The sequence below is a fragment of the Silene latifolia genome, chromosome 6, assembly GCF_048544455.1.
Source record: "Silene latifolia isolate original U9 population chromosome 6, ASM4854445v1, whole genome shotgun sequence".
Classification (NCBI taxonomy): domain Eukaryota; kingdom Viridiplantae; phylum Streptophyta; class Magnoliopsida; order Caryophyllales; family Caryophyllaceae; genus Silene; species Silene latifolia.
This window is the reverse complement of record NC_133531.1, coordinates 20787171-20854318: the sequence shown is the minus strand read 5'-3', so window position 1 is coordinate 20854318 and position 67148 is coordinate 20787171. Positions and strand designations below refer to the sequence as shown.

Genomic DNA, 67148 nt, shown 5'->3' with positions numbered 1-67148 from the left:
TGTGAAAGCGATGTCAGGTCTTGTGAGAGAGAGGTATTGTAGGCTGCCTACAATTGCTCGGTAATCAGAATGGTTATGGATTGGTTTGTTATCTTCTCGTGTAAGATGTGTGTCAGTTCCCATGGGTGTAGTGTTGGGTTTAGCGTCTAGCATTTTATATTTGAGAAGTAAATCGTGTATATATTTAGATTGGTTTAGGTGGAGTCCACTTTTGTTGGGTGTGACTTCGATGCCTAGAAAATATGATAATGGACCTAAATCTTTAATTGAGAATCGGTTGGCTAGATGAGTAATGAAATTTTCTAAGTGTGTTTTATTTGGACCAGTTATGATTATATCGTCGACATATACAAGCATGTAGATGCATGTGACGTTGGTTTTGAGAATGAAGAGTGAGGAGTCGGATAATGATTGTTTGAATCCGTAAGTAGTTAAATAATTTTTGAGTTCGGTATGCCATGCCCTAGGGGCTTGTTTGAGGCCATAGATTGCTTTAGTAAGTTTGCAGACATGATCGGGTTGTTTTTCATCTACGAAACCTTGAGGTTGAGTCATATAAACATCATCAGTTAGTGTACCTTGTAAAAATGCATTGTTTACATCTAATTGACGAAGTGACCAAGAATTTGTTACGGCTAGAGAAAGGACTAACCGTACTGTAGTTGGTTTTACAACGGGACTAAATGTTTCGGTGTAGTCGATGTCGGGGCGTTGATGAAATCCTTTAGCGACAAGGCAAGCTTTGTATTGTTTGAGCGAGCCATCGGGGTTGTATTTGATGCGATAGACCCATTTGCTCCCAACGATGTTTTGAGACGGGTGTCGGGGCACTAGAGTCCACGTGTTGTTTCGGTTTAGAGCATCGAACTCATCTTGCATTGCTTGTCGCCATTGGGTGGATATAAGTGCTTGTTTTACTGTTTTTGGCAAAGGGGTTGAAGTGGTGATGGACTGTACTAGATTTGCGTAATTCGGGTTGGGTTTTCGTATGTTATTGTCAAGTCGAGTAGTAATGGTTTTTACGGGTCGAGTTGGTTTAGGCTTTTGTTGGCGGGTGGTCGTGTCAGAGGTAGTGGTGGCAGCTGTTTCAGTATTTGAGGGCGGAAGCAAGGCAGTCGGGTTGGTTTCATTAATGGAGGTGTGGTTTTCGGTAGTAGGTGGTGTTTGGGCAGGTTTAGTGCGACGAGTGTACACGTGGTTTATGGGAGGTCTCGGTTGGGCAACGGAGGGAGTGGTGGTGTTTAGTGGTTGAGTGGTGGACGTGGGAAGAAGAGTGAGTACGAGGGGATACCAATCGTCGGGATTGGTGTTAGAGGGAGGTTGGGTTTTTTCGTCGATAAGTGATTGAAATGGATATTCATTTTCAACAAATTTGACGTGTCGGGATGTGTAGAGACGATATGTTTTGGGGTCAAGACAATGGTATGCACTTTGTGTGGATGAGTAACCAACAAAAATGCACGGGGTTGAGCGATAGTCGAGTTTATTTTTAGTGTACGGCCGGAGCCACGGATAGCATAAACAACCAAAATTAATTAATTTGTTGTAATTTGGTTGAATTTTATGTAGCATGAAATAGGGTGTTAATCCATCTAGGGTGGTTGTTGGAAGTCGATTAATAAGGTATGTGGCGGTGCTAAATGCAAATGGCCATAGTGTTGTAGGGAGACGTGCATGAGCGAGAAGGGCAAGGCCCGTTTCTACAATATGACGGTGTCGTCGCTCGGCATATCCATTATGTTCCGGGGTGTGTGGTGGAGAGGTAAAGTGACTTATTCCATTGTCTAGTAGATGATGAGTTAGTTTTTGAAATTCACCACCATTATCGGAAAAAAATCGTCGTATAGGTCTTTTAAAATATTTTTCTACTAACGCTCTAAATCGAATAAATACAGAGGTCGTGTCCGATTTTTGTTTGAGCGGGTAGAGCCAAATATATTTCGTAAAATGGTCCACGAAAATTACATAGTATTTATATTTTTCGCGGGATGTTATTGGACTGGTCCATAGATCGGAAAATATTAAGTCAAGTGGTTCATTAGTTGTAAATGATGATTGGTTAAATGGTAATTTCGAACTTTTACTAATCAGACACGAATTGCAAAAAGAAAAGTCCGGAATTTTAAATGGTAAACTTTTATTAATTAATCGGATTACATTATAATTAGGGTGGCCCAACTTGTGATGCCACTCCTTAGAGCCGAGACTTGCAGTAGCGGTTTGGGCGGTTTTGCTCGAGGTGCTCAGCTCGTAGACTCCGTTTCTAGCCCGTCCCCGGAGAAGGGTTGCTCCCCTTGATATCGCCTTAACAACAAAATCAGAAGAAGAGAAAATAACGTAAGCATCATTGTCTTTGCACAATTGGGAAATTGAAATTAAATTTCTAGCAATATTAGGAACATGTAATACGTTCTTTAATTTGACAGTAGAGAAGGGTATAGTAGATGAACCTATATTGGCGATATTGAGTCCGGAGCCATTTCCGATGATGAGATCATCGTGCCCAAGATATGGTGAGTGGAGGGTTAGCGTGTCTAAGTCATAGGTGACATGGTTGGAGGCTCCACTGTCGAGTAGGTAGGCCGAGTTGGAAGCAGATGCGGTGGTGACGGTGTGTGCTTGTGGGGCCTGCTGATGTTGGCGGGTTGGAGGAGCAGGAAATATGATGGTTGGGAAAAGTTTTCGAAATAAGGGACAATCGGCTATGACATGACCGACTTGTCTACACCGCTGACAACGGCCTTTAAAGGGCCTCGGGTTAGGGTTAGTCTTTGCTTTGCCTTGGGCGTGGGTGGTGGCAGGGGTGGTATTGGTGTTAAAGCGGTGGTAGTGGCCACGGTTTTGGTTGTTGTGGCGGTAGGAGACGTTGGCAGTGGGTTGAAATGGATCGGTTGTCGGGTTTTGTGTGCTGAGAAGTTCATGGTGAAGCAGCTTCTCGTGAAGAGCTTCAAATGAAATAGGGGTGTCCCGGGCTCGTATAGCGTCGATGACGGGTTTAAACAGGTTATAGTCAAGGCCTTTAAGGACCTTGGCTCTGATGTCCTCGGGATCGATGATGGTGCCCATTAAGGCGAGTTGGTCGACGCACGCTTTAATGGCGTGCACATACTCGGTGATTGTTTGGTCACTGGTTTTTACGATCGAATCAAGTCGATCTTTTAATTGTAATTTGTGGATTCGGGATGGGTTAGCGTATGTTTGGGCTAATATATCCCACGCTTCTTTGGATGTCTTGGCACATACGATTAATGTTTGGATGGTGGCAGAGAGAGTGCCCATGAGGGCTCCTAGAAGGAGTCCATCTTGCTTCAACCACGTGAGATATGCGGGGTTGGAAGTTTCGGTTTTATCGTCATTGACGATGGTGGCGGGTGGTTGTTGGTGGGTTCCATCGAGGAAGCCTAGGAGGCTTAGCCCGAATAAGATATTTGTTAACTGAAATCTCCATGCAGTATAGTTGACGGAGTTCAACTTGACACAGTGGTTCAAGTTGAGCGAAACAAGAGGTGTGTTTGATTCATGAGGGTTTTGAATTTGTTGTTCGGTTTGTGCCATGGTGGTGAATGGATGGGAAGGGCGGCTGGTTTTAGTGTGTTTGAAGGCAGCGGATTTTGGCAGAAGGCAGTTTGGGGTGGCGGATCGATTGCGGCGTGATACCATGTAAGATAGAGGTTTTGAATGTAAATTGTATTGATGATTTCCTCAAGAGTTTACAGGTATTTATAGTACAAGATTAGAGTATGAACACTTGACTAATTGAAGCTATAATTATGCTAATTGATATTATTGACAGGATATGATTATGCTAATTGCTATCATTAACAAGATATGGAATAATTACATTGATTGCTTCTTATTTTAGGTTGATGCTTGATCTTTATTATTTGGAGAAGATATATTTGTAATATAATTATTGTGGCGCAATTCAGATCAAGGAGAGAATAATAACGAACAAAATGGTTGGAGCATAAGTCGAACCCGGCAATAAATCTCACGGGACATACAAACTCACCACAATGAAATTTACAACCTCAAATTCTCGATAAAACAGTACTCAACTCAATATCTGAACTAAACCCGAAAGTCGAAATCACTATCTATAAAACATGATTAAAAAGCTAGCCTAAAAAAACCACGTAGACAATGCCACATGGGATGAAAAAAAAAGCCACGTATGCAAAAACAATGTGACTTGGCAAACTAATATGACATGGATTATCAATTTATTATTATATTGCATTAATTTAATTCATTTATTTTCTTTACAAATCCATCCATATTCCATTAGCCTTAAACTTAAGTAACTCAAAAAAAAGTACAATATAAAAATACGCATTAATTATAAGTTAATAATTTCAAGATATTTCATATGGAGTAGTATTAAATGTATTTGAAATTAAAAACCGAATACATAAAATTAAGAACGAAGAAGAATAAATGAAGTTGAAAAAAAAAAATTGTACCTATACAATATAGTTAAAAGGCTACTTAAAACATTTAATTTTAATCCACATGTCGATTTTTTATTGGTAAATACTAATTCATCTATATTGATTACTTGATTATTTATTTATACAACATTATAAAAGTCTAGATTATGTATTAAAGAGTTATCTTTAAAACTGTCACATGCTTATAAGTACAAAAAAATTAAAAAAAACATCAATTACAAACACAAAAAATAAATTAATACAAACTCTTTATTTTCCTCTCATAAATTTGGTTACTAATCTACTTATTTATTTCACCTTTAATTTCTTTTATTTAATAGGATGGTTTTTTGGTTTACTCCCACCATCATTATAATTTGTAGTTATAATAATTTTTTTATCTCCCTTTTAATTCACAAAATCGTTCCTCTTCCCTCGAATAAATTGTTTAAATTAAATAATTAATCAATAATTAATAACAAAAAATTTCCTATATAACTATTATAACAATCCTAATTTTCATTCAAACAGTTGGTAGGTAAAGTATACATACATAGATAATAAAATGAATTCTTTCGCTTTTTATCCTTATTATGTTTTGAATTTATTAATAGTAAGAATGTTATTTAGTTATTGTTTTTGTGTTTGTATTGAAATTTCAGGAAGATGACATACTCAATTATCAATAACATTGCATGAAATCTATACTATCTAATTAAAAGGGTAGCTTAGAACATTGAATTTCATTTCACATGACATTTTCACACCCCATTAATTCTTATTCATTTTTATTGATTATTTAATTATATTGACAATATGGCATGCATGGAATAATAATTGAATTTATAAAATTATAATCTATAATTAAAAAGTAAACCAAACTATCTACCATCATTTGAATGTCATATTTTAAATTTCATAAGATAATTTCTAAACCTCTCTTTTGCAAAGTGGATTTTGTAAAAAAAAAAAAAAAAAAAAAAAAAGAATATGAATAAAGCAAATCTTTTACATTCCATTTCTCCTTTCCTCCATATTTATGTCTATATTAAATTTCATAATAATGTGAAAAATCTATAACTTAATAATCTAAATATAAAATATATAAATCTAATTAAAAGGCAAGCAAAACTAACTATCATCATTTACATATCATATTTTAATTACATAATAAGACAACATCATAAATAATTCTCCTGTAAAGTGGATCTTGTAAAAAAATAAATTATAACAATAATAAGAATCAAGCAAAACTTATACATTACATTTCTCTTTATTCTTTATTAATGTTTATATTAAATTTCATAATAATGAAAAATGATGCTCAAAAGTCGTGAACCTTGATTCATATTTATACCTATATTAATTTTGATAATAATGAAAAAAGGATGCTCAAAAGTCATAAAACGCATCCTCAATTCTTTATATATTTTTGATGGAAGACAAAATTTATAAGCCAAAATTTTTCTTATCTCTATCGTCAGTAGAACTAAATGTATCATTAAACTTTCCTATTATTCTATTAACATCAAGCCAAGTGTATTAAGGTTTTAAAATTATTAACTAATTTATTTACTTTTTATGTAAGTTCCACTGGGTTATGAAATGTTCAACACTTTATCAATTTCATCATTTGTGTTTGTTTTGTTCTCATTTATGGGATATCAAGATTTGTGGTGTTGAGATATTCATAGGTAATATACTTACATCTCTACGACTTCATTCTCACTATTTAAGAGGAAACTTAAATTAACAACGATAATATTTTATAAAACAAATTTCACTATTTTGTTGGTTAATTCAGACTAATTATTGAGTTACTTTTTTTTTTTTTTATTATAGGGTCGTTTCGTTGGAAAAAAAAGACTATATGAAGAAGTAAAATACTACGATAGCTTAAATAACTATATATTGGAGACTAACTACAAGATCGACGACATCAACGTGAATGACTAATAGTTTTTTTTTTTTTTTTTTTTTTTCAAATGTATATTTTATTTTGGTATTTGTTTGTTTATTTTTTTTTTCATAATTTTACCTTTGAAAAAATAGCAATATTCATCTACTTTGACTTATTTAATTTATCGACTTTGATTTTTATGTTAACATGTAAATGCCCGTAATCTTAATACACAATCAATGATGAATTATTCATAAGGTGAGCTTACTATATGTTTTATATTTTATAAAATTTCAATTACTAAAAACACTAGAAACATCACACTCAAAACAAAACATCCCGTAAATTTCACGGGCCACAAAACTAGTTATAACCTAGGTTGCACGGACACTCCTCCTAATCGGCGTTCCCATGTCGGACACCCGTGTCAGACACGACACTCGTCGAACACACGTCAAAACCTGTCGGACACTTGTAAAGCCGTGTCTAACTTTCATCTTTTATTTTGGCACGTGTCCGAGCCGTGTCCATGGTATTTGGACACACCTGGTCTCCAAACGGAATCAAGTTGAATTTAAGTTAAATGGCGAGAATTGTTATATGGTTAAATTTGATGGGGAAATAAGTTGAATCGGAGACAAATGATGTTATTTAGACTAATAATGAGATGTCGAAATAGATTAATTATAAGTTGGTTTTGGTTTTGGAAATGAGAATGAGTTATAATTAACGTAAGTTTACTTTCACTTATTTAAATTCAATATTCAATACTTTTTCAAAAATAAAATCACACATATATAACTACTCCTCCGTAAATGCATCAATAAGTAACACTTACCTAATACTACTGTCTGTGCACCAATGGTAACATTCCTTATTTGGCCCACAACATTACCAAATTATCCTTATACCCATTTGATATTTACATAAAATGCCACTACATACCCCACCTACCAACTCACAATTAAACCCACAATTACATAACCCACCTATTTTCTTCCCTCTTTACCCCTTCTTTTCTTAAAAAACCCATTTTTTACCACGTTACCATTTGTATGGTATGGAGGGAGTATAAAATATATATTTTATTAAATTTAAATTTCGGTAATAAAGTTTAAAATTTCATGGGATGGCGTATCGCGTGTCGTGCCAGTGTCGTATCCCAGTGTCCAATAGTTTTGGTGCAACCTAGGTTATAACTAAAAAAAGGACATAACCATCAAAAATTCTGGAAAGACCCATCAAGGCCCTCCCATAAACACAACTACTAGTAGTAAATAGACAACTAAAGTAAAGTGAAGGCAGTCAAGTAGACACATCGGTTGGGTAACAATTTTAGTGCCTTCCCTAGTTCATCTTCTCACAACCTCACGCTCTATTTCTCCTACCATTCTCATATCATATCCCTCCCTTAAACCTCCTCTCCCTCTCATCCACCGGCAGCCGCCGGTAATCCCCATTCCGCCACCGTCTACCCGCCCTTTTGTATATCCATTTCCGGTATAACTAACTCTTTACTAATCTTGCTTACTTTTTTTTTTTTTTTTTTATATATCTAATTTTGTCTTCTAATTATTACTTTCGCTTTTATTTTGTTCCCCTTTATTTGCCTTAATTTGCGTACTCAATTTTGTTGAGCCTGGGTTCGATATTTTAAGGGGCGAACTAGTAATGTACTCCAAGGGGTCCTGTTCATTTGTTTACCTTTTTTATTCTTTGCGCAGGTTCTTTAATCATAGGTAAACAAATGAATGGGACGGAGGGATTAATAGTGTAAGTTTTGATATTTTAAGAGGCGAACTAGTAATATAAACCCTAATTGTCATAGTTTAGATAAATCGGTTTAGTGGCGATTTGAAGATAGGGGACTAAACGTAGATTGGATATTTTTAAAGGCGAACTATTAATTTAGTAGTGTAAGTTTTGGGTATTTTAAGGGGTGTACTAGCAACATAAACCCTAATTTTCATAGTCTAGATAAATGGGATTGGTGGCGATTTGAAGATAGGGGGTTATACATATAAACTAGTTTTAATCCCGTGCAAAAAATGCACGGTATTTTTAATAATGGACTTTTACTAAGAAACTTGAATAGAGTAATCATCACGTTCATAAATACACTAAGCTAGATATGAAAAATACATTACTCTGCAAAGATTGAAGAGTAAAATCACATTATATTATTTGTATTTAGAAATTGATTTTCCTTTTGCAAGTTACTTTTATTTGTTGACTTAAATTTGTACAAAATTAAAAGTATATTTTTTGTTGGGTATTGGAAAGTAATTTATTAAAATTTAATGTGTTAATATAATAATGCAACGTTGGTATAGTGTTTTGTAAAACTTAGTGAATATACATATAAATTTGTAAAACTAAACGCGTAAAAGAAATGAACTGAAATTAATTTATTTGTTCTTTCAAATGGTCCCCACCACTAACAAAACAAATGCATTTTTTCCTAAAATCTCTCGACCAATCAAAAAGCTTAAAAAAACTCAGCTTTTATACTATGTAGATTGGATTAGTGGCGATTTTGGTTATACATAGATTGGATATTGTTAGGGCGAACTAGTAATGTACTGGAACAATCATTTGCTTACCTTTGATTAAAATATCACTAACAAAGAATAGAGAAGGTAAATAAAAGGAGGGAATAGAGGGTAGTTTGGGAAAAGAGTGAAAATTCTGGCTGAAGTTTATATTTTTCGTTTCCTGGGTGTGGTTTAACGTTTGCTAGCCTTCTTGCTCCGCCACTAAATGAGCGTTATGTGAACTTACGCTATGCACAATAATCCTAATTCCTAACCGGCAAATTGCATTGTCAATTTGTAGGATTTCGGAGAAGAAGTTGTGTTGATTGTAGGTGGGATTTAATGGCCATCTCACCTTGTGGAACTACATGGGCAGCTCAATGGGGTGTTTGCACCCTATCCGTGCCAAAAAATTCTTTGAACAAAATATCGGCTGTTCATTATAGGTAAGAAATGTGTTCATGGTATTCAAAGTATTCAAAATACATTTTCTGTTACTCCCAATTTTGGTCACTTTTCAAAATTCTGGTGCTAGCAACCCTGTGTTCACCAATGTGACTTAATGATAGTTGACTGATTTGATTTGAGTAGCATGTCTTGCTGTGAGGAACAATCAGGTGTTAGCTAGATTATTTCAAACATCCCTGGGCAATTTGGAGGTGCAATTGTCGGGGGCATGAGTTGCACCCGAGGGCTAAGTTACATGCACGTTCAATTGGCTTTTCTTTTCTCTCACCTTTACCTTGTTTCTTTTGCTGCTGTATGTCAGAATGTTAGCTTGAAACCCAACACAGAAGTTTTAGGACTAACACAACTTCACATTTACTTAAACGAGATGGGGTCACATGATTGCTTTTTTGAGACCACTCCATTTGTTATTACAACAACAACAACAATTAGTAAAATTATGACCCCAATAAACTAGTCGGGTTATCGGATTTGCTCAACTCTTTAGGGCGTATCCTGAATCGAATACTACATATTTGTATTGAATTAGGCAACTATTGGCCCAGTGCATTAAGGGCTCTGCAAATGGTTGTTAACACCATAACTCCGTTTATCCACTACTTATCTGTAAGGAGTTTATCTCACATCTTTATTTTGTTAGGGATAATGACTGGGTAAGCATATATAGTCTTCTCTCATCCATGCGATGTTGAGTTGCTCTCCTGTGTTCACCTAGCATATTGATTTTCTTCCTGTTGGTCATTTAATTTTCTGTGTTTAAATGTGACACTTTGGCTGCATTGTGCTTATGGCTGCAGTGGTCCAAGAAAAATAAGAGCGATGCAATCATTGAGTTCGAGCATCTTCTCTCCTGAACCCTTGCGTTTGTTGTTTAATTTGAGTTCTGCTCGAAGTCAATGCAATAAAAGGGGTGCCCGTTTCATTGTTAGGGCTGATTCAGTGAGTAACTCCTTTTTAAATAAGTCCTCTTCTTTTTGTTTGGTTAAATATTTTTTTCCTTCTACATGTGTTAATATTTTATTATTGTACAGGACTATTACTCTGTACTTGGAGTATCTAAAAATGCCAGCAAATCAGAAATAAAAAGTGGTGAGTTGTAGCTTTCTTTTCTTCTTTTTGCTAAAAGAGCATATTTGAACTTAGAGAAGCTGGCTGATGTATTCCTCATTAACTTTGAACCATGCTTCCCTAGATTTTGGATGCAAATTTTTAGTTGGGGTGAAACTTGTACAAAGTACGTTTGAATGGTAGGGCTATCTAATTTCAGAAATTGACTTTTAAGATATCAAAAGATTCTGAATGACCTGCTAGAACTAATAGGACAAACCTTTCAAATTTATTCTTTTCTTGCAATTGGTTTTTGCATGTGCCAGTGAGCAAAGAAAAACCAACTTATATGGATTATAGAGGTCTCCTTGTCAAAGACTTACACATATTAGGGTCTTCATTGATCAAGTATGTAGGCGTACTAAGTAAGATGGTTCGGGATTTATTGCACCAGAATGTGGTGTCCTCTTGTAAGAGTGAGTCTTGAGGACTCTTTTGTCTAATATTGGGTCATGTAATTTGGTAGGTACTCTGTTGTAGCATTTTTTGTGTCCGCAGTGGATGCTGTCAGAGACTCAAAGGTAGAGCCATAAAATATAAATAAGTTTCTTAGTCAAAATAATTTGGCCATCATTTAGATTCAGTATGTAGCAGTATTAAGGCACTTTGGGATTTTTAATCCAGAATCTAGTATCCTCTTGTGAGAGATTGTGGGCCTTGAGGATTTAATAGAGTTTTAAGCCTAATAGAGGTGATGAAATTTGGTAAATACTCTGTTCTAGCATTTTTAGTGGTCCTCACACCCCATAAAATCTAAGTTAAGTTTCTAAAATAAAATAAATTTTTTAACAGTGATGTAAATTATCAGTAGCCAAGTGAAAGTGGCAGGACTTTTGTAATAATTGTGCAGGTGAATGGTTTTATTTTTCAAATTTGGTAGTGATCTCCGTAAAGGTTGTTATTAAAATCGGGTGGCAGAATGATTTGATTTTTTTTAATAAATTTTTTATTTGCTGTTGGTAAAATTCTACATTGATATCAAACGTGTTGGCTACTGGAAACAGGATTTTTCCTCCATTGATGAGATGAAATGTTGAAATGACTAAGTTATGAAATATGTTGTTCGAGAAGTGCTTGAGAGGAGTGAAGGTTTAAGTTCAGTGCTTAGCTGCTTGTTTAGGCACTTGTGGTGATATGTGCTCTCTCAACCTCAAGAGTTTGTATTTCATCATTGTGGTATTATCTGTAGTCTGAAACTCTGGCCTGTTACAGACTTGAAGTACACCTTGGATACCGAAAATTAGTATGGCTGAACTTGGTCACTGATATTCAATAAATTTTATGTTGATTTCATTCTGTCTCTTTCTTGATGTGGAGGGAGGATCGGGATTCAGGAGGCATGACTCACAAGTGTCAATACTTTTGCTTAATCTTAATATTGGTTGCCACTTGAGCGTTACAACTATTATTTCAACTACTCTTGTTGTTTGAGACTTTGGGTGGATATCTCTCTGTCGTTGATGGTGCTGCTAGACTGTTAGTTGTGTAGGTAGCAGAGTGGAACTTGAGTGTTCGTTTAGCGTGGCCATAATTTGGGATTGATGTTAATAGTCTAACTCAGATTTGCTGAAAAGATTGGCTTTTATGCTGAGTTCCTGGATTTTTTTGAATTTTTTGCATAAAGAACATGGTTGGAAAACATATAAAGGAATGGCTGGATTGATCTGATGCATGCTATGATTTGTGTATGTAGTCAGTGGAATCTTGGTGACCTAAAATCTGTCGCCTGCCATCTTCCGTACCCATGTTATTTGTTTGTTTTTGAAAATAATTCAATCTAATAGAAGTATAGAGCTGCTTCAGTATTCCAGTACATTATGTTACTGTTATCAACATTGTTATATACTTGTATTTTATTTATTTGCTTGATATTAGGAAAGCATTTGCTTCTATATGAATACAGTGTTATTTCTGTTACAGCTTACAGGAAGCTTGCAAGGAGTTATCATCCTGATGTAAATAAGTAAGTTTGCTTCTCAATTCCGCTACTTCCACTTCAATGAAACACTTTATTTTTTAATTATTTGATGCATAAGGTTGTGAGTCTTGCGACAGTAGAAGGCATGTATCCAGAGTCTCCTATGTTTGATGCTGTTCTATCTTTGCTTGTTTTATGTTTTAGAATGACTTTATGATATTTTGGACCTAGATTACACTAAATTTGATTTTGTTTAAATCGAACATGTTTACGGACAGAATCGTTTGTTTAGAATCAGAGAGATCTTAAATGAGCAAATTGTGCTGGTCCTTAGGAGTTGGGATCTAGGTTACATGGAAGTGGATTTTGACATGAGCAGACGATTGTTAAAAACATTTGACTTTATGACTTGTTTCATAAGTTTTGAATTAGTTAACGTTTGGAAACGATGAATTGATTTTATTTTCATAATTTTAATTGTAGAATTTTGAATGTTCTAATTCAACTCCAAATTCAATCTCATAACCCATTTGGAGATCACGTTGAATTCAATTCCAAATTTCAATTTCTCAATGATGTTTGGGAAACCAATGGAAGTGGAATTAGAATTGGGCGAGTCAAGTCTAGGTCGAGGTCACCATTTTTGAAAAAAAAACTCAAATTCATTAGAAACGAAAAATATTGGGACGGAAAATAGCAGCCGGAAAAACATCAAAAAGAAAAGTACTGCGGCGGAATTTGCGTCGCTTACAAAAGTCTACTATGAGGTAGAAATTTGCGAGCCTCAAATTTTAACTAGGTTGGGTTTGATAAGGAACTGAGCCCAATTCCAAATTCTAAGGTTACCCAAACGCTTGAAATGTCTCAATTACGGAATTCAATTCCAATACTAAGTTCCCAAACATATTGAAATTCTCAAGTGCGGAATTCAATTCCAATTCTAAGTTCCCAAACATACCATTAAGCAATTTATTTTAATTAAAATGAAAGATAAACTTTAGGAGAAACTGATGTATAAAGTTAAGGCAAAACAATGAATATGAATCTATAATAAGAGTAGGAGTATCTCAAACGTATAGTTATCTCTGACATAGTAAAATTTCAAATGAAACTTAAACACATATAACAAGTACTGTATCAAACTGCCAGTACAAGACATAGGCATTTGGATTTGGCTACCTTGTGCTTTGTCATTTTTGATAACACCAACTAAAAGATTCCTCTGATTTATTGTGTATGTTGCGTTAGCATTAGGAGTGGTGTAGTCGTCGGATTGTGGCGGTGAGCCATGACTCATGAGGGGCAGTTATGGTTGGTTATTGGTGTATAATTCAGTATTGCGATATAAAGTAGTCCTAAATAAAGCTCTTTTATAACCGCGTAAATCACATTGGAGTAAAAAGAAATCCCCCAAAATATGGTAAATGTAGCGTCATACTGTAAGGGAGAAGGAGCGAAGTCTTAACTACCACACACGCTACTACCGTGAAGTCGTCGGTATTTCACCGATCTCCTACCCGAATGAGGCCGGTGCTCGTTTGCGCGTGTGTGACGAATCTTAAGTCGCCGTCATGTCTTGCCCTCCTCTAGTATAGTTACCGCTTTCATGCGCCCATTTGTTCCCTTCTTTGCCACTACCACTCCTCCCTATTACTTTCCCTATTCATGTGACCAGATTTTTTTAATATCACTTAGAGTCAAAACTAATTGAGTCATACTGTAAAAGCAACTCAAAACCAAAAGTAACCATGTAAATTTAGGTTAACTATAATTCAAACAAACTCAATTCTTCTTCGTAAGTAACAAGGATGTGGTGGAGATGATAGTTAGAGGAGGAAGCTGTGGCCTCAACCATGACTAACTTTACCCTCGCTTTCGTGAAAGGAAGGTTGGATGAGGAGAGAGCAACGAGGACGAGGATGGTTAGGTCTGAAGATTAAATGGAAGGTGAGAGAGAGAGAGAGACAGTCATATATTCTTTTGTCGGTTCCTCTGTTACCCCAACTCTCCGACATGTGTCGAGTGTCGGACACGGCTATTTTGTGCAATTTTTTGGTCTCAAATGAAGTGTCAAAATGTCGTGTCGGTGTTGACACGATAGGTGTTTGACACGTGACACGGCAGCTAAGTGAAGTGTCGGAGTAACATAGGTCGTTTTTGTCGCGAGGCTCTGACTATTACAAGCTGTCTCAGTCACAGGGTTGGTAGTTAACTAGTTACTAGTAAGGCTAAGCGGTGTTTGAGTGTGGGGAGTGTTATACCAGAGTAGAATCAGTAGATGTAAGGGGCTCACTTTATGGCGTGGTCATAGGCTGTGTGGAGGCTCGCTGTCTAGATGTTTTTGAGAATGATTATAAGCAATTGGTATTGATCAACCATTGTGCTTGTGAGATTTAGTTGGAGATGGAGGTGACGAGGATGATGGATCATGAAATGGTGGGTGTGGGAGAGGAGAATCTGGAGATGCGGAGCACTGTGGCCCGTGGAAGGTTGGTTAATTTGAATTTCAATGCAGGAGTTAAGGTGGAGAGTGGGACATGTATTTGGATGATTTTGAGGAATTGGAGATGTGAGTAGTGTCGCAGTGAACAGGTCTGTATTGCATGATTTACCATCTATGAAAGTTGTGTCAGGAAGTTGGGACGACTTCAGAAAAAAGGCGATTAACAAATTAAAAATTCCTGTTGATCAGTTGAAATTGCTGAAGTTTAATTTCGCTTGGCTTTAGGATTATCGTGTGACTTGTGAGGTAGTTTATGACTTCTTTGGGAGGTTTGATTTCTTTGTATGTACTGGTATGGATACTGGTCTCTCACAATTAATGTAGGTACACTGTTCCGAATATTATATGCTTCCAAGATTTTTTGCTCAACCAGGAGTTTGTCGGTCATTCTATGCTACCTTTGTTAGTTATCATGATGAAAAAATGAGCTTATTACCACCATGTGACCTCAATTTTTAATTAATAATTTCTATAATCTTAATTTGTCCCTTACACTTCTTATGTAGGGAGCCTGGAGCCGAAGAGAAATTCAAGGAGATTAGTAATGCTTATGAGGTATCGTGATGTTTTCTTCCGTTTTAGTTTGCTTTACTTGCCTTTGTCTCCCTAATCCCTAGATTACTGTCATTCCTATTGTTTACGAGCTTATAGACATAGTTTGCTGAGAACTGTGTGATTCCCTTAGGTGTTGTCCGATGATGAGAAGAAGTCCATATATGATAGATTTGGGGAGGCTGGATTAAAAGGATCTGGGCCTGGCATGGGAGTAAGTCGTCAATTTGCCTTTTTTCTCCTTTTTCACTCTGTTTTTGAAATGGTTCGATTATGTTGTTTTAATGTTCGCGGCACAACGTTCTATTATTCAAACAGGATTTCTCCAACCCATTTGACCTATTCGAGTCTATATTTGACCTTGGTGGTATGAATATGGGTGGTATGGGAGGAAGAGGCTCAAGAAACAGAGCCACGGAAGGTGAAGACCAACTTTACAATCTGGTCTTAAATTTCAAAGAAGCTATTTTCGGGGTAGAGAAGACTATTGAGGTAAGTCGACTTGAGAGTTGTGGCACTTGCAATGGCTCGGGCGCCAAACCCGGTACCAATTCAACAAAATGCAACACGTGCGGAGGTCAAGGTCAAGTTGTCTCTTCGGCTAGAACCCCGCTTGGTGTTTTCCAACAGGTTTCTACTTGCTCCGCGTGTGGTGGAACTGGGGAAACCTTCACACCATGCAACACGTGTGGAGGCGACGGTAGAGTTAAGAAATCAAAGCGTACCAACCTGAAGGTGCCTGCTGGTGTTGATGCAGGCAGCAGGTTGAGAGTAAAGGGCGAGGGTAATGCCGGAAGGAAAGGTGGGCCCTCCGGTGACCTTTTTGTCGTCATCGATGTAATTCCCGATCCCGTTTTAAAAAGGGACGACACGAATATTCTTTACTCGTGTAAGGTGTCTTATATCGATGCCATCCTTGGGACCACAATGAAGGTCCCAACAGTCGACGGGACAGTCGACCTAAAGATACCTCCCGGTACACAACCCGGGACTACTTTGGTAATGGCAAAGAAAGGTGTGCCGATGTTGAATAAACCAAACATAAGAGGCGATCAGCTGGTACGAGTGCAGGTTGAAATACCGAAGAGACTTAGTGATGAAGAGAAGAAGCTCATTGAAGAGCTATCTAATTTAAATAAGGCAAAAGCGCCCAACAGTAAAAGATAGCCTTGTATTGACGGAAAGACGGTTGCGGTTTATACCCCTTTCCGTTGCAAAGGGGACTGAGATAGTTTTGCGTAGGTGATTTTGGTCTATGTATTTTATTGTACAAACATTTGAAAGGGATTTTTTTGATATGATAACTTGAGAAGAAAATAATTCACTATTGACACGAACATTTAAAACCGTCTTACATAATAATTTGTGTTTTTATAAGTTGCCTCACGACAAAGTAATGTAGATTACTTGAGATAAATAATCGAATTAGTAAAGAGGTTTTAAGATTTTATTATGTTTGAAAATTGGAATCAAAGTATCTTCATTGAATAGTATTTTTTTTTTTCCGAGTAAGGCTCCCTTAAGTTGCCCTTGTTGCAGCTATATGCCTATAGTGACTGTTATTGGATGATAAGTGGATAATAACGGATGTGAAAGATCAAATTATCTATTAAAAACATGTCTAATATAGCAGGGTAAACAACTAAATGAAATTCAAAAAATGGAAGTTAAATAAATGAGACGGAGGCAGAGTAAATAGTTGATCAATAGCATTGGTTGAAGGCTTTATAACCCCTTCAAAGTTTGCTGGCATTGCTACGAGAAAGGCTCCCCATGGCCTTCGCTTTCTCCTTGAGAACAAATTTCTGAGTCTTCCCAGTTGAAGTCTTTGGTAGCTTCTCGAACACAACTGTTCGAGGAACCATATATCGAGGAAGATGATCTCTACAAAATGTAATCATATCTTCAACCCTAACATGGCTATGACCGCTCTTGAGCTCGATAAATGCACAGACTGTCTCACCCCAGTGATCATCTGGGCGACCCACGACAGCAGCATCTACAACAGCAGGGTGATTAAATATTACAGACTCAACCTCAATTGTGCTTATATTTTCTCCCCCAGATATTATTATGTCCTTAGCACGGTCTTTTAACTCGATATATCCATCGGGATGTTTAACTCCCAAATCTCCAGTGTGAAACCATCCGCCCGAAAAGCCTCCCAGGTTGCCTTCGATCATTCAAGTATCCATTCATGACAGTGTTGCCTCTAAACATGACCTCACCCATTGTTCTTCCATCGGAAGGCGCACTTTCCATGGTGACCGGATGCTTCACATCAACTTCCTCCATTCCGATATGGTGGACTCCTTGTCGCGCCTTCATCTTTGCTTGTTCATGTGGAGGCAAGGCATTCCACTCGGGCTTCAATGCACAAAATGTACCTGATAGCAGCAGTAAACGAAATTCAAGAAAATGAGTTCTTTTGAGATCCATCATTGGAACCTTTCCAATATAGCGATTAGGTCAGTTCATGTCTTTTCGGAACCTTTACAAATTCTAAGCGACTTGATTAGGTCAATTTGGGTTTGCAATCATTTTGTTTTATTCTGTTTTAGTCTACTTCGGGTTTCAGGTCAAGTTATTCAGATTGTTTAGTTTTGTCAGGTCTATTGTAAACTATAAATTCCATACTGTCATTTATTTTTCTGAAATCTCTGAAATCTGAATGCAAATTCATTATTTTCTGGAAACTTTTGGGTCATGTGTGTGTGTCTGCCATTGATACCTGGTCCATAAGTTTCGGTCAGACCATAAGCATGGATCGCCACAAAACCCATCTCTTCCATTTTAAAGAGCACCTGTGGAGGAGGCGGAGCTGCGCCAATCATAGCAGCTACCTTTCCCGGAAAAGGCTTCTTCTGATCAGCCCGTGCATTTATCATCATGCTTAACACGGTGGGTGCACCTCCCATGTGCGTTACCTTGTGCTCAGCAATGTTACTGAATATTCCATTTGCAGTAACATTTCTCAAGCATATGTTTGTGCCGCCTCGAGCTGCCAGGCCCCACGTCAGGCACCAACCATTGCAATGAAACATGGGGACGGTCCACAAATAGACCGTTATGGAACCCATCTCGTTCAGGATGACTGTAGCTAGCGAGTTCAAATACGCACCCCTGTGGCTATAAATCACCCCTTTTGGCCTTGAGGTTGTCCCTGAAGTGTAATTTAAGGAAATGGGCTGTAACTCGTCTTTTGGTTTCTGAATTTCAAAATCGGACTTTCCTGTCAGTAGAAGACTATCATATTCCAGCCTTACTGAGGAAGGCATGGAGTATCCAACACCAACTGACTGCTTATCGATAACTAAGATGATTCGAGGAAGGTTAGAAGTGGCTTTGGACATAATACCGATTGCTTTATGAACTACTTCAAAGAACTGGGCATCAACGAAAATAAGTTTGGCGCTGGAATGTTTTAGCAAGACTGACACCATGGCAGGGTCATGACGAATATTAAGGGTGCATAAAACTCCGCCAGCCATGGGAACCGCAAAGTGCAGCTCATACATTGCCGGAATGTTAGGAATGAATGCAGCGACCTGAAAAAAACAGTCCGTCTTGCTTCAGACCGCAAGTTCCGTCTGAAACAATAAGACCTCTCATGTGCTTTCCCACTCACTCCCTAAATGGGTTTTTTGTGAGAGGAAACGGTATCCGTCTTACTATTTCAGACGGATTTTGCGGTCTAAATAAGAATTTGTGGAAAAAAAAGACAGATGGAGTAAAAAACGATGCATACTTCCCTCTCCATCCCATTTATATTTTCCACTCGATTTTTTTTTTTTTTGGACAGTAAGATAAAAATAACTTACAATGTCTCAAACTCTCAATCGATACCGAGTAAGCTATTCGACTAAGTAGCACCAGAAAAACTTGTGCGCGAAAGTTCTATTGCTCTCATGGTTCTACCCGTCCAGAAGCGGATTACACCAGACAGTGCAAAAAAAGAACTGAGATCCCAACTCAGAACCGCGACTTTACCAGCTGAATTAGTGAGTTGATTGAATTGGAAAAAAAAATAATAAAAAAAGGGTAAAAGGGAACTCACAACATCTCCAGATGAGATACCCAAGAGAGAAAGAGCAGAAGCAAGCTGAGTACACCTTTCTAAAGTCTGTCCCCAAGTATAATGAACATTTCCATAGATGACGGACAGTCGGTCTCTATACACTACTGCTGCTCTCTCCAGGAAGCTGATTGGAGAGAGCGGCACATAGTTCGCTGAGCAACGCACCACTCCTTCCATCTTTGCAACCGAAGCTAGAGAACCAAGTTGATGATTATAGATAAGCTATATATCCTGAGCTTGGAGCAAAGTTAAGAAGTCACCCACTATATATCGCGGTTCGCGGTAATAGTGGCACAAATGTAGTTTCGTTTTCAAAAGGAGACCAAGACTTGTGGCTTTTTGGTTCTTGGTTGTCGCGTAGTAATGCAATTCTCGACACAATTTTCATTATAGATCATCCGAAAGCACCTCTCAAAAATATTCACACAAGGTAAGGTCTGTAAGTCCGTTTTTCTTAAGACCATTGCTTTTGGTCTGAAATAAGACGGGTAACATGTCATCATTTTACAATAAAATGTTATTTTTTGATAACTTGTTCACATCATTTTCAGGGTAAAAAAATGACACCTCTAGTCATAACATTTTGTGAATTAATTGGTTACATTTTCTCAAAAAATGACAACATTTTATCCGTCTGACAAATAAGACCAAAAGTGTCGGTCTGAAACAAGAATTTGATCTCAAATCAAACTATAAAGGCAGCATTATGGTCTTTTGTGGAACACAAATTCTCATTATAGATGGACACTATCCGTCTATACGTATAGACGGATACCATTTTTCCTCACAAAATACCCATTTGCCATAAAGTGGAAAGCACATGGGGGGTGTCCCACCTTGTCCCCCAACCCATTTTATTAGAAGTCTTTACCCGTCTGTTCGCCTCACCCGTCTATACCAAGACCTATTGTTTGTGGAAAGTGGAGGACCCACAAGGCCACAACAGAAAAAGCACATAAATGATTTAGGGGAATATAGCAAAGTTTAACTAATTTTCCACCATGTAATTATGATGAGAGTAATTGATAAGCATTACCTACATGAAACGGAAAATATACGTGGTGTCCCGAGGTTTGATATTTTGTCCAAAATACTCAATTTTTTTTATCCTCGAAACTTTAAGAGGCCATAATTCGTGTTTACGAGCTCATAAAGTGACGATTTTCTTTTTCAAATGGATCATCTTTCCGAGAACTACGACTTAAAAAAAAGAATAGGATATTTTAGAAAAATGTCAAACCTCAAGTACACCGCATGCATTTTTCATTATTTGAAACATTGTGACCCATGAGGTCATCATCATTATTACCCCTTGCATTATAGAAGCATAAATTTGTGTTTAAGGCAGATATATCTATTTTAAATAATATAACGGGTCAAATAGATTGAGAGAATGACGAACTCTTGTCCAAATTTGGGTAATATTTAACCCATTTTACATTTAAGCCGGATATAGCCGTTTTATGCTCATTCCTCCTCACCCTACCACTTTGTAAACTGGTGAGGTGAAAGTTGTAATTGTATTTCCGAAACATTAAGGCAGCGTAAACTATTAGGTGAGACAGCCAAAAACGAATACCCGAACTTTCTTATTAAACCGAGGGACTTTTAGATACATTTATTAACTTTTAACAAAAAAAAAAAATCAGTCTATCACACCCTAATATTGATTATAACAACTCATACATGAGGCTTATAAGCGTCAAATATGACAGCTGTAATCGAATTTTTTGGTTAAATGGGGTTATTTTGACAAATTAATTTGCATTTTAGAGTCGGATTCAAACTATTTAAAGTCAATGGGTCCACATCATCAGTTTAATTTTTTTTCCTGTTTTTAAGTGAAGTCACTAGAAACAATAGCATTTTTAGTCTTTGTAAAGTGGCTCAACTTTCACTAAAAGAAAACAAGGTAAAGGCGTCTACAGTAGACGACTGTCAAAACAGTCGCCAATTTGGCGACAAAAAAAAAAGGCGGGCGACGGAAAACATCGCCTATTTGGCGACTATAGCTTTTTATCCGAAAATTTGTAGAAAATTCACGGGCGACGTCATATTATCCATTTTGGCGACCAAAAACCGTCGCCAAAAATAGCGACCATTACCCGTCGCCAAATTGGGACCACAAAACGTCGCCAATTCTGAGGTTTTGGAGGTGACGTGGAGTGTTATATGGCGACTAATGACAGTCGCTAAATTGGCGACTAGACAGTCGCCAAATTTGGCGACGAGTTTCTGTCGCCCGCTTTAAAAAATTCCGTCGTCAAATTTGGCGACGAAGCCCCGTCGCCAAAAGCGACCTAACCTAGCTACGAAGTGCGGGCGACGGGCCTTAGTCACTATATTCTTAATGGCGACTGTTCTCAGTCGCCTTATATGGTCGCCTTTGACCTTATTTGTTGTAGTGTTTTAAGAGAAGGAAAAGCGATGAAGCCGCTGGATTTCCCAGCGGTTTTACTCTTTCTTGGTTTGCAAACATGCCTTTAACTCTTCTACATTATAATCAAACACCAAAACCCATCTTCCTCCTTCCTCTCCGGCACCCACATACCTCCTTCCTCCCTGCCGCCACCACCAACGCCTAAACCTTACCTCTCCTTCCTCTCCGCCGCCACCACCACCACCACCACCAACAACAACAACAAAAATAAGCAACAACAAATCTGGGTTTTTTAATTAGGCCTAAAAATTCTCCAAAAGACCTTCTCAATTTGCAAAATCAATACTCATTTTCATTAATGAAGATGGAAAAGCTTGTGAGTTTTTTAATTTTTTCGATTTTGTTTTGTTTTCATTCAATGTGAGGAGGAACAATGTAAGAATGGATGTGTCTGGATTATATTTATAATACATTTTTGAGGAGGAACACCAAGTAAGAAAGCTTAAAATTTGGTACAAATTTAGGGTTCGGATCGTACGAGAGTGATTTTAGAGATTGATTTTTATATGGCTGTTGATGTTAGAAAGCTTAAACTGAAGAAAAATGGTAGAATCAGGAGAATTGCAGAAACAAGAACACAAAATATTCTAAGAAGCCGCTGATGTTCTCAGCGGCTTGCATGAGCAATGGTCAGAGAATTTTACATAAGGTTTGTTTGTGAGTCAGTGGTAAAGCCGCCGAAGAGTTTAACAGCTTTACATAAAAGTTTGAAAAAAAAATACTAGTGATGACGTGGACCCATACCCTAAATAGTTTGAATCCAACTCCACAACGCAAATTAATTTGTCAAATAACTCCATTTAACCAAAACATTCACTTTAATCCCCATGATATGTTCGAAGTGGTCACTATATAGTGTCACGCCAGAATCCAGATGGAATACCATATGGTCCATATCTGCGGGCAATGGACAATAACCTGTTGCGCCGCTAAAAAACAGAGCATAGTGTATTACATCTATTCTGATGTGACGGTCATATTAAAAAAAATAATTATTTTTTCCGTCTCAATCATTTATTTTCAAAGGTAAACCTACGATTGGAAATTGGGACGGAGGAAGCATACAAATAAGGCTCATTGAAGAGCTATCTAATCTAAGTAAGGCAAAAGCGCCCAACAGTAAAAGATAGCCTTGTATTGACGGAAAGACGGTTGCGGTGTATACCCCTTTCCGTTGTTGCAAAGGGGACTTAGATAGTTTTGTGTAGGTGATTTTTTTTTTTGTTTTTTTTTTTTGACAATCGGGTTAACGAGATCTACATTTTAATCGCACGCTTAGCTATCCTATGAGCGACTTTATTACAAATTCTAGGAACATAAGCAAAAGAAATGCAATGAAAGTTTGCCGCTAGATCGATTATATCGTCAATAGTATTCCTAGTCCAATGTTTGAGTTGAGAGAACCGGAAGACTTGAGCAAGAACCTGCAGACAGTCAGAAAAAATGTTAATATGAAGGATGTTGCGCGAGAGTGCCCACTTTAAGGCTTCCCTGATTGCCATAGCTTCCGCTTGTTCAGCATTCTCAACCCTTCCTTTGATACAGAATTCAGACACAACATTAGAATCAAGAATGATGCATCCACCAAATCCAGCAGCAAGCTCCTTAGACCACGCCGCATCCACATAAATATGAGACCGAAAGCAGCTCACAGAACTCTGAATCAAAGGAAATGATACTCCATTCCTAAGTTTAGTCAAGTCCTCCTCCATAGGTATTTGGGAAACTATGGACCCCGATTTCCCATCTTCAACAGAAAGAGCTAAGTTAAGGGAGTCTTGATATATTAAGATAACACCAATAGGGGAGCACTCGGTATTATCAAAAATCTTTCTGCACCTTACCACCCAAATAGTCCAAAAGGTACACAAAAAGGAGAGGCAAGCCTCATGCTTATTATCAGCCTTAAAGAGAACAGAGAGCCAATTGCAAACCCAAGACCGGAGACTCAAATTACCACCTGATTGTGCCCTAATCCCCAGGAGACTTCCAGCCCAAACTCTATTAGCAAATGAACAGTCCCGGAACAGGTGGTGATTTTGGTCTTATGTATTTTATTGTACAAATATTTGAAAGGGATTTTTTTATATGATAACTTGAGAAGAAAATAATTCAGTATTGACACGAACATTTAAAACCGTCTTATATAATAATTTGTGTTTTTATAAGTTGCCTCACGACAAAGTAATGTAGATTACTTGAGATAAATATTCGAATTAGTAAAGAGGTTTAAAGATTTTATTATGTTTGAAAATTGGAATCAAAGTATCTTCGTTGAACAGTATTTTTTTTTTTTTTTCCGAGTGAGGCTCCCTTAAGTTGCCCTCGTTGCAGCTATATGCCTATAGTGACCGTTATTGGATGATTAGTAGATAATAACGGATGTGAAAGATCAAATTATCTATTAAAAACATGTCTAATATAGTAGGGTAAACAACTAAATGAGATTCAAAAAATGAAATAGTTAAATAAATGACTGAGACGGAGGCAGAGTAAATAATTGACTGAGACGGAGGCAGAGTAAATAATTGATCAACAGCATTGGTTGAAGGCTTTATAACCCCTTCAAAGTTTGCTGGCATTGCTACGAGAAAGGCTCCCCATGGCCTTCGCTTTCTCCTTGAGAACAAATTTCTGAGTCTTCCCTGTTGAAGTCTTTGGTAGCTTCTCAAACACGACTGTTCGAGGAACCATATATCGAGGAAGATGATCTCTACAAAACGTAATCATATCTTCAGCACTAACATGGCTATGACCGCTCTTGAGCTCGATAAATGCACAGGCGTCTCACCCCCTGGTGATCATCCAGGGCGACCCACGACAAAACATCTATAACAAACGGGGTGATTAAATATTACGATTCAACCTCAATTGTGCTTATATTTTCTCCCCCAGATATTATTATATCCTTAGCACGGTCTTTTAACTCGATATATCCATCGGGATGTTTAACTCCCAAATCTCCAGTGTGAAACCATCCGCCCTGAAAAGCCTCCTGGGTTGCCTTCAGATCATTCAAGTATCCATTCATGACAGTGTTGCCTCTAAACATGACCTCACCGATTGTTCTTCCATTGGAAGGCACACTTTCCATGGTGACCGGATCCTTCACATCAACTTCCTCCATTCCGATATGGTGGACTCCTTGTCGCGCCTTCATCTTTGCTTGCTCATGTGGAGGCAAGGCATTCCACTCGGGCTTCCATGCACAAAATGTACCTAATAGCAGCAGTAAAAGAAAGTATTAATTAACAACAATAATCCAAACTATCATATATTTCTCTAATGCAGTAGCCACATCTGCTGATGTGGCCTCATAATTTACAAGCTTTGTCCCACGTGGCAATTTATGAGCATCAGTGAAAAAAAATTAAAAAAAATTGCTAATAATATATTTGTCAACGTGATTATTGTGGAAATTTCCATATCTTTATATGATTATATATTATATGATATGATGTGATGGTATATTCCATATTTAGGGAATATACTATCAATTAATTAGTACAAGTCAACTTCATTTCTCAAACAAAGCACGGTGATTTAAAAAAAAAAAAGATATTTAGGGAAATCAATTAATATCTTTCCCAAAATAACACTAAAATTATAAAAATTGAGAACTGATTGCCCATATTCTAGGGAAAAAATCAATTAATATCCTCCCAAAATATTGCTAATCAGTTAAACCCTACTACCTAAATCACTAAAAAAATCACATTCAACCAAACGTTTTCATTTATCACCATCGTTCATAAATTTCAAAAAAAAAAAAGAGAGAAAATTCACAACTCCGCTATGGCTTTCAACTGCACTCCTGTCGCCATTCGTCACTTGAAAGAAGGTATTTGACCGGCCGGATAAGGTAGGACGCAGATGATGGTGTTTCACAAGGAGGATGATGATGATGATGGAGGTAGTATATGATGGGCTAGGTGTGATTAAGATGATGGTGTTTCACGATTGTTTCGATTAAAATGGAGTTAGGTGAGCTTGATTGAGTGAGTAGTAAAGTGAACTTAGTTTTCATCATATTGAACGAATTGATTACTGAAGTCTCATGTGTTAGGTGTGTGTCTATTGTAGTATTCCAGATGTAGACAAGAGTTTCTTTATTTTTATTTTTTATTTTTTTTGGCTAATCTTAGTAAAGAAGAGTGGGTGAATTAGCCTCCTCGGTTTATAAATTCTAATGTAAGACGACTTTATACGGTAAGTCGGTTTCATTTTGATACTTTTTCCGTTTTTATATGATTTACCCATTTGTTGAATATTTGAGTGGAGTATTTTAATAAAATGGGTACTCATATGAAAATTGAGGAAGTACTATTTATATACGGGGACGTGGTGATTGACCCCCATAACTTTGTACAATTGTGAAATTTAACCCTCATAACTTTCATTTGGAGTGATTAGGACCTATACAGCTATACCTCACATAGTAAGTGAAATTAAACCCTTTTTTTTTTTTTTATCAAAATCTCACGAGAAATTCAATTTATTATATCATAAAAGTGAAATTAAAATGAGAAGTCGAAAAAAAGATTTTCATTACAAATAAAAAATATAAAAAAATATAATAAAAGGGTAAAAAAATATTCAAATTTTTCTATTTTTCAGCATTTCAAAAAATTTCACATAAAATTGGTAATTGTTTTTTTCATCAAAAAATCATACCGAATTACATACGTATGTAAAAAAATGCTTTTAGTATATAATACGTATGATTTTAGTATGGTATACGTATAAGTGTTAGTATAGTTGTTGGTATTTTGATGAGATCTTGATAAAGGGGTTTAATTTCACTTATTATGTAAGTTATGAGGCCAAATTATTCCAAATCAAAGTTATGGAGATTAATTTCACAATTGTACAAAGTTATGGGAGTCAATCACCACTTCCCCGCTATTTATATTGTTCCGGGTGTAATTCCAGAGCAGATATTCGTTACCACCCGTTGCTTGTAGAATGATGTCTTTGGCTGAATCCTTCTTGTCTTTATCGTTCCTCTCGGCTTCTCCTGCAACAATGAACGAACTGAGGGCTTGGCTTTGTGCCAAGCGTACTCACTCCGACGCTCAAGTCAGTAACTTAGGGGATAAGTTGTTCTTTGGCTAAATGTATATTGTAGAGAGAGAGGGAAGATTATACCAGATGAATAGTGTTTCTTAGGTTAAGTTGTGGATACTTTCCTCAATGAAGGTTGAGGAGTATTTATAGACTTTCACCTTTTGTCACGTAGTGGCCAAGTGGCCAAGTGGCTAGCAGGTGGAAAGACTGATCTACCCCTCGGCCGAGGGACCTATGGCAGGCCGGCGGGCCCTGTTGACTCACCGCCGAGGGGTCTTGGATGTGAGTACGCGGGTATGTGTCCCGGGCGGGTTGTCATGCCGAGACCAGTGACAGCCGATGGGGCCGATCGGCTAGGCCGCATAAGTCGTTGACTTGTTTGTGGATATCTTTGACCTTGCTCAATATGTTGACTTGGTCGGCGGTGCGAATATATGCCCCATCAATTTGCCCCAGCGTAGTCTATGCCGTGGTATGGGCTCCGATGTACGTTTGAGCGTATATTCTGCGCAAGTATTTTGTAAAAATTTTACGATCGGCTTCTTCTGCGGCGGCTTCTTTTACCTCGGCCTGGTCTTTTCTTAGGCCGTACCATATCCCCCCTCCGCATGGATGCGTAAAGGGCATCCGATGTGGAAAAGAAAGTGACGCTGGCCGAGACCAGGGTTGAGAGTGCCGGTTGTTTTTGATTGCCCCGCCGGCGCGCTACTTAGCTTGGTTGATCATGTGGCCGGCGGAGAACAGATGCTTGGGAATTTGTTGAGGAAGGTGAATAGGCGGAGAGATACGAATGGGCGTGTTGAAGACGCTTGGTCACTGTTGCATTGATTGACGTTCGATCGCTTGCAACGATTGACATCCCGTGGTTGCATGTCCGACACGTGTCCGCACGCCGATTGGTTGACGCTTCATGGGTCACGTTCACGATTGGTCCTTCTTCATGGGCTTTTCCCTATAAATAGGGCGGTTATTCCGTGAAATTGGCCACCAATTTCATTCTCCAAAATTTTCTTCTCTCTAAACTTTCAAAGGCTTCTATTTCTCAGAGTTGTTACTCCGGCGAGTGTTTTTCTTCAAGGTAAACAAACAAACTTTCCAATTTTCTTAACTCTGTAAGTTATTATTGTAAACATGTCTTCTGCTGATGCCGGGCCTAGCAAACCGACGCGGGGGGGGGGGGGGGTCCCTGTCGCGTCTTGATGAGGAGGAGAAATTGGACGCCCTCCTGATAAGGCCTGGGGGCCCTAGGTCTCCTTCTCCTGAAGTCGATCCTCGAATTTTGGAGGAATGGGAGGATGACTCTGATGTTGATGATGACGCAGACGATTTTGGTGATGATGCTGAAGAGGCTCGTCCCAAAGAGGTGAGGCAGTACGTTATGGATCACGGTGGCGTTTGCAAGGTACGCGTTGACCGAGCTTGGACCCATAAGTTGGCCAGTTGTTCTTGTGAGAAATTTTTCGAGGGCCATTTCTTCTTTGGCAGGGGATACAAGATTGTTATCCCTGAGGAGGGCCAGGCCGTCTGTTGCCCTCCGCCGGGCCATACCGGCGTATACATGCGACACTTGGAGTACGGGCTCCGTTTCCGCCGAATGAGTACGTCATGGCCATCATTAAAGCTATGAACGCGCCGTGGCCCAACCGCATCCGTTGGCCATGAGGACGATAGTCGGCTTTGTGTGGCTTTGTCTCTTCAAGGGGGAGGCCCCGACGGTGAATTTATTCCGCCGGCTTCATTATCTCCACCAATCTCGGCCGCGTCGGGTTGGTACGGTGTGCACACACAGAAAGGTTATGTCTCTGTTGACAAACTTACTTCTTGCAAAGACGGAGAGATCGGTGGGTGTATGTTAAAGTGCTTGGATGACTATCCGCCGCCCCTCTCCTTTCAAAGACCAAGTGAATTTGCGGTGTGAGACTAAGGCGGAGCATGACGGATGGGTCACCGGAAGAAGCTCAAGATGGATGCCAAAGGTCCTTCTTAAAGAGGATGAGAAGTCGCGATGAGGCTTTTTGAGGCGGACAAGGGTGGGGTGCCGAAAAATGGATTCCCCCAACGCGATCATTCTTCGGGATGAGCCGCTCGCCATGTCGGCCTCATACCTACCCTAGCACGGGTGAGTGGGGTCGGTATGAGGCCCATCACCGCTCTTAATGTTCCTGTTTTTCGAACTTCGATTTATTTCTTCTACTTAATTCTTGCTTTTATTTCTTTCGCAGACCACTTTGGACGGGATTTGTCTGAGGATATCCTCCGGAGAATGGGGCTGCACAAAGACAAAACCGTTGCTAACTTGCATCCCAAGGCTCTGACCCATGACCGTAGGACGTCGCCGAATGATCTTATGGACCGGTAATTTGTGAAAAGCTTGAATGCGGTGGAGGCCCGTGCGAAGGTTGTTAGTAACATGCCGCGCCATACGCGAAAAACAAAACCTTCGGCGGTGATGGCATCGACATCGGCTCCGCCTTCCATCCCCCCCTGTTCGTAAGGAGACGGTGGAGATCGTTTACATCTCCAATGGGGATGACTCCGATGAGGAGGAGGGGTCTCCCCTTGTCCGTAAAAGAAAGCAGACAGCCTTTACCGCTGCCGTTGCTTCTGCTGCTGACGAGGAAATGCGCCCTTCGGCCAAGAAGGCCAAGCACGGTATTGACCTATCCTGTGGCTCGACTTAGCTTCTGTTCATTAGCGCCGCCGTGATGTGCTTTCCGGCATGTCTATGTATGTTGATCCCGATGCTTACTTTAAATTTTGTAGATCAGTCGCTGTCGGCCGCCGCTCTTGTCGAGCAGCAAGTGGAGGAGAAACCCGCGCAGGCTGGTGATCATAACGTCGCCATCGACTCTTCATCCCGAAGGTTTCCCTTTCCGACGCAGTCGGTGATCATAACGTCGCCAAAGTGACTCTTCATCCCGAAAGGTTTCCCCCTCACGACTTGTAGCGGAAAGCGCGAGGTTGATCAAGAGATCGGCGAGGTGGAACGAGCCGACCGATGCTCGTATCATGGAGCGAGAGAAGGCCGTGGCTCGGTCCGCTTTGAGCTTAATGCCACTAAGAAGGTGGCCGCGAAGGCGAAGCTGGATCTTCTCAATGAGCAGAGGCTTAGGGGGGAGGCCGAGAAGGCGCTCTTGGCTGAGAGAAAGCTCAGGGAGGACGCTGAAAAGGAGGTCCTTGCTGAGAGAGCCAAGGCCGAGACTGGCTGCGGCCGAAATTGAAAAGTCACTTTGGCGAAGTGTAATCTTGTTCAGAGGCACGCCGACCTCTATTTCCAGCAGAGGAATGAATTCGGGGACGGTTTCGAGATCCGGGGAAGGTGATTCGGAGCAAGGAGGCCATCATCAAGCAAAAGGAGGACGACATTGAGATGCTCCAAACCAAAATGCTCCCGACATGTGCTCCGAATTCCGGGATCCGACCGGCATTGCCGAGGAAACAATTGAGGAGCTTTTCCCTCTTGAAGGTTCCTTTCCGTGGAGCAAATTCGACGAGCTGTTTGACGACAAGCTCGAAGCTAAGGAGAAGGCTGTGGAGGAGAGGGTCAAGGAGGCGGTGAGGGTGAAGATAGAGCAAGAGGCGGCCGAGGAGGCAGCAGCTATCGCTGAGAAGGCTAAAGCGGCCAAGGAGGAAGCCGATTGGGCAAGGGCGATTGAGGCCGCCGAGGCTAAGGCTCAGCTGGCTTGAAGCCGAGGCGCTAAGGGAACCGCCGGTTACTCATCGAAGAAGGTGCTTTGCTACCGCTGCGATGGCGAGCAGCAACAATGACATAGGAGATGATATCCGTAACCTTTTGTCTTTTGGCTTATCCTTGTAATTTCTTGTAATTCGTTGGAACATTTTTAATAAGAGTTCGTTTCTTCTGCCTCCGGCCTGGCCGAGGTTTTCACCTCACTTCTTTTTCTTGCGCTAGTATTTGAGCATCTCAATTGTACTTTAGCGTCTATGTCTTCGTCTGGGTTGTCTCCTTACGTTATTAACTGAGTGTCTCTTTTGTTTCCGCCTCGGCTTGGCCGAGGCGGTCTAAAGTGCGTATCTCAATTGTGTTAACGCTTCTGAGGCATTTTGAACGCTTTGCGAGTATCACCTGCGCTGGTCGTTGCCATCGAGGTGTCAGCTCCCCGTGGTGATTGCCGCTCTTGTCGGTGTGTGACCGTGTGAGCCAGCATCTGCTTCTCGTTATTGACTGCCGTGGCGTCTACCACTTGGAGTGACTGCGACGGCGTCAAACCTCTTGGGGTGACTGCCGTGGCGTCTACTACTTGGGGTGACTGCGACGACGCCTATTTCTTCATGGAGACTGCCGTGGCGTCTACCACTTGAGTGATCTGCGACGGCGTCAAACCTCTTGGGGTGATCTAGCCGTGGCGTCTACTACTTGGGGTGACTGCGACGGCGCCTATTTCTTCATGGAGATCGCCGTGGCGTCTACCACTTGGAGTGACTGCGACGGCGTCAAACCTCTTGGGGTGACTACCGTGGCGTCTACTACTTGGGGTGACTGCGACGGCGCCCACTTCTTGATGGAGACTACCGCTCTTGTCGGTATGACAGTGTGAGCCGACATCTGGCTTCGATAAAGACTACCGCTCTTGTCGGTATGACCGTGTGAGTGGCGTCTGCGCTGCTTCCTAGTGACTAGGGGGAAAATGAACATTTTGATGGAAGACTTGGACGATTTTTCATTAGGTAAAAACATGCGTCGGGGTGCCCACAGCTGTTTTGGACACCTCCGCCGCTACATAGAGTATTCCCGAGATTACCAGCGTCCTAATGGCCCATCAAAGGCACACCGTCCTAGTCAGCCGCTAGTTACATCCATGAGGTCGCCCTCCTGTTGTAAGGATAGACTTTTCCCTTTCTCTGATTTCTTTGCCACTTTGAGGGATTGCATGTTGCATCCTCCTGGCGCTATCCGGACGTTGACCACCTCGTCATTCTCGTCTTTGGAGACGAGCTTATGCGCTTCCCCCCTGTCCGAGACATACATCAGTGTTAGGGCCCGGATGGACATCACTGCGTCAGCCTCACTCAGGGTGACTCGGCCTATGAGAACGTTGTAGGCGGACGAGCCGTCGATGACCACGAACTCAGCTAGGACATTTTTGGCCGCATTCTTTTCGCCGAATGTCACCGAGAGTCCGATTGATCCCGGTGGTACCAGTAGGCCTCGGAGAAGGCGTATAGTGGGTTGGTGCGGGGCTCAAGTCCTTGACTTTCAGGTAGAGGCCGAGGAAGCACTCCCTGAACATGATGTTCGTGTAGGCGCCTGTGTCAATCAGGCACCTCTTGACTAGGTGGTTGGATATGTCCAAATTGACTACAAGTGGGTCGTTGTGAGGAGCGATGACTCCTTCGTAGTCCTTCCTTCCAATGGTTATATCGGGGATGTTGGAAGCAGGGATCGCTGTGTTGGGCACAAAGTTGATGGCCTGATATAGCTCGTTCAGGTGCCGTTTGTGCCCGTGAGCGGACCCTCCGTTCTCGTTGCCCCCGATGACAACATGGATCACTCCTATCCGTTCGAAGACGGATTTCTTACCTGAACTGTCGGCGTCAGTCTTTTGGCCTTTGGCAACGTACTTGCCGAGGCTCCCCTTCCGGATCAGCTCTTCAATGGCATTCTTCAGATGCGGCGATCGTTGGTTAAATGGCCGGTGTGGCCGTGGTACTCACAAAGATCGGCTCGTGTCACCGTCACTTTTTGGCTTGGGGGTCTCTCCCACTTCGGCCCTCGTTTTTGCTCGGGCGAAGACCTCGGCGGGCGATACGACGAGAGGGGTTTTATCACTATACCGCCTCCGGTGGTACGTTCCCGAACTCCACCCGGCGCTGTCGAGTCCCGTTTCTGGCGGACTTGTCCGACCGTGACCTATTATTCTCACGGCGTCTTTCATCGGACCGTGACCCGTTGTTGTCACGGCGTCTTTCATCCGGGTTGTCCTCCCGTGGCTCTTCTTTCGGAGGGCTCGGCCTCGCCGGGGCCTACCCAGGTCTTGTGATAGTCTTCTACCTTGATGGCCTGGTCGGCCATCCTCCTGGCGGCATCCAAGCTCGGGCCTCCGCACTTGATGAGCTCATTTTTTAAGTCTCCCCTGGGAGGCCCTTCATCGCCGCCAAGGCCGCCGATTTCGGGATTAATTTCTCGAATCTGCTGGACCTTTCCATCGAACCTCTTCACATAGCTTCGTAGAGACTCGCCCCCCTCCTGTTTGATAGTTAGGAGGTCCGATGTCTCCACGGCCCTTCTCTTGTTGCAAGAGTACTGGGCTAGAAAGGCGTCTCTTAGGTCGGCGTAATAGTATACCGAGCCGTCGGGAAGCCCTTTGTACCAACTTTGAGCCATCCCATGCAACGTTGTTGGGAAAACTCGGCACCAGACCTCATCGGGCTGCTCCCATACCGACATGTAAGACTCGAAAGCCTCAGCGTGGTCGGCTGGATCACTATCTCCTTTGTATGATAGGGGTGGCAACTTGAGCTTGGTTGGCACCTGGACTTCTAGGACGTAGGCGTTGAGGGGTGTCGACCACGTGTCGAACGACACGCGGCGATCGGCTCCTCGCATTCCTAATCCGGCTCCTCTCCTCGTAGCGGGAAGGAATCCTTCTTCGACTCGGACTTCTTCTCCAACTCTGCTGAGTCGGACTCCTCTGGCTCCTTTGGGGTAAGCCTCGTTCGTGCTGCGGGGACGCTGTCCTCCCATGAGCGCGGGAAGGACTTAGGTCTACCACGCCCACTTTGGGCTCCCCCGGCGACTTGACTGGGTCAGCTTCTCCTAGTGCTCCGTTCAAATTTCTCGGAGTCACATTTTGGGCCCTGGTCTCCTGGACGGTTTCCGCCGCTCTTGTCGGCGTGACAGTGTGAGCAGGCGTATTACTAATTAGGTCCAGGACCATTTTCGGTTTTGTTATGTCAACCACATGTCCCATGATGGTGACCTGGTTGGTCGCGCGGCGTGTCCCGTATTATTGGCATCCCGAACTCGGTTGGATTACTCACGGGTGGAGGGCTGCACGACTCCAGAATTGTTGAAGGTATCATCTTGGTAGAATGGGGTTTCGTCGGTCACGACTGCGTCTTGTTGTTTCGACATCTTCTTAGCTTTTTGGGTGGGTTTTTGTTGTTTTTTTTTTTTTTTTTTTTTTTTGGGAATGAATGTGACTAGCTTCTAGTAGCGCTTCCCCACAGACGGCGCCAATTGTTCCGGGTGTAATTCCAGAGCAGATATTCGTTACCACCCGTTGCTTGTAGAATGATGTCTTTGGCTGAATCCTTCTTGTCTTTATCGTTCCTCTCGGCCTCTCTGCCGCAACAATGAACGAACCGAGGGCTTGGCTTTGTGCCAAGCGTACTCACTCCGACGCTCAAGTCGAGAACTTAGGGGATAAGTTGTTCTTTGGCTAAATGTATATTGTAGAGAGAGAGGGAAGATTATACCGATGAAATAGTGTTTCTTAGGTTAAGTTGTGGATACTTTCCTCAATGAAGGTTGAGGAGTATTTATAGACTTTCACCTTTTGTCACGTAGTGGCCAAGTGGCCAAATGGCTAGCGGTGGAAAGACCGATCTACCCCTCGGCGAGGGACCTATGGCAGGCCGGCGGGCCTGTTGACTCACCGTCGAGGGTCTTGGATGTGAGTACGCGGTATGTGTCCCGGCGAGTTGTCATGCCGAGACCAGTAACAGCCGATGGGCCGTGATCGGCTAGGGCCGCATAAGTCGTTGACTTGCTGTGGATATCTTTGACCTTGCTCAATATGTTGACTTGGTCAGCGGTGCAGAATATGCCCCATCATATATAATAGTAAATGAGTGATCAATTAATAAAATTGAATCGTCTCAGTGTCAGACAGTCGCACGCAATAACCGTTGTTTGCTATATCAACATTTATTGAAAATATAATCAAATTTAAGTTTTTAACCCAACATTTTGTTTATATTTTCATTAACTGGGTTTTCTAACAATTTGTAATACACAAATATTTATTATACAACTACTTTACATATATTTTAAAAATGGTGCAATGAGTAATTAAAATGTCTACTAATTTTATTTTAAGTCTTGATTATACTAATGAACACAATATATGATAGTTCATGTATAATAAGTCGAAAATAGTAGTTATCTGTATATCTTTGTTATTATTAAGTATGTACATCTAAAATCATAAAAGCAAACCCGTGAATTTCACAGGTTGCAACCTAATTGGTGGTATTCTAATAATAATCCAAATTTCATTTTAACTCATAATAGACCATGCTACTGCCCTATTTCACTTCCCTTATTCTCTTCACAAACCCATTCAATCAACCAATCTCCCACAACTAATCCACCACCACTCCGTGACCGCCATAACTACATCACCCACGACCACCTAAACCCATAAATCACCACTTTAATATAACCATTGAGTAATGTATTGATTTATTTTGTAAGCTTTTCTTTTGCTATGCTGATTTCACAAAACCAATCAAATAATCATAATCAAACCCTAAAATTCCCCTAAAAACCATGGACAAATCAAAATGACAGTAGGAGAATGCCTAAAATCAACCAGCTCACAAATGTCAAGAATCATAACCCTTAAAATGAATCAAATGAAGGAATTTCTCCAAACCCCAACTCCAGAATCTCGTATCGTTGACCAAGCCACTTCACCATCGTTAGAATCACGTAACTGGGGTCTTAACCTCCGTATATGCTCCTGATCAACGACGTCGAGCTTGGCGGCACAGAGGTAGTGCTCACAATCAAGCGGAGGATTGTTAACTGCGACGACGACGAAGCAAAAGCGCAGCAGATACTGGCTTTGGAGTTGCTTGAGAAAGTATTTGGTGGATTGAGGGTGGTGGAGTGATGGTGGTTGGTGGGTAGGGTGAAATGATGGTTGTTAACAGGGCCGGCCCAGAGGGTGTTCAACCCGTACAACCGCACAGGGCCCCCAATTTTAAGGGGCCCCAATTTGAAGCCCAGCTACTTATACGTAAGTTATATGTATATATTTTGTCGCCCATTTATCATCATATCGTTGGTGTCTTAGTGGTAGTAGTGGTACCTTGCACTTTGAACTTCTCGAGTTCGATTCCTTGTGACCTCATTTTCATGTTAATTTTTTTTAAATTTAAAAATCAAATGAATGTGTTGTGTTAAGAGGAATCGAACCCGCCCAACTTTCTATCAGAGTGTTCAATTAACCAACATGTATGACAATGCTAATTTAGTTGTTATTTAAGAAGCAAAAAATTACTTTATCATTGTATATACGTATTGGGGTTTATTAGCTTTTTATCATCAAATTTGTTCTAATAGGAATATTTGTTAAAAATTATTAATTTAAATTTAAATTTATATAGATATTAACATAGTTGAATTTATATTAGGGGCCTATTTTTTCAATTTCGCACAGGGCCCAAAAAATGTCAGGGACGGCCCTGGTTGTTAATGGAGGAGATTGCACTTTAAATAAAACTAGTTTTAAACTCGTGAAATTCACGGGCTGTTTTATACTCTAACTAAATGATAAGTTATGAGTTTAAGACATGACTAAGATATAAGCCTGTCAAATTTCGATCCGACCCGACCTCATCCATTTTTTCCAGGGTTAAAACCCGAAAATCTTGAGTAGTAACCCGTTCGATACGATACCCAAAATGGCCTGTTAATTTAAGTGAAACCCGACACGAACACGTCGACCCGTTCAGTCAAAGACAAACTAAATATACTTTAGTTTTTAAAAAATATTTTTCCGATCTATAAAAGGCGTTAGATACTAATTGTTGACCCGCACTTTTCCCCTAATAACCCGATCCATAACCCGTATTACTCGACCCGTATTTGAACCCACCGTACCCGACCTCTATGTTCTGACCCGCCCAACCCATTTGAGATCTATAGACAACATAAATGATATATAACCCCACTTAAATGGTGTGAAAAATTATCAGGAAAATAATATCAACTGAAACCCGCCCTTCTACCCTTGTATACACACTAAAAAATCAGAAAAAAATAATAATAATGCTTGTAAATTATATTCATAAATTATAGGTTAAGACAACCTCAACTATAAAACTGTCCATTTTTGTTAATGATAAAAACGTTCAGTTTTAATATTAAATTAATAAAAAATTGTCTTTTTTATTTAATGAGTTAAAAATTATAAAATAAAAGAGTCTCACACTCTCACACCATGAGACGAGCCATTTTTATAAAAAAAAAATTCATTTAATGCTAACAGATAAGTTGTCTTTCCACATTATAGAACCGTCTCACAGTATAAGACTATCTTAATTTAATAATTAATGACAACCACAATAGCCGATGGAGTATTTTTTTACCATTACTGTAGTTTGTAGATTTAACATGGTTAGGCGTACGTTTGTTTTTGGGAAGAGTACCATCAATATAGAAATTTAAAATATATTCCGTAATTTCCGTTATAAATTAGTTTTAGAATCATTTATTCCGTAATTTTGCTTATATAAATATATTCCGTAATTTTTCTAGAAAGAATATCATATAGCTATAGACCTTTAGTAAATTAGTTTATAATCTATTTTTGCTTAGATATTATATTTATATTTAAAATTATTTTTATATTTTTGTTATAATAAGCAAAAGATTATATGGTTTTTAAAGATATATTGTATAAGAATTTATATGATTTTTAATTTTTAATTTTAAAGATATATTGTGTAAGGATGAGAGAGGTTTTCAAAATCTATATGAAACTAGTATTGGTGCCCGGCTTCGCCCGGGCTACCTCTATTTACCATTATTTTTTTTTTATTAAATAAAATTACTTAAAGTTGCATAACCCATAAATTTATCATTAATATATTTTTCTATGACATATCCACAAATTACGATAAAATAAATTTTGAGACAAATTTACTACTCCCGCTATTAATATTTTACTCTTATTAATGAAATAGTAGTAATAACATTTCATTACTTGCCCGTAATCATTGTTACTTTCACTACTGCCGCCGTAGTTATTGTTACTGTCACTAATGCCGTATTAATATTGATAATTTCACTACTCTCATCGTAATTATTGTTACTTTCACTATTGCCGCATTAATATTGATTATTTCACTACTTTCATTGTTGTTTCTACCACTTTCACTAATCTCGCTCATAATATTGTTACTTTTATTATTCAAATGAGTGATTATTATCCTATAACTATATCCAATGTTACTACAATTCTTTTCATTACTGACGAAATTACTTTTACTACTTAGGCATGCAATTTTAAGAGGATTATATATTTATATAAATATATTACATATATGCATTAAATCAAATCGAAAGAATTATAGAATATTATATATTATGGAATCTAACTTGAATTATTTTTGTATCCTAAATAATTAACGTCTCTATACATCTAATAAACTATAAAGTTTAATAAAATTGCATAGATTTTAAATTTAATATATAATTTTATGATGATAATAATTAAGACCATAAGTTTGCATGTTTATACTAATTAATTATTTTATTTTAAAGAAATTGACCATCTTAATTAATTATTTTATTTTAAGGAAATTGGCCATGTTTTAGTCTTACAAATGTTTAGGAAAATTACCAAACTTCTATATAATTTAATTTTAACCCAAACTATATAATATTTGCATTGAGATCCCTTAATCGGGTCCATCACACCGTACTATTGATTTAAAACTATATAGTTATGATAATTAATATCATAACTTTGCATGTTTATACTAATTAATTATTTTATTTTAAGGAAATTAACCATCTTAATTAATTATTTTATTTTAAGGAAATTGACCGTGTTTTAGTCTCTTACAAATGTTTCGGAAAATTACCAAACTTCTATAAGTATAATTTAATTTTAACCCAAATTATATAATATTTGCATTGAGATTCCTTAATCGGGTCCATCACATGGTACTATTGATTTAAAACTATATAGTACTCCCTCCAATTTCCTAAGTTTGCCCCATAAAATAATGAAATGTGAGGTATATTTTAATGAAATGGGGCAAACTTAGAAAAATGGAGGAAGTATAATAAATTTGTATAATTTTCTTTAATTACATTGAAGTCCCTTAGCATATTAGTAACCGTACGAACAACGGAGCTACCTCTACTTAGCATTAATTTTTTTTTTCATTAAATAAAATTACTTAAAGTTGCATAACCCATAAATTTATCATTAATATATTTTTATAACATATCCTAAAATTACAATGAAATAAATTTTGAGACAATTCACTACTCCCGCTATTAATATTTTACTCTTATTAATGAAACAATAGTAATAACATTTCACTACTTGCCCGTAATCATTGTTACTTTCACTACTCTCGCCGTAATTATTGTTACTTTCACTATTGCCGCATTAATATTGATTATTTCACTACTTCCGTTGTTTCTACCACTCTCACTAATCTCATTGATAATATTGTTACTTTTACTATTCAAATGAGTGATTACTATCATATAACTATATCCAATGTTACTACAATTCTTTTCTTTAATGACGAAATTACGTTTACTACTTAGGCATGCAATTTTAAGAGGATTATATATTTATATAAATATATTATATATATGCATTAAATCAAATCGAAAGAATTATAAAGTATTATATATTATGGATTCTAACTTGAATTATTTATAACCTACTTATTATATTTTTGTATGTTAAATAATTAACATCTCTATACATCTAATAAACTATAAAGTTTAATAAAATTGCATAGATTTTAAATTTAATATATAATTTTATGATGATAATAATTAATACCATAAGTGTGCATGTTTATACTAATTAATTATTTTATTTTAAGGAAATTGACCATCTTCTAGTCTTCTATAAATATTTAGGAAAATTACCAGACATCTTCTTTCTTTTAGTTTCCATGAAATTGACCATCTTAATTAATTATTTTATTTTAAGGAAATTGACAATCTTAATTAATTATTTTATTTTAAGGAAATTGACCATGTTTGGGAAAATTATCGAGCTTCTATATAATTTAATTTTAACCCAAACTATGTAATATTTGCATTGAGATCCCTTAATCGGGTCCATCACACGATGCTATTGATTTAAAACTATATAGTATAATTAATTTGTATAACTTTCTTTAATTACATTGAAGTCCCTTGGTTTCTGGAATTAATATATAGTATTGATATACACCGAAATATATATAGGATATATACCATATTATATATCATATTTGACAGGATATCATATGTTAATTTACCACAGCCTGCCATGTCAACTTTGCTAGTTTATTATGCTGTCATGTCAGCAGCAAACTTAGAAGATTAATATATAGATAGATAGATAGATATAGTTTTTGACCTGATTTTACAGGTTACAAATTAGACGAGTGTATTTTAAGAATAGGGAGCAATAGTATAGTTTATTGTGACTTAAAATAGAGTTCGGATTAATATGAGAAGACGGCCAATAGTTTGGATTATTGCTGTTAATTAATCCTAAAAGAAATTCAAGAAAATGAGATTTTTTTGAGATCCATCATCGGAACCTTTCTGATAGAGCGATTAGGTCAGTTCATGTCTTTTCGGAACCTGTACTAATTCTAAGCGACTTAATTAGGTCAATTTGGGTTTTCAATCATTTTGTATTATTCTGTTTTAGTCTACTTCGGGTTTCAGGTCAAGTTATTCAGGTTGTGTTAGTTTTGTCAGGTTTATCGTAAACTATAATAATTCCATACTGTCATTTATTTCTCTAAAATCTGAAAGCAAATTGATACCTGGTCCATAAGTTTCGGTGAGACCATAAGCATGGATCACCACAAAACCCATCTCTTCCATTTTAAAGAGCACCTGTGGAGGAGGCGGAGCTGCTGCAATCATAACAGCTACCTTTTCCGGAAGAGGCTTCTTCTGATCAGCCTGTGCATTTATCATCATGCTTAACACGGTGGGTGCACCTCCCATGTGCGTTACTTTGTGCTCGACAATGTTACTGAATATTCCACTTGCACTGACATTTCTCAGGCATATGTTTGTGCCGCCTCGAGCTGCCAGGCCCCACGTCAGGCACCACCCGTTGCAGTGAAACATGGGGACGGTCCACAAATAGACCGTTATGGAACTCATCTCGTTCAGCATGACTGTAGCTAGCGAGTTCAAATACGCACCCCTGTGGCTATAAATCACCCCTTTTGGCCTTGAGGTTGTCCCTGAAGTGTAATTTAAGGAAATGGGCTGTAACTCGTCATTTGGTCGCTGAATTTCAAAGTCGGAGTTTCCTGTCAGTAGAAGACTCTCATATTCCAGCCTGACTGAGGAAGGCATGGAGTATCCAACACCAATTGACTGTTTATCGATAACTAAGATGATTCGAGGAAGGTTAGAAGTAGTTTTGGACATAATACCGATTGCTTTATGAACTACTTCAAAGAACTGGGCATCAACAAAAATGAGTTTGGCGTTGGAATGTTTTAGCAAGACTGACACCATGGCAGGGTCATGCCGAATATTAAGGGTGCATAAAACTCCGCCAGCCATAGGAACCGCAAAGTGCAGCTCGTACATTTCTGGAATGTTAGGAATGAATGCAGCGACCTGTAGTTCGAAGGCCATTAGTCATAAATACAGCAAGAAAAAGTGGAAAAAAGACTGATGAGTAAAAAGAACTGATTTTCTCAAGTCAGAACGGCGACTTTACCAGCTGAATTGATTGAAATGAAACAGAAAAAAAAAAAAAAAAGTTGAAAGGGAACTCACAACATCTCCAGATGAGATACCCAAGAGGGAGAGAGCAGAAGCAAGCTGAGTACACCTTTCCAAAGTCTGTCCCCAAGTATAATGAACATTTCCATAGATGACAGACGGCCGGTCTCTATACACTACTGCTGCTCTCTCCAGGAAGCTGATTGGAGAGAGCGGCACATAGTTCGCTGAGCAACGCACCACTCCTTCCGTCTTTGCAACCGAAGCTAGATTTGCAACCGAAGCTAGAGAACAAAATTGATGACTATAGAAGAGCTGTGTATCCAGAGCTTGCAGGAAAGTAGTTTTCTTTTTGAAAGGAGTCCAAGACTTGAGGCTTTTTGGTTCTGGGTTATAATGAAATACAGTAAAATAGCGTAGTAAACTCGTTTTGCTTCTTTTCATTGTCACAGAGTAAGTAGTAACAACCACTCAATACAGTTCTCGACACAAATTTCATTATAAATGATCCGAAAACACCTCTCAATAATAATCACACCAAAGTAAGGTCATATATTTCCGACTGTTCATTATAGATCATCCGAAAACACCTCTCAATAATAATCACACCAAAGTAAGTCATATATTTCCGACTTTTCATTATAAATTATCCGAAAACACCTCTCAATAATAATCACACCAAAGTAAGGTCATATATTTCCGACTTCATTTATCTCCAATCAAACTATAAAGGCTGCATTATGGTATTTTGTGGAGACCCATAAGGCCACGCCAGAAATAGCACATAAATGAATGAGGGAATATAGCAAAGTTAAATTAATTTTCCACCATGTAATTATGATAAAGAGAAATTGACAAGCATAAGCATTACATATTTGAAACATTGTGACCCATCAGCCATCATCATTATTAGTTATTACCCCCATTGCATTATAGAAACGTAAATTAACTTTTAAGATTTAACATATCCCTTTTAAATAATAAAACGGGTTAAATGGATAAATGAGACAAAAAAAACAGAATGCGTAGAGAATGACAAACTCTTGTCCTATCTATATCTATATGGGGTAATATTTAACCCATTTTACATTTAAGACGGATATAGCTGTTTTAAAGGAGACAACCGGTAGAAGAAGAGGCTTCCACTCATCCTCCCTCACCCACACCACTTGTAAACTGGTGAGGTGAAAGTAGTAATTGCATTTCCGAAACATACTAAAGAGGAAGCGTAAACTATTAGTTGAGACCACCAAAAAAGGAATACATGAACTTCTTAGTATTAAACTAAACCAAGGGACTTTTCGATATCATTTACTATTAACTTGTAACAAAAAGAATCGGTCATATATCATAATACTCCGTATCAATTATAACATTCACCAGTTAGTCACCCTTAAAACAAAGGTATCCGTATTAACATTAAAACGAGTCAAAGATCATCCACTTAAGCATATAAGACAAATATGTTTTTTTTGCCTATAAATTCTGCCTAAATTTTAAAATGAATACACCCGTCTTAAATAAAAATCCGGAACACTCTCATGCCGCTTTTCGAAGTGGTCACTATGTAGTGTCACGCCAGATGGAATACCATGTCTGCAGGCAACGGACAATAATAACTTGTTGCGCAACTAGAAGACGGAGCATAGTGTATGACATCCATTCTGATGTGATAGCATGTTCAAGAAAACTACATAAATGAATTAAATTTTAATTTTGAAAAATACACAAATGAAATATTGATTAGAAAAAATGATAGGAATTTGAAATCTTTATTGAAATCTCGATAGAATTGTTATATGGTCCTCCCGATTCTTCAAGCACAATACTCGATACACCCATAAGATATTCACTTCTACAAACATAAATATTCAGCTAAACACATTATCAATATCCACATGAATATAATAGCATAATTCGCACCAAAAAAATGAATATAATAGCATAATTAATTCCATAAAAGTTGTAACAGGAGTTCAGACACAAGCAAATCAGGAACGATTCAGTTCAGAAATGGCAACTAGAACCATGTCTAAAGTCCCTCCTGATCAGGATTATGAAGAACAAACCCTCCAGAATGCTTAATTAGACCTTAGCAACAACTTTGTTCAGGATAATTAAGGTTAATTCCAAAAGGTCAGTTAATTAAATTAGAAATCAAAACAGCAGTACAGGAAGGAGACTATTTCAGTTCAGCATGTGCATTCGGGTTTTCTTCTTTCCTGTTTCGGCCAGGCCAGAGAGGCTCAGAAACAAGGCAACTACCAGCCTTGTCCACAATCTCCAGACAAAAAGGCAACTACCACCCCTACAGGCATCTCCTTTTGGTGAATGTCACTCCCAAAGTATGGGTAACATGATCCCAGAGAACGGTATAATTTACCATCTGAATATGACAAAATGACGGCGATTTTGATCAATCTTCCTCATTCATAAAATTGTGATGCTTGTGACTCCACATCAACAGGAAATTATTCAAACGTTTCACACCAAGCAACTACGAAAAGCTATTAAAACATAAATCGTCTGGCATTTCTACACTTGAAAGACCATATTTTGTAGTTTAGAAGATGAAAATATGTCATTTCAAGGGAAATGCTCTTTTTTTATATCCTAACATTCACGGGAAATATATGCAGGAGAAAGTCTCATGCGACCAGAATCGAATATAAAAGCATTGTTCTATAATCACACGCAATGATAATGATATATGCAAGTACGACACCCCAATTAGTGCGTAAGCCATAAACCATCCCAGAAAGTTAAGCTAGCGTACCCTTAGAGTTTGCTGACACTTTTACGAGAAAGGGATCCCATGGCCTTTGCTTTTGCCCGGAGAACAAACTTCTGTGTCTTTCCAGTTGAGGTCTTCGGCAATTCCTCAAAGACAACTGTCCGAGGAGCCATGTAATGAGGGAGGCGATCCCTACAAAACTTTATTATTTCGTCTGCAGTAATGTTATCGTACCCGTCTTTAAGTGTCACAAACGCACAGGGGGTTTCTCCCCAGTGATCATCGGGGCGGCCCACAACGGCTGCCTCTAAAATAGCTGAATGACTAAATAATACTGATTCGACTTCAATAGTGCTAATGTTTTCTCCCCCTGAAATGATAATATCTTTTGAACGGTCCTTTAACTCTATATAACCATCAGAATGCTTGACCCCCAAGTCCCCTGTATGGAACCATCCGCCTTTGAAAGATTCCTCTGTTGCCCTCAAGTCTTTCAAATACCCGTTCATGACGGTGTTCCCCCTAATCATGACCTCACCCATTGTCTTACCATCAGAAGGCACACTATTCATGGTGTCGGGATCTTTTACATCAACTTCCTCCAGGCCAAGATGACGCACTCCTTGGCGGGCCTTGATTTTGGATCTCACATCTGGAGGAAAGGCATCCCACTCGGGCTTCCAAACACAAAGTGTGGCGGGACCGTAAGTCTCTGTTAACCCGTATCCATGCATCACTGTGAAACCAAGCTCTTCCATTTTGAAGATTATCTGCGCACAAATACTCGTATGAAACGGACTCCTGAAGAAATAATTATGGGACTACCACAGATTATGAGGTAAATTTTCTTTAAATGCGTTTTAGCGTTAATGAAAACCTGTGCACGGAACTTACTATAAGACCGTCTTTCAAAGGACTCGTTACCTGCGGAGGAGGTGGAGCACCACCTGTGACCACTGTCACCTTGTTCATCAGTTGACTCATATCACTAACAGGAGCATTAACAATCATGTTTAAGACTGTCGGAGCACCACAGAAATGTGTTACTTTGTGCTCAGCAATGCTACTGAAAATACCCTTTGCAGTAACGTTTCTCAGGCAAATATTGACGCCGCCTTGAGCTGCAACTCCCCAAGCAAAGCACCAACCATTGCAATGAAACATAGGGAGAGTCCATAGATAGACAGGTGTTATGGTCATTTCATTCACAAGAACTGTAGCTAGCGAGTTCAAATAAGCGCCTCTATGGCTATATACCACGCCTTTGGGGTTCGAAGTAGTCCCAGAAGTATAATTTAAAGCAATAGGGTCACATTCATCTTTAGGTCTTCGCCATTCAAAGTTAGGGTTTCCCCTCACTAAAAGATCTTCGTACTCTAGGGTTCCAGAAGGGACCATGACATTTGCAACTGGTGCAGTGTTTTCATCCAACACGACGACAATTTGAGGAAGTTCAGAGCTTGTCTTCGATAGAATTTTAAGTGCTTCACCAACGACATCAGAAAACTGGTAATCTACAAAAATGACTTTTGCCTTTGAATGGTTAAGCAAGACCGCAATCATTGAAGAGTCATGACGGGTATTCAAGGCACAAAGAACTGCCCCAGCCATTGGTACTCCAAAGTGCAATTCATACATTGCTGGAATGTTAGGTACAATGGCAGCAACCTGCAATAGCAAAGTTTGGGAATATGGGAGTCAGAGCAACCATTTTTGCATCTGAATTAGAGAGCAAGAACTAGAATGAAAACAAATGTAAGCATATGGATGTCGGATGAGCAAACCATATGGCAAGTATTTCGTAGTACCCTAGGACCTTCAATTTTTGTTAGAAGTCCATGTTCATCCACTGTACACATTTCCTTTAAACTAAACACCGGACACTATACTTTATAGAAAGCCACTTTGGTCCATTTCAGCTCACGTACTCAAGGTAAGTTACCGAGACACTCCATTGCAGCTCACGTACTCGTATAAGATATCCCTAGACATGGGTGTGACTAAACTTTAGGCCCCCAAAAACCTCATTAAAGTTTCTCCCGAAAGCCACTTTGGTCCCCAAATCTCCACCCCTTTCCTATAAGGACACCTGAGTCCATGCAAGTTACATCACCATATAGGTATATGTAAGACAACAGAAAAAGGCCTTTCGTTTTACAACAAAAGAAAGTTCGTTCATATTCAGGTGAAAGGAAAAGGAAAAGGAGTGCCTTCCACAATGTCTTATGTGATTCCATCTACTAGAAATCCTCCAACTAAAACCAACTAACGCAGAAAGCTCTAGCATAGCTATTAAGTAGTCAGCCATTGATATCTAGTTAACATTGCTGCCATTCCTCGGAGAAGTCAATCGACGATAAAAGAACATATATCGACTTCATTGCATCAAAGCACTGTTGCATAAATGTTCACCTAAGGGCTAAGACAAGTTAAGCTCTGAAACAAAGAGCTCATAGGAACCCAGATATTGCTTGATGTGAAGTGCATAATTGGAAACAAATTTCAAGTCCAGCTAAAGGCACGGCATTGACATCCATTCCATATTAACGACAACCCATAAACACTCTGGATCTCTCAGATATAACATATAAGAACTACTACTAAAATCACGGTTTTTGAAAAAAATTAGCTCATAACCTCCCTATTTGAGACATTCACTATTCATCCTTTCTCTATCCTACATCCAAAATGTTGTGAGCGTGTCGTAACTTTTCAAAATCCCATGGAAGTCTTTTCATTGCACATCCAATGGTCAAGACTCGGAAGCATCTAGGGAACTCTAGACAATGGCAAAAGTATTCCAATTTCCAAGGGTAAACCATGAGTATAAACACCATCACCCTCACCATCCAACAAAAAAATAATTAAACTTTGGTAACAAGGGTGATAAATACCAATAAAGGATTACCTAAAATTTCCAATCATAGTACTCGATACCCAATTTCACTCAAAAACAAAAGTAGGCAATTTCACTCAAAAACAAAAGCACTCCATGACAAATTGTATGTTAAAAAAATGCAGTTGATCTCCCTTAAGACGGTCATATCCGTCTTTTAAGTTTAAAGGGATCAAATAATAACTCATATTGTTAAATAGGACAACCTTTTTGTCAATCCCAAGACATTCGGGTTTTTTGTTCATCTCTAACTATTAGACATTCAGAGCGGATTCATGTTTAAAATAGATATGACCGTCTTAAATACGAATTTATTAAAAAATGCAAGCATTAGAAACAAATCAAAATATCCCCTCAGATGTGATCCCAATTTCCAATTGATGCCAAATTTCACTTATGATTATGAACAAAAAAATACCCCAAAATCCATTCATAAAAATAACATCAACCCAAAAAAATCGAACAAAAACCCAACAAAACCAATCAACCAAATCGGCAAAATTAAGCGAAAAGTCGAGAAAAAAAACTCACAACATCTCCATAAGAAATACCCAATTGAGCAAGTGAAGAAGCAAGATTAGTGCATCTCTCAAGTGTTTGTTTCCAAGTGTAATGCGCATTTCCATAGACTAAAGAAGGTTTATCGGCATATACAAGGGCAGCTCTCTCCAAGAAACTGATTGGAGAAAGAGGAACATAGTTTGCTGAACATCGTACCAAACCCTCCATTGATGACATTTTTATTTTTTCCGCGAAAATTGTACTTTATTTGATTGTGTTTTGTGTACTTGGATAGTTGGATATGATGTAGAAGTGCCTTGGTGGGGGATGACCGAGAGGACAATGATTACGCAAATTCTCTTTTTAGATTGAGACGCTAATTATAACGGACAAAATGTGATCATTTTATGGATAAAATGTAAACATTTTTTTGATTAAAATTTACCATCAGTTTATTGTTAGAATGTGACAATTATTTAATTATTATTATTTAATGGTCACTTTTTTATTATAAAAATGGTGACATTATTTTATCTTAGGTTAAAACCGTCTTAAGGAAGACTAACTAAGATAATCATTGTGCATGATTGTACATGATCTATAATATTCCACCCACCGGGGTCACTTGCTCAACACAAATTTCATTTTGTGACGTTTGTGACAAGCAAGACGGACCGCAAGTCATTTACTTGGCTTTAATAAAATTTCTCACAAAAATAAAAAAGGTAAACAAATAATTTACTTGGCTTTAATAAAATCTCACAAAAATAAAAAAGGTAAACAAATAATTACGACAATTGAAATACTATTGATTGACTTAGAGACTTGACGGTCAATTTTGATTAGATAGTATAAATAAATGTTATCCAAATAATACACCAAATTACCAAAAAGAATTCTTTATATAACTCTGATTTGACTATCCATTATAATACCTCTTAAATATTTGATTGCACTTTGAAGCATGAATTATTCGATGTCTCAATCAGAGACCTAAATTTCACATAGAAAAGAATGTCACCCAAACAGACGAAAAGCTTTTACGGAATGTTCATACAAAAGGCATTGTCCAGTGTCCACCCCTGTCAAAAACTCGGACCAACTCACCCTACAACTAATCTGCTGCCATGAATGGATCTATTTCCCCGAGATCTGCGAGCATAGGCAACAAAGCTTCATCATCCTCGTCTTCTGGTGAGAAATAGGTCGGGAAAGGAACCTTTGTTAAATCTCGTGTCACGCCAAATGCGTCTTTCACAAACACAAAGTTTCCGACAGCACCGGGGACCTACAATAAGAGACCTCGTGTTCAACGGACAATTGAAATTAACAAACTTCGACATTTTCCTATGCCTCATACTTATGGTTATTGTACTTCTTAAAAATTGTGATGTAATAAAGCAAAATACTTAATAGGCCATGCTTTTTGACATTGTTTTCATTATGGGTCACTTACAAACAACACGGGGGTAACAGTACGTACGTACATCCAACCCTGAACCCCCTTTATCCACCAACTGTGAGCGCCCTTGAGGCGCAAGGGTAATGTTGTTGTCATACCTGATGGTGGTGCTTAAATCTCACATATAAGAATCATCAAGAGAAAGATAGCACGGCGGAGGGTCAAAGAAGCATATAAAAGAAAAGGCAGAGGAACTTACTTGGCCTCTAACCCACATCAAGTTTCTCGAAGGGTCTATCTTATAGACCCAAACTTTTTTAACTGTCCGCTGAGCACCACCCATACGCCCAGGCATCTTTCTGCCCTTGAAAACCTATCACGGCAAAAAGTGAACAAATCATAAGAAGCGTAATATAAAAATTTACAAAGTTCAATTACTACAAACGGATATAGAATGTTCAGAACTTCAGATGTTGAAAGAGGCACGTAAACAACATTAAAGCATCATAGAAAGTGACTACGTGATAATGTGAAGTTTCAGGACTGTAGATACAGTGAGTAACTAAATTTGGCTTTCAGCAATGAGCTGTTAGCTAGTAGCCAACGGATAGGTGGAAGACAATTTAGAATGGGAAGTGTTAAAGGTACTCCCTCCAAAGGTATCCCCAAAATATTAAGGTAAACAATTGACTGAGACACCCCTAAAATGGAATAGGTAAACAAATGACCGAGACGGAGGGAGTACATAAAATGCTTTAAGCACAACAACCCTAGAAAGCTTTGGTTTTCAGGGTTCCATGTAACGGCATTTTTCAAAAACAAGCTAAATCACAAAAAGCTTCTGATTAAAAATGTGCATATGACATCTGACAAGGTGAAGCCTTAGAATCTCAAAACAATAAACTCTAATGTTAGGTGCTAAACAAGACAATATTCAACTATAATGATTCCAGAACTAGAAGCTTCATATGTTGCAACATTGATATTCTTGAGAAGAGTTTGAGTTTGTTTAATATTCTCCCCCTGAACTAGACCATTCGTATCCATTCGTAACAATGAACACATGACATTGAATTGCAGAAGACAAGTTTCACGTTGTGGTTTAGTTTTACCGGATCAGAGATAACAGGTTTAACTTCATAGTCTACTTCCCATGGCAAGCCAGAACAAATTGCCATGTAGGATCGCGCATATATTACGAAAAACAATTACTTTATTTATCACCAATATCAAATTATCAACAATAGTAAGTAACACTAGCTAAGAAGTATAATTTGATTTGCTATAGTACTTTCAACACCAGAAACCCAGCTTCACTTGTGTACAGCAGACACCCTAAAACAGCCAGCATCATTACCTCTCTTTGACAATTAGTTGCAGACGATCTCATGATGAGATCATGAGACCAACCCATACTATGGGTAGTTATTTCCTTATTTCAATTCTTAGTAATATCAAGAAGGGAAAAGCATTTCCAAAGCTAAAGAAAAAGATCAAACAGAAGCAGCTGATTCTGAGTTATACTTTAACCTAAATTGTTAAATGTCGACTAGTTCTCTTGGTTGTGTTCTCGGATGTCGTACCTAAAACGGTGGCTTCAAGACCGTCTGTACCGATTTCAATGTTTCCTCCAGGAGGTTGTTTAACCAAGTGTTTTGGTAAATTTTGTTTATTGGTATTATGTGTTCATATGATGTGTTCTGGCCTATAAGAATGGACAGATAAGTAGCGGGAAGAACCAAAGTTTTACCACCACCACCCAAAAACAATAGACAAACCTGATACAAGTAATGATAAAAACACACAGAACAATTGCCAGAAACGCGTAAATTTGCATGTGGACTTACTTTTCCAGGATCATCCCTCTGGCCTGTTGAACCACCACCCCGATGGAATTTTGATGAACCATGGGATGCAGGCCCTCCATCGAAATTATGCCGTTTCATTACACCCTGGAATCAGAAAGAAAAGAGGTCAAATAACAGCAACATGAAACGGATCAGTAGGTACATGTTTACACTGACCGCATCGTAGGCATAAACTTCATAGTTAGCTGTATAGCGTACTAATGGCAGTACATATAAAATCATTAGTGTCACGACTGTCACCTTCCCCCACAAAAGGACCAAACATCTCCTTTGAAACGGATGCATAAGTGATAAGTCCCACGTTGATCAAACAAATTGTTATGAAAAGGGAGTATTCATAATCTATATGTTATACACTGAGACATTATATCATGATAAAGACCACGAAAAACAGCTAGAAGATGCAAACAAATTAACCCAATCGTATCACAAGAAAGCCAAAAAAAGATCTACACCAGTAAATCAATAAAGGAGGCCGTCCACCATGACAGAAACTTCAAAGAGGGAGAAATTTGAGCAAAATCAACTTAATACAACAACAACAACATTACCCCAGTGCCTCAATGGCTCCCGCAAATTGCGGGGTAAGGAGGGGTCGGATGTACGCAGCCTTACCCTTGTGTTAGCAAAATCAACTTAATAGCAGCAAGATTTATATTCTGAGACATTAATGCATGAACACCCTTTTATTAAAAAATAAATATAAAAAATAGTGACCTATGCTTAAAATTCAATTCGATTCATTAGCGTTCCTTTTCCCTCTTACTCAATACGACAAATAAATGTCTTAATGCATTGTAAGAGAAGCATGTGGCAAATATAGTATCAGTGCTACGCAAGAATATACAGTAGCTGACCAAGAATCAATTTGTTTGGTCTTCTTTCACACTTCTACTCACCCTCTCTGTTTCACATCGAGTTCATGGAAGCTTCAGAAATCAAATAGGTTTTCTTATGACTTCAAAGTTGAGTCCATTTCTCTAGAAACATGATTGTAAATTATTTTCTTATGAATAAACCTCCAAGAATATACCATGTAATGAGAATGACATTACATTGACTCAAAGGCACAATACTACTCCTATGAGAGACACTTCATGCTGATACTTCCAACATATTGACAATCTATGCAACCTGACTTAATATTGAAACACCAATGAGCTCATTGCTCAAACAACTAGCTATGCTCTTATTGCTGCCATTGGCTGATTTGGTTATGAACAAATGCTTACACCATGCCGATTGGTAAATTATGTAATATGAAATAGTAAAAAGAATCAAAACTTAGCATGGATAAAAGCGTTTCCAGAAGGCAAATCACCTGAAATCCCTTGCCTTTTGTAATTCCAGTGACATCCACGTATTGTCCAGGAAGAAAATGTCGAACGTTAATTGTAGTACCAACAGGAAGAAGAGCATCTTCAGTCACTGGGAACTCCCTCAATTTCCTCTTCAGCGGAACTCCTTGAGCTCTAAAGTGACCTAACTCGGGTTTTGTAAGATGTTTTGGCTTCTTGTGCGAGCATCCAACCTAACTAAAACCACATCGTAAGGAACCACCAACTATTACAAAGATCACAAATATGTAAACCGTCTTACCAAGCACTAAAAATATCCAACAACTAAGATTCATATCATGCAGGAAGGAATCATAGAGGAATCATATTATGCATACAGGAATCATAGCATCGAAAATTGAATTTCCCATCATGTGATTTATATGTAGATAGAAACCATGGGATTAACCGATTAACACTACTTATTAAATCGCCATTAAACATATGACCATAAATTTAACATCCTAAAATACTTCTTCAATAAAATAGGCTCAATATGCAAACATTCTCAGATAACCACATAGCAACATCCCCCATAACAATTGAACAATTCAACATTTCAATCATCCCTCAAATACACTATGAATTCGACATCTAAGCGAAAAATCTCAAAACACAACATTCCTCCAATATAAGGGAACACACAACAAAGGTATTAACTTTGATTACCATAATCAAGCCCCACTTCACAGAAAATCATAACAAAACATATGAAAACAACCATGCTCAACTACCCCTAAAAACTAAGAAACCCCTCAACAATTCAATCATTCTCAAATACACTACGATTCGACATCTACCCGTAAAATCTCAAAACAATAGAAAGGTGCAAACTTTCATCACCATAATCAAACCCACTTCACAGCAAAACATATCTAAACATATAAAAACAACCCTTTCCAATAACCCACAAAAAAAAAACAAGATCTACACATAAAGTTACAAAAATACATCAACAAAACACACTATAAAATCGATAAAACCCCGAAAAACAATACCTGTAGAGCAAAGATTCCTTCTTTTTCAACAGTTTTAACCTGAGAAACAACATTATCATCAAACCAAAGAACAGAAACAGGAACACGTGCGCCCCATTTATCCCAAACAGCAGTCATCCCACATTTAATCGCAATTAAACCAGTTCTTTGTGATTTTGTAGTCATAATACTAGGTTTAGGTTCAATGATTCTGGGATTAATGACTTGGGTTTCTGGGATTAAGATCTCAGAACTGAACATTCTGAACTGGGTTGTTATTGTTGTTGATGTTTGTGGGATAATTAGGGTTCTTAGTCGGGAGAATAAAACCCCTTTTGCGATTGACATGGTGAAGTAATTAGGTGTAGAAACCCAGGAAAGGAGGAGAGAGGGAAAGAGGTGCAGCCAGTAGTGGAAGAAGGGGAAGAATGAAGAGGGTTTCTGGGATTTTACTATCTAGGGGTTTTCAGTTTTGAGGTTTATCATTTTTGCTTCTTTTTTTCCACTCGTAGAGGTGTTTTTTTTATTACTTTGGGCAAAAAGCTCTATGGTTTTGACCTATACAGTTAAATTGGGGCGGATTTGGGTTAGGAATGAATGGTTGAGTTAGCACGGTAATATGGATGGACATACATGCAGGCTAGCCCTGCCTGATCCGCCCACTGAGTCAAATTCTGCCCGGTAATAACCCGGCCCGACTAGTCAAATGCAACAAGTCGAGCATATCTTAACAACCCGACTCGACCGACCCGACCCAACCCAACCCGGACCCTCACTAGGCCCACCTCCAACCCGCCCCTTCCTCGGGTCGTGCTCGGTTAGACAAGTCAAGCTCGACTCAACCCGTCGTTCGACCAGCCCTAGTGTGTAATGTGTTCAAAAATTAGTCCTGACTAGTAAATTGGACCGACCCGTCTGCTCTGATCTCCGGGTCCGTAAAAACAATGCGTCTAGTGTTCGGTCCGCTCCGAAATTAAAAAAAAAAAAAATCAAAAACACTCTTTATTAGTTGTGCCAGTCCGTCCAAACTCGGAAAAATCTGGATCTAATAGGGCTCGGCCCGGATCTTCCACTTAACCGGTCCGTTCTGACCAGATCTCCCCCTAGTCGGTCCGGTTTTCGGTTTTGTTAAAGGGGTTCTCTGGTCCTAGGTTTTCCAGATTCAGTTTAGTTTCGGACCCGTGAACACCCTAGCTGGATTACATTTAGGTGAGGATGAGATTGCCTCTTTGGAAATTCCAATAATTTGTTTTAATGGATACAAACTATTTTTGTTTTGAAGTTAACCATGTTACTTCGATTTGAGTTGAGCGAAAGGTGACAAGACTGACAACAACATAGTTGACCAAAAAGATGATGAAAGTAGTTGTTGGAGAGATTGGAGAATAGGGTCGTGTTGTGATATTGCAAAAGTTTTTTTCAAGGTTTATTATACGGAGTATTAATTTTTTTTTTTTTAATATAAAAGTAAGAATATTTTTTTTTTTGAAAGCTACCCATTTGTAGTAGATGGGTTGTTAATTAAAAGTAAGAATATATTTAATCACATGATATGTTAAATTATGTCTTTACAAAAAAATCATCTTTTCTTTAAAAATTTTACAAATTCAATATTGGGATTTTGTCCCAAGTATCCAATGATAAGTACCTTGTATGTTAGTGTCCACGGTATAGTAGAATGTATTGGTTTCTCGATTAGATGTCACAAGTTCATGACTTGTAATAATATTAGCTCTTCACAGTATTCAATGATAACTACACGTTAGTCGGTCGTATTAGTGTAAATTTGTGAACATTATTAACAAAAATTGTAAAATTATATCTTATTTAGTCTAAGTGTTTCAAATTTTGGTTTGTTGCGTTATCGAATTTAAATTGACGCTTCTCACCCATTTTCCTAGCTGTAAATAGTTCACTAGTAGATATTCTTGGGTTTTTGTGTTAGTGAATAACATTGTGAACTATCCATTATTTAATTGCATAAATATAATTGTAGTTAGTAGAATAGTGAATTAACTAGTTTAGATCTCGCGCAATGAATGCGCGTTATTTATAATGTTTTTATTTTTGTATTACTTAATCAGGTAAATTAACACCTAATTAATTTTTCATATTTCACGTCATTATGTTTTGAAATGAGAAAAAAAAATTGAATTGAAAAATTATTCAATAAAACTGAGTAAAATTGAACTGTAAATAATAGGGGTATCTCATTAATTGTTTATTTTTCTCGTTATTGTATTTTTTTCGAGAAAAAAAATTAAAATTAAAAATTAATTCAAGAGAATTGAGTAATGTGCTGAAATGTATTTTTTTTTAAAAAGTTTTTTTTATACCACAAAGCAAATGATTCAAGTTTATAAATTATCTCAATGTTTTTTTGTTATGAGAGTAATCATAACAATTTATAGTTTTGTTTATACATAGTATGAATAGTATGAGTCAAGTCATTCTCAAATAATAGCAACCATAAAATATTGAATAGTTTATAGTTTTATATTATTTATACTTTAATTAAAATGTTATAGTCTACTATTTAGTGAAAATTATATAATTTGATGAAAAGATTAATTTTAGTGAAAAGAATTAAATAATGAAATACATTATAATTATTAATTTCCTTATTTAATGAATAAAATTAAATTATTAATAGCTTCCTTATTTACAAAGATGGTTTTTGGAGGGAAAATTTGTAGTTCACCTATTCTTTTAGTAAATAGAGGATTAGTAGAAAAGATATTGATTTTAAATTTTGACCTATTGAGACATACATATTTTTAAAGCTTCTGCACGCAATAGGCTGTCAATAAATACCGGAACCGGATTGTTTGCGTTGGGTTGGACTGAACTTTTTAAGTTACGTGTCAATTCGTGCTATAGTTCATTTTTGTTCAGGTCGATTTGTGTCGTGAGGATCCCACCAAAGCGCCTTCTACTTTTGATTAATTTCTGGTAAAAGATGGAAGTCTTGTTTCAAATTAGTCGTTTCCATGGTTCTGGACTAGGTCATTTTGGGACGGGACTTTTAGATGACATCAATTTTGAGTTGTACTTTACTTATTCAAGCAAGACTTGAGTCCGGTCAAGTCATGAAGGTTGTTCGGCGGATTCAATTTTGCTATGTATAGCAGTAAGCCTTTGTGACCGGAGCTTCTGCCTAGTTCATGCGCATGCCTTGCCTGAGTCGCCCATATAGAATTTCGTGATAACTCCCCAAAAAATATTTGTACTCGGAAATGAAACAAATGTCGTAAGATAACATGAACAGATGACAGAAGTTTTCTTATGAAGGTTGCATCCTGCAATGCTCTTATTATACAGCTCATTGAGTTTATGTTTCTGCAGGCCCCCATGCCAAGGACATAAAACTATATATCTTGAATGAGAGACCGTCTTAACGTGAGACTGAGAACCATACGCACATCAGTCATCAGCAATGTAATCAGACTACCTCTACACATCCGACTATATGTTGGTTTCACAGTAAGAGCATCTCGTCAAATGAATGTGGGACAAAAATATACAACTGAAGACGATTTGATAAACCAAACGCACATCAACATTTTAACACAGATTTACACATTCAACTATATGTCAATTCCACGGTAAGAAGTCGTACAGGAATATCTGGGAAAAAATTTACATCCCGACCACAACTTTTTGGGTAGATGATGCAATAAGAGACTTCGATGAACAACAGTATCTACAATGCACTCAAGGAAGAAATCACACAATACAGAAACCAATTAAAATGGTGTTTCTTTCCGATCCACAGCACCAAAATGTAATTTCGGCAACCCTAAAACAGCAAAAGAAAAAAATCCCTTTAGTCCACCATTGATGGACACCAATCACCATACATGTAACACGGTTTCCACCATAGTTTTCATGAACCTCATTATCGACAACAATGACCCTAAAGAAAACACAGCTCTAACATACTACCCTTTTCAGCATATCTAATACACTCTCCTTGTTCTCGAAACAGTAGCCGTCCTCCTTGTTGTGATCTTCTCCTCGATATCCATAGGCACAGGCAATGGAGGAGGCTTCTTGACAGTACTCCTCAGTGAATACCGCGAATGTTGGATTCGATCAACATAAGCAGAACCCACAGGTTTCCTGACACTCTCAGTTTTCTTCTTGAAATCTTTCTTCATTGATGATTCAACCTTAACTCCAAGATTATAAGCAGTTTTAGGCTCATCCACCTCGTTCTCGATTAGCTTCCTCCTTAGCCTCTCGTTCCTTCTAGCAACGTATTCATCGTAGAATCGACCTCTCTCAAAAGCCGGCCCTATATTTGATGTACCAGTTGATGATGAGTAATTCTTAGCATTCATTGTACCAAGTTCATCTTGTACCATTTTCGACAGAGCCATTAATTCGAATGACATTGCTTGGTTTTCGGGTCTCATTTCTGATTCTTTCATCTGGGGTTTGGTCAATGTAGCTGTAACAAGATCAACAAACCAAAATTAACCCATTAATCTCTTAACAATTTCGCCATATTTTGACAAATTTATGGAGTTCATTGAAAGGGTATTTTACAGGTTTATTGAATTTAATCAAATCTGATTTAAGAAAATCAAAGCAGGCGTAGTTATTGTCGAAAACCCTAAAAATCTTGAATTCTTGATAATTTCAGGGTACTTTTACAAACAATTAAACTACAAAATCAATAGGAATTCATGGGCTAATTGAATTAAAATTAAATTAGATTTCACAAATATCAAAAGAAGAGTCAATTTACGCAAAAACCTTGAAAAGTACAAAATCAACAAGGGGTAATTGAATTTACAAGCAGCAAAGTAGAGTCTATTTACGGCGAAAAACCCAAAGAAAAACCTCGAAAATTATTTGTGTAAAACCGTCATACAAGAAACTACAAAAACTAGATTAAATCAGATTCCACAGGCATCAAAGTAGAGTCTTTTTCTGGTGAAAACCCTGAAAAACCTCGAAAATTACAGGGTTTTCTTAACAAAACATATACAGCATAAATAAATTTTAAAAAATGTAAAGTTATTTGATGGTGTTAAAGATGAATTACCAGAAGGAGTACGCAAAGGGGTGATGATGTTAGAAGGTTGAAGAACACGGCGATTGCGAAGGCGCATCGGAGATCGAGCAAGAGGAGGCTTTCGATCAGTCTTCATCTTGTTACTGAAACAAAGAAATGAACAAAACCCAATTTTGACACTAATTATTTTTTTATTTTACAATTTACATGGAATAAAATGAAAAACATCTAAAAAAAATGAGAGATTTTATTGAATTATACCTGTGAAATGGATAAATGAGATTATATGGTGAAGAAATGCACAAACTTGGTCTGGAAAATTGACTGATTCTTGAATTTTTAGAATATTTTTATATTTTTATATATTTTTTTGGGGTTTTGATTGTTATTGTTTGTGTGTGGTAAGAGAGTTAGAGGAGGGAAAGGGCGGCTGTTTGAAGATTTAAAGGAGTGGGAGCGTGTAACGGTCAAATTATTTGATCGGACGGCTTAGGTTTGGTAGTAACACAGAGCCTGCAAAGGTGCATTTGGGCTGAAACAAGCAAAAGGTGAGTCATTGATACGATTGAGGATAAAATCAAGGAAGCAAATTTTCATCATTTATGGCCTTAGAGCAACTCCAATGTCAAGTTACAACACCGTGTAGCTTGCATTTCCACATCACTTTTCTAAGCAACATAGTTTTCGAGATACATCGTCCTCCAATGGTAAACTACAATACATTGTAGCTTACAATGCCCCACATGACAATAAATATTATATTTTAAATTATTTTTTTATTTTTAAATTAATTATTTTTTCAATTTAAATGTCAAGCCATGTAGCTTGGTAGAGCTACAATGGCTTACAAGCAGGGTCATATTTCTCGTCTCTAATGGTGAGCATGACAATTTTTAATAATTGCAAGTAAGTCCCTAAATGTAACCATTGGAGTTGCTCTTATGGGGGAATGACAGGAAGTTGACCAAATTTCAAAAATAACTAGTGTAACACCCGTGAAAAATCACGGGGTTGTGTACATTTTTTTTCTAAAGATGACTATAAATTTTAATTATTATATAAGTAATTCTATTTATTGAACATGTGTACTTTTTAAAAATAAAAAAGAAATAATATAATATCATTATAAATATTAAAATATAAAAATGAAAATTATAACATTCAAATTTCAGAACTTTAATATATGTAAATTAATTAATAAGATAACATATGATAATGTTAATAGGATTAACCAAGAATTTTGCTTTCAAATTGATCGATATTGAGCTTAATAATAATCGGGTTATAAATTTAATCGATTCCATAACGGGTCGTGTTGTGGATCGGTTTGAGTTTGATAAAATTAAATAGATGTTGAATCCGGTCGTGGTTAGAGCCCAAAAATTAAAAAGCCCAACATCACGTTGAATCTGGAGAGTTCATTTCACCTGAACTCATTTCTTACAATCATTTTATGAAAGTTTAGGAAATCAATAACATCCTCTTCATTATCCTTCTTCAATCGTCCATTACCTTCACTCGTCCTCAACCTTCCCGATTATCAAAGATCAAAATCAAATTAATGAATTCAAACTTCGTCTATCATCAAAGTCACCACTTTACGATTGAAGATTATTCAACCAGATTCAACATTTCTTCATTAATTTACAAAATCATCGAAAAATGACAATAAAAATTGTGAAAATGGTTGATACATTAGATTATTATTGAAGATCAAGGTATGTTTATTCTGATCTACAATTTTGTGTTAATTTTTATTTATTTTTTATTTTTTTAATTCCGGTAAAGGCAAAATTGTTTTTAAATTTGTACTATAATTGTTTTTTTTTTATTGCATGTTGTTGGAAGTTGTTGCAAAGGCACTCGGATCTTCTAAAATGATGGATCTGTTGATATTAAGATTATTATTGTAGATCAAGATTCGTTTATTCGATATACAATTACGCCTTTTTTTTTAATTCCAGTAAAGTAGTAGTGGACGTTTTTAAATTAAGAGGTTATTATTTTTTTTATTGCATGTTGTTGGAAGTTGTTGCAAATAGGGGTGTTCATTCGCGGTTGGTTCACCGAACCTCTAATTTAATTCGGTTACACCTGCTCGTTCGGTTCGGCAAAACTCCGAACCTAAACCGCACTTAGAAAAAATCGGTTATAAACGGTTCGGTTAACCTCTTTAAACGGTTATTAGCGGTTCGGTTACCGGTTAACCGATAATCGTTCTATATTACTTTTTTTTTCAGTTTTCGTTAATTTTTTCTAATAGTTTAATTAAATTTTCATTATATATTATACCCAACAATAAAGTTAATAAGCTAAACTTTAGCATTAATCAATTTAAGAAATTTTAAATTTGGATACACTAAGAAAATTAAACGAAAGAACAGTTTTTTATATAATATTTTAATTTTTTGCTTACTATTTTGTGAAACGTTCGGTTCAAGTTAACCGTTATCTAAAATTGCGAACCTTAACCGAACCTTTTCCCTAATAAAGTTAACGGTTCGGTTCAACGAACCGCTTTGTCGAAACGGTTCGGTTAATCGAACCTTAAAAATGGACGGTTTTTTGATTTTGCGGTTCGGTTATTGCGGTTCGGTTTATTCTGAACACCCCTAGTTGCAAAGGCACTCCAGATCTTCTAAAATGATGGATCTGTTGATATTAAGGTTATTATTGTAGATCAAGGTTCGTTTTTTCTGATATACAATAACCTTAATTTTTTTTTTTTTTAAAATTCCGGTAAGGTAGTAGTCCAAGTTTTTTAATTTTTACTATAATTGTTTTTTTTTATTGCATGTTGTTGGAAGTTGTTGAAAATCCACTCCAGATCTTCTAACATGATGGATCTGTTGATATTAAGGTTATTATTGTAGATCAAGGTGAGTTTTTTCTGATTAACAATTTTGCTTTTTTTTTTTAATTCCGGTTAAGTATTAATAAATTTGTTAATTACAATGGGTTGAAATTTTCTTCATTATTTGATCAACAGGTAATGGTCATATCAGAAATTTGTACTATAGTCAGTACTATTCCAACAATTGGTAAGTTGTGCTCCTCTGCCTCTGTTTTTACTTTAAAGTTTTTATCTTTATCGCACTTTTTTCATCTGGGTTTGTTGTATTTTTACAAAAAGATCGCACTTTTAAGTATATACTCCGTACTTTTTTAGTGTAGTGCTGAATCTGCTGATAATTTATGTTTTTTTTTTTGGATATTGTGATGTACTGAGGTTTGGGAGTATGAATGTTAGGTTTGTATTGGTGTTAATCAAAGGTTTGGGAGTACGAATTTCGAGCACATGACACTGTGATAGTTATCCTCGATTGCCTTGAGGGTTCCTTCATAAGGCGGGGTATGGGGTTGAATTACACGACCTTTCCACTATATTAGAAAACACAGAAAGTACTGCTTTTGAATGACGCATACTATGTTATGTGCTACGGAGCACATGTTAAGGCAAAATGACCCTTCTTGGAGATACTTTCACCAATGATTTCGGTATAGTATAGAACCATAGCTTGAAGGCTGTTGAAGGTTTTTCATGTTTCGGTGATGCGGGAAATTTATTTTTTTGTACCATTTTGTCTGTTTATTAAATGATAATGTTGTTGGTGCATTGATGGTGTCTTAACTGCTGATGCATGTCCTGTCCATTCTGTCTGGTTCTGTTTCTTTGGTTGTTCATATTGTGGACGCGGGCCCACGGGGGCGCTTGGGAGGAGAACAAGCGTTTGCATTTGTGGAGTCGCCACCAATTTATTGTGGAAAATTGGAAACCGTTCGAATACCTCGTGTCATGTCAAGACACAAGTAGTGACATGAACACCAAGAACTCGTTACCCTTAGCATTCTATGTCTAGAATGATTCTCGTGGATGCCAATGAACACGGATGTTCACAGAGATCTGGGGTAAGGGGTGAGGGTACGTACTAGGAAGCTCTTTTGATCGAACACCTAATCCCGCCCGCCTCGATAGCGGCCTCTACTAATGATTAGGGGAAATCGTCTATACTTGATATATTGTCGATTATATGCATGCAATGCAACATCCAAGTTTTAATTCTAACATGTGAGAATTAATACTAAGTCGGTTAACACGTAATTTAATCATACATTTGGGTTGCAGGTTGGGATTTAGATTCAATTACATATGAAGGCATACAAACAACGCGATAAAAGAAATACAATAATACAATAATGAAAATTACAATAATTACATCGGATTAATGATTTATGTCGAAAATACATTTAAAACGGATAATTTGAGAAAGAACAAAATAAATAAATGAACAGATTATTAACGATGATACGAATAACAATTAATTGGATATGTAAACTAATAAACTAGGTCAAGGCAGAACGGAAGTTCAGAGACAGAAATCAACTTGGAACAGGCGCAGCAGAGCTGCGCCCTCTGGAAGAGGCGCGCATTCTTTGCGTTCTTCCAAGGCCGAGTTCCCCATTTGTGAAGCCGAACTCGCAAATCGTTAGTATTCGTGGGTGAATTTAATGATTGGTTACAATATCCGACTCGAATGAAAGTGATTTAATACATTAATTACATGTGAATGAGTCATAAAAAACGACAAAACATGGATGAAATGAATGTAAACGAATTAATTACATGAATGAAAGATTGATTAATGACATGGGTGAACTAATTAGGTTAAATATGACGAATTAATGAAGAACTAATGACGGATAAACAGATAGGAATATATCAAAGATCGAATTCCAGAGACTTAATATGAATGAATCGAATCTCTACAACCCGGATTGATTTTAATGACGAAAACCCGCAAATATTGGCTATAAGGGATTTAAGTCGGGATTTAATGACGAATTATATACTAACAGTGATTAATAATATGCAAAACTATTATGTGAACGAAATAAGAGCAAACAATGGCGAAAGAAATTAAAGAAACGAAACTAACAGAGGACGAAGGAAGAAGAAGAGAAGCGAAACGGCGGCAACCTCGGGAAGAGGCGCAGCAAGTGCTGCGTCCTTTCCAAGAGGCGGCGAGCTTGCTACGCCCTTCTCGACGTCTGTCTTCTTAATCCGTGAAAAGGATTTAAACAAAGGGTTTTAGAAATCGGTTTTAAGCGTATTTTCGACATAAATCTTACATGATGATTATAAAAAGGTAAATAACAATAAATAAAAGAAGGATTTACACCCTCAGACTTACATGTTTGACGAAACGAGATGAACTAAGTTTATGTTTTAGTGATGCTCGACTCGAATGTAACAAAAGTGCCCTCGTAAGAGGAAAACGATTAAGATTAATTAAGTTGATTATGGTGTAGTTGGTCAAATTGGTCGGTCATGCAAAACGAGGCTGGTACTCAGAAAGATCCGAGCTTACGTGGTCGAAAGTTCAAGCACGTAGACGCCAAAAAGTAAGAACGTGGTCTAAAATGCAAAGGGAGAAGAGAAGGGCGGACACTCGCGTGAGAAATATAAGGAGCGAAAGCTCCTATTTATACTAATCACGTGAAGGAATTAGGGTTTTCGGAGAAACTTTGGAAGTGAATCTCGAAAAGATATGAAGAGATACGAAAATACGCGAAAAGGACTTGGGAAGAGGCGCGGCATCCGCTGCGTCCCTTGGAAGAGGCGGACTGGCGCGTCTGTTCCCAAGTGGTTTCCTCCTGCGGAAGAAAGTTTTCCGTGTTTAAATTATAGAATAACGGATTAATCTTATTTTCCTAAATATTTTGTATGAATATTACGAGAAATTCTTTACCAAAGATTAAAAAGTCGTGAAATATGGAATAGAAATATCCGGAACATTCCAGAACATTCTGACTCGGGATTTAGCGGTTATTAGAAAATGAAGATGGTTTTAGGCCCGGACTCCAAATGTACTCTAATTACTGTCAAAACGACCGTATCGGCGCGTAGATGACAATTAAGAGGTAGACACCAGTGTTTGAGTAATCACTTGACGATAAACTTACGAACTGTCACAAATCGTTCCGCGTACCAAACATGCGGCCCAATCATCACCGGGTGGTTTGCGGGAGGTGCAGAAATGAGGTATCTACAGAGCCCCCACTTTGACTGAGGCTTGGACAAGGCGAAAGTCAAAGTATAACCATCAGGTCAATCGAAGATTACAACCTGACGACTATGGCGACGCGAGGCGGTTCAAGGGGTCTGAACCAAGGACCTGTCGTCGGGAACATTTTAGAGTCTGTCGACTATCGGGGAGGGTCGTTTAAAGTTCATTAGACTACGTAAGGAAGCTCGCCAGCCATAAGAAGAGATCATACCTGAGACTTCTTTCTCGAGATGCTTCCGGAGGTGCATAGGAGCTAAGGTTAAGCATAAGAGCTAAAGGATAAGCGCGAGAGCTAAGGGTAGCGTAAGAGCTAAAGGATAAGCGTAGGAGCTAAAGGATAAGACCTAAAAGTTATATAAGGATTTGTGCAAGGGCGTGGGATCCTAAAGGAAAGCATCAATGGGAAGGAGGCCAAATATAATTTCAACCTAAGGGGTAACTAAGGCTTGAGTGTAAGAACTCGCTGGTCCTGGGAACTTCGGAGAACGACACCTTTATCGCTCCGTGGGGAAACAAGAAATATCGTGAGTAGCAGGACACAGGCAGGAATTGCTTGGAGAAATCTGCTTGGGCCGTCTTCAAACAAACTTCAGAAGAACTTGAGAAGGACGATTGTATGTCGTGAACTCTCGTTGGGGAAACCTTATCAGGAACTTATCTCCATGTCTTGAGAGGGATTGTCTATCCGCTTACTCTCGCGGAGGAATATAATGAAGGCGTGTCGAAACACTGTCCGGAGAATACTTGCTCGTTATGACAAGCAAAGTCTTGGAAGCAGTAAATAATATATGATAGTCTGTAGTTGGCTTAGAAATGCGGGTCTGAGCGAAAAATAATCGTCAAACGGACCATAAAAGATAAGATGGCATCGGGGAAGAGGCGCACCAAAGATGGGCCCGCAAATAACGAACTCATAACGAATTTTTGAAAATTCGTATAAAGGAAGTTGAAGAAGAGGCGCAAAGAAGAGCTGTGTCTCTTGGAAGAGGCGCAGCACCTGCTGCGTCTATTCCTGGGGGTGTCTTTCATGCGTAAAAACGCGATGAAACAGGGGTTTCATTACATTATTTCGAAACACAAATCATCAATTTCTCTCTCAAATTTTAACCATTTCCGCCAAAATTTAATCCAAAAGCTTGCATTTACCATGACTAATCGAGGTATGTATATCATTTTTGCATTAAATCTTCTATAATGGACGAATTGGATCGACAAAATTTAGGGTTTTCAACCCTAAAATGTCGAAAATTTGGGGCTTTTCCCCCAAATGATTTTGCCTTGTAAAATTAACCTTTTAAATGGCTAATTGGTAGTATAAGGATCATAACCATGTATTTGTTTTGAATTTTCGCTGAGTTTTGGGCATTTGAGTGAAATTGTGACGGTTTCACAGTTAAACCGTAAATTGCTTCGAAAATGGCCTTAGGATTGCCCATTTGCGATGAAACTTGATGTTTGGAATCCTTGGACAATGGGTAAACTTCTTACCATCTCAGAATTTTGGTTTGTGACGGCTTTTTTAGGACACTTTTTAGGGCATAATCGCCGTTATAACGAAATGCTGTCGAAATTTCGACTCGAACCCATGACTAGGTTTCAACTTAGGCTTGACTCAACCCAAATTACCACATGAGTGATCGGGTTTGTGGGAATATGGCCAAATATGGCGAGAAAAAAGCGACTTCGGGACTTCTAAAACTCGAAAATCCCCTAATCAAGGTTCGTCGTCACTTGACGCGGCCTAAAATACTTTAACGTTGCGGTGTGACGAGGCGTCTACTTCTGGGAGAGCTCCCATGGACATAGACACAACCGTTGATGCTTCTCGTGCTCTCGAGGAGGCTTTCACTGCTGTTGGGGCAACTGCTGAGGTTGCTGAGGACGAGGTCCTCGAGGAGGAGGAGGAGGAGGCCCCGAGGCGGGCCAACGTTGGGCGAGGTGGTCGTCAGCTGAGGGGAGCGCATGGTGGGCTGAGACCTGGGACAGCAGGCACTTGCTTTGGGCTGCGGAGGGTCACCTGTACTATAGGACGGTGAAGAGCTTGGTAATCTTGAATTCATTACCCATCACGCACCTTCTTTCATTTCATTTGCTCATATCTTTCCCAATTCCATTCAAACTAAAGATAGCTTTTGTTTCAAATCATAATAGGAGGCCGGAACATCGGATCGTTCTAAGGCTACACGACGGCGATGGAGTGCTACGAGAGGTCCGTCGGCGGAGGAGCGAGCCATGATCGAGCGGGGAGCATTTGGCGCCCTAGTGCAGCTTGGAGGGATATCGCGAAGAGGAAGCTGCGGGCTAACCTTAGCCTAGTCCGCGCTTTCTTGGACCGATTCTAGGACACGACTTCCACTTTTCACATGCCTTTTGGCGAGGTGGGAGTCACGTTGGAGGACTACGGCATGATCTCTCGGTCCCGGTGTGGGACCGAGGCGATGGAGTGGCCGAGACCGCCATGAGGGTGGACTCGGCCGAGGCTAGGAGGTTGATCGGGCTGGAACTTGGCGCCGAAGGTCGCGCAGTGCCTGGTTTGGTGCCCGCTTACGTCCGAGACAACTTTGCGGGGAAGACCCCGACGCCGGTGGTGATTGACGGAGAGAGACGGCTCCTCCTCCTGTCTGGTGAAAGGAGAGGGCCCGCTTGTGGC

General features: G+C 38.4%; 4 protein-coding genes and 2 pseudogenes across 4 annotated transcripts; 1 reads left to right on the top strand and 5 right to left on the bottom strand.

Moving 5' to 3' along the window:
- The first annotated feature begins 7600 nt into the window (after positions 1-7600).
- Positions 7601-16758, top strand: LOC141586499 (chaperone protein dnaJ A6, chloroplastic-like). Its single transcript, XM_074407748.1, has 8 exons — positions 7601-7830; positions 9166-9310; positions 10130-10271; positions 10364-10421; positions 12360-12402; positions 15367-15415; positions 15546-15626; positions 15731-16758. The coding sequence occupies exons 2-8, from the start codon at positions 9207-9209 to the stop codon at positions 16577-16579; spliced, it is 1326 nt and encodes a 441-aa protein (XP_074263849.1). The 5' UTR covers positions 7601-7830; positions 9166-9206; the 3' UTR covers positions 16580-16758.
- Positions 16759-17002: 244 nt separating this feature from the next.
- LOC141586498 (butanoate--CoA ligase AAE1-like) lies at positions 17003-19922 on the bottom strand (annotated as a pseudogene).
- Positions 19923-24295: 4373 nt separating this feature from the next.
- On the bottom strand, positions 24296-42504 carry LOC141586497 (butanoate--CoA ligase AAE1-like; annotated as a pseudogene).
- Positions 42505-44085: 1581 nt separating this feature from the next.
- Positions 44086-48199, bottom strand: LOC141586496 (butanoate--CoA ligase AAE1-like). The gene is made up of 3 exons (XM_074407747.1): positions 47854-48199; positions 45351-46094; positions 44086-45196 (listed from the first exon to the last, which is right to left on the bottom strand). Exons 1-3 carry the CDS (start codon positions 48058-48060, stop codon positions 44471-44473), a joined length of 1677 nt encoding a protein of 558 aa, XP_074263848.1. The 5' UTR covers positions 48061-48199; the 3' UTR covers positions 44086-44470.
- A 507-nt stretch (positions 48200-48706) lies between these two features.
- On the bottom strand, positions 48707-54006 carry LOC141586495 (large ribosomal subunit protein uL3m-like). Its single transcript, XM_074407746.1, has 5 exons — positions 53429-54006; positions 52415-52624; positions 51073-51177; positions 49485-49598; positions 48707-49111 (listed from the first exon to the last, which is right to left on the bottom strand). The coding sequence occupies exons 1-5, from the start codon at positions 53753-53755 to the stop codon at positions 48938-48940; spliced, it is 930 nt and encodes a 309-aa protein (XP_074263847.1). The 5' UTR covers positions 53756-54006; the 3' UTR covers positions 48707-48937.
- A 3091-nt stretch (positions 54007-57097) lies between these two features.
- LOC141586494 (uncharacterized) lies at positions 57098-58844 on the bottom strand. The gene is made up of 3 exons (XM_074407745.1): positions 58692-58844; positions 58461-58573; positions 57098-57860 (listed from the first exon to the last, which is right to left on the bottom strand). The coding sequence occupies exons 2-3, from the start codon at positions 58564-58566 to the stop codon at positions 57367-57369; spliced, it is 600 nt and encodes a 199-aa protein (XP_074263846.1). The 5' UTR covers positions 58567-58573; positions 58692-58844; the 3' UTR covers positions 57098-57366.
- Positions 58845-67148: the final 8304 nt, after the last annotated feature.

Coding starts and splice junctions, on each gene's coding strand:
- LOC141586499 (XM_074407748.1), top strand. CDS start 9,207: ATGGCCATCTCACCTTGTGGAACTACATGGGCAGCTCAATGGGGTGTT. Junction 9,311..10,129: donor ATATCGGCTGTTCATTATAG/GTAAGAAATGTG, acceptor TTATGGCTGCAG/TGGTCCAAGAAAAATAAGAG. Junction 10,422..12,359: donor CAAATCAGAAATAAAAAGTG/GTGAGTTGTAGC, acceptor TTTCTGTTACAG/CTTACAGGAAGCTTGCAAGG.
- LOC141586496 (XM_074407747.1), bottom strand. CDS start 48,060: ATGTCATCAATGGAGGGTTTGGTACGATGTTCAGCAAACTATGTTCCT. Junction 46,095..47,853: donor GTATTTCTTATGGAGATGTT/GTGAGTTTTTTT, acceptor TTGCTATTGCAG/GTTGCTGCCATTGTACCTAA. Junction 45,197..45,350: donor GTGCTCCACCTCCTCCGCAG/GTAACGAGTCCT, acceptor ATTTGTGCGCAG/ATAATCTTCAAAATGGAAGA.
- LOC141586495 (XM_074407746.1), bottom strand. CDS start 53,755: ATGTCAATCGCAAAAGGGGTTTTATTCTCCCGACTAAGAACCCTAATT. Junction 49,599..51,072: donor AGAGGGATGATCCTGGAAAA/GTAAGTCCACAT, acceptor TTGCCGTGATAG/GTTTTCAAGGGCAGAAAGAT. Junction 49,112..49,484: donor TGATGTGGGTTAGAGGCCAA/GTAAGTTCCTCT, acceptor CTCTTATTGTAG/GTCCCCGGTGCTGTCGGAAA.
- LOC141586494 (XM_074407745.1), bottom strand. CDS start 58,566: ATGAAGACTGATCGAAAGCCTCCTCTTGCTCGATCTCCGATGCGCCTT. Junction 57,861..58,460: donor CCCTTTGCGTACTCCTTCTG/GTAATTCATCTT, acceptor ATCTTGTTACAG/CTACATTGACCAAACCCCAG.